Source organism: Pelophylax lessonae (assembly GCF_965119305.1).
Source record: "Pelophylax lessonae genome assembly, contig: HAP1_SCAFFOLD_237, whole genome shotgun sequence".
Classification (NCBI taxonomy): Eukaryota; Metazoa; Chordata; class Amphibia; order Anura; family Ranidae; genus Pelophylax; species Pelophylax lessonae.
Genome location: NW_028120096.1, coordinates 85226 through 157314, shown reverse-complemented (window position 1 = coordinate 157314; position 72089 = coordinate 85226). Strand labels below are relative to the sequence as shown.

General features: G+C 49.9%; 1 protein-coding gene across 1 annotated transcript; it reads left to right on the top strand.

The window, feature by feature from the left end:
• Window positions 1-21239: 21239 nt before the first annotated feature.
• On the top strand, window positions 21240-70625 carry LOC309548626 (kinesin-like protein KIFC3). Its single transcript, XM_082276546.1, has 20 exons — window positions 21240-21378; window positions 33866-33941; window positions 42300-42454; window positions 42930-43182; window positions 44508-44692; window positions 46270-46335; window positions 46466-46603; window positions 47066-47263; window positions 47351-47524; window positions 51547-51694; window positions 52054-52184; window positions 52357-52468; window positions 52795-52976; window positions 53177-53281; window positions 54040-54170; window positions 57501-57624; window positions 57774-57903; window positions 69075-69304; window positions 69914-70199; window positions 70589-70625. The coding sequence occupies exons 1-19, from the start codon at window positions 21274-21276 to the stop codon at window positions 70040-70042; spliced, it is 2772 nt and encodes a 923-aa protein (XP_082132672.1). The 5' UTR covers window positions 21240-21273; the 3' UTR covers window positions 70043-70199; window positions 70589-70625.
• Window positions 70626-72089: the final 1464 nt, after the last annotated feature.

Genomic DNA, 72089 nt, shown 5'->3' with positions numbered 1-72089 from the left:
CAATGTAGAAGGTCCTGTTTGATAGCAGCCAATAAACGTGGGTAGTTAGCCGTGTAAAGAGTGTCAAAACGGTCTGTAAGTTGGACCCCGAAGTACATCAGCGAAGAGGTGGTCCAAGTGAAAGGGAAGGCAGCCCGAAGGGATCGAGATAAAGACGAAGACACACAGATAGGGAGAATTTCAGATTTCGTAAAGGTTGATTTTAAAATTCGAGACTTGGCCAAAGCGCTCAAGTTCCCGCATCAGGACCGGCAAGGAGAGCAGGGGGTCAGTAAGGTGGAACAGCACGTAATTGGCATAAGCTGAGAGCTTGTGCTCCGTCGTGCCTACCATCACGCCTCTAATATCTATGTTCGCACGGACCTTGGCCAGAAAGGGCTCCAGGACCAGGGCGAAGAGCAGAGGCGAGAGCGGACACCCCTGTCTGGTGCCGTTCCGGATCAGGAACGCAGCGGAAAGGCATCCGTTAACATGGACCCTGGCACTAGGATCCGTGTAGAGCGCCATGATCCAGGACATCATGTGCGAACCCTGGCCCAGTGACTCCAACACCCCACGTAAATAACCCCAATCCACTCGATCAAATGCCTTTTCGGCATCGGTCGAGAGGATCAGGTAGGGCAGAGAATCAGAGTGGGAGGTAGCCCAGTGGATCAACTGTACTGCCCTAATGGCGTTATCCCGAGCCTCCCTACCAGTAATAAACCCGGTCTGATCGAGTTGGATGACCTGGGGCATGAGGTACTTTAGGCGGTTAGCAAGGATCTTGGCCAGGACTTTCATGTCTGTATTGAGAAAAGAGATGGGATGATAGCTCTGCGGAGCCGCCGGATCTTTGTTGTCCTTCGGGATCACCCCACCTGTGGCCAACGAATTAAAGTAATCACACATGGGCTGCTGCAAAAGAGGAAAGAACGTCTTGTAGTAGGCCTTAGTGTAGCCGTCAGGGCCAGGACTTTTGCCGTTGGGCAGGGAAAGTACCGTATGTTCCAGCTTTGTAATATTTTCAACCGCCGACCCCAGCAGGCACTCCAGGGCGGGATGATCAACATAAATAACCTCTATCCGCGTGTAGACCTCATGCAGAGATGAGAAGTAGCTGAAATCTTGCACCTTGGGATGCAAAATCCACCAGTAATCCACGAGGAGGTGGGACTGGAGAGTCTTGTGGTAGTGCTTAAGAAAGGCAAAGGAGTGGGAGGATCTGCCATGGGAGGTATCTAACAGGGGGTCAAAACAGACATTGAAGTCGCCTCCAACAACCAGGGACCCCTCTCTGAACTTGGTCGAGCGTCGCATTCATACAAAGGTAAGCTGACCGGCATTAGGGGCATAGACAGAGGTGAACGTGAACATCGTACCCATGATCGTGCCCTTCAGGAACACGTAGCGACCCTGAGGGTCCACCAAGTGATCCACAGGCTGAAAGGAACAAGCCCTATGGACAGCGATAGTCGTGCCCCAGGATTTGCTGACAGGAGAGGAGCTGTGAAACCAGTGGCTATAAAGGTGTGTATGGAGTTTTGGAAGGGATCGGGGGGGTGAAGTGGGTCTCCTGCAGGAGGACCACCTGTGCCTTGAGTTTCTTCAGTTCCCACCAAAGCCTATTACGCTTGTACGGAGAGCACAAGCCACGTACATTGTAAGATTACCTTAAGTGAGGCCATCAGCAGTCCGGCAGGGAGGAAGGACCCTCAGGAGGCGGCAAACACAGCACAGAGAGCGGAGAGAAGAGCACGTCCAGATCGGCAGGTACAATGGAAAAATGAAGAGGAAAAAAGAGAGAAGAGCAAGGCATAGAAGCATAAAAACATAGCAGTAAACAATACAAAAAAGCCACATGAAGTGGCGAATATATCTCACACTAGGTGAAAAAGTCTAAGGGTCCGGCCAAGTACGTCCCCCCAAATGGAGGTACGCCCTGGGCCGCAGCCACAGTCCAACAATGGGGACAAAAAACAACCCGTAAAGGTAGGGCCTACTGGGGGAAACGTGAACCAGCCACCAAAGGGGAAGTCACGGACCTCAAAAAGTGGGTGAGAACAGTAGGAAAAACCCGCCCCGCACCCGCCAGCCCAGCCCAAAGGTAAAGTGCAACAGGACCGGGGAGCAGCAGGGATGCCCCCAGGCCAGCAAGGCAAAGTGCAGACCAGGCCCCCCTAGCCAGCGATCAGAGGCTCAAGTCAAAGGTAGCAAAATGGGAACATAGGATAGAGGGGCAGGAGAGATAGGGAGCCATAGTCAAATGCAGGGGGCAAAAGATGAGGAGTGGAGGATTAGTACTGCAGTCAATCAGGTTCCGGAGGTAGGGGATGCAGACGCTGGATCCACTGCAGAGCGCGGGCGATTTCTCTTGCGATGCTTGCAAAAGACAGGCTGCCACGGCTGCGGAAGGTGCACCGCTAGAAGGTCAGATACGATTCTCCAGTCTGGGAAGTCCACAGGTTCCAGGCCCAGGATGGACAGAAACTCAGGGAGGTCATCTTTAGTGCGAAGAGTGGCAGAGACACAGTTTCTGAAAGCTTGCAGATAGAAGGGGAAGCCCCAACGATAGGTGAGGCCTGCAGTTTGAAGGGACTCCTGGAGGGGGCACAGGGTTCTGCACAGCATGAGCGTGCGGCACGACAGGTCTTGGTAGAAATACAAACGTGTACCATCAAAGTAAAAAAAGGGCTTATTTCGCATTTTCCTCATAATACTGTCTTTGAGAGTGAACTTGTGCAGCTTACAGATAATATCGCGTGGATTATCCACATCCTGCGATGGAGGCCGCAAGGCCCTATGAGCCCTGTCAATTTCAATCAGGGCTGTAGCCGGGAGTTCCAGTATCGCCCGGAAAACATCAACCAAAGTAGGGATGATGTCCCTCTGGGCCGTGGCCTGATACGTATATTACCACGCCGGCTGCGATTCTCAATGCCATCCAGCTGACATAACAGGGTCTCAATTCTCCTTTCCTGGTCCACACAGCGGGCCTGAAGCTTGGAAATAATAGGGACAGTGTCATCCAGTCTTGGTTCCAAAGTCTCCATGCGGGACCCCAAGTGAGAGGTGTCAGCTTTGAGTTGAGCAATGTCCTCCTTAAAGGCCTAGTCCACCCTGGTGATAAATCTGTCTAAGTCCACCTTAGTAGGCAAGGCCCAAATATGTCTCCTCAGGCACCCATCTCCGCTGCGGGGAGAGTCCAGGGTCTGTGCTCCATGAAGGTCTCGCCTTGTGGTGTAGGGAGGCAGGCGCTGCCGGCGCCATCTTGGAGGCCTGGGCGTCCCTGCCGCGGTGTCACGGAACCATGAACCAGACGTACAACAACAGATAAGTGAAAATAAGAAGGCTTTATTGAAAATCAAGCTGTAAAGCAAAAGTCCAAACGGAAGGCGAAACCGAGGCAGAGTCCTTGCGAAGCCAGAGGTCAGGAACCAGGAGGGTAGTCAGACGAAGCCGGGATCAGGAACCAGCAGGGTAGTCAGACGAAGCCAGGATCAGGAACCAGCAGGGTAGTCAGACGAAGCCAGGATCAGGAACCAGCAGGGTAGTCAGACGAAGCCAGGATCAGGAACCAGCAGGGTAGTCAGACGAAGCCAGGATCAGGAACCAGAAGCAGCAGCAGTCTTAGAAGCATGTGAACACAGGAGGACCAAGCAAGGAACTGAAGCCACAGAGCTCCTATATATATGAGCTAGGCATCCAGCTCCTCCCAGTGGGAAGGAGGAGCCGCAGGGTGGGAGGCTACAAGAAACCCAGAAACCAAGATGGCCGCCAGCACATGTCAAACGAAGGAGAACAGCAAGAAGGTAAGACCATGACAGTACCTCCCCCTCAAGGGTCCCTCCTCCGCGGAGTAAAGAACGGTTTCTGAGGGAAGCGTGTGTGGAAGGCTCGGAGCAAGGCAGGAGCATGGACATCTGCGGAGGGAACCCAGGAACGCTCCTCTGGACCATAACCACGCCAATGAACCAAAAACTGCACCCGACCGCGGACCAGGCGTGAGTCCAGGATATTGCTCACCTCATACTCCTCACGATTGCCCACTTGGACCGGACGGGGCCGAGGAACTGAGGAAGTGAAACGATTACACACCAGTGGCTTCAACAGGGAGACATGAAACATGTTGGAGATCCGCATGCCAGGAGGAAGCGCAAGGGCATAGGCTACCGGGTTTACCCTGCGAAGCACTCGGAAGGGACCAACAAAGCGAGGCTCCAGCTTGGGAGTGGGCACTCGAAGGTTGAGGTTGCGGGTGGACAACCATACACGGTCTCCGGCCTGGTAGGAAGGAGCAGGCGCTCGTCTGCGATCAGCCTGGAGTCTCTGGCGCTGCGCAGAAACCTCAAGGGACTTCTGGATCTGTACCCAAGAAGCACGTAGGACGGAAAGGTAATCCTCCGCAGCCGGAATATCCTGGGGAGAGAATACCTCCGGTAACAAGGCAGGTTGGAACCCATAATTGGTCATGAAGGGAGACGTCCCAGAGGAAGAGTTCACCGCCGTGTTCCTGGCAAACTCAGCCCAAGGCAGGAGGTCAACCCAATTGTCTTGGTGATCGGAGACATAGCAACGAAGGAATTGTTCCAAGGCCTGATTGGATCGTTCTGCGGCCCCATTGGACTGAGGGTGGTAGGCCGAGGAGAAGGAGAGATGAATCCCCAACTGGGAGCAAAAGGCGCGCCAGAACCTGGACACAAACTGACTCCCCCGATCCGACACAATCTCCTTGGGCAAACCGTGCAACCGGAAGACCTCCCTGGCAAAAATCGTGGCCAACTCCTGTGCAGAGGGTAACTTCTTGAGAGGAACACAGTGGCACATTTTGGAAAATCGATCCACAATCATGAGAATGACCGTATGGCCTCGGGATGCAGGGAGGTCCACAATAAAATCCATCCCCAGGTGTGACCATGGGCGCTCCCCGGTGGCTATGGGTTGCAGAAGGCCCAACAGAAGGTGCCGAGGGGACTTACTCTGGGCGCAAACGGAGCATGTCGCTACATATGCGGCGATGTCGGAACGTAGGGAAGGCCACCAGAACAGACGTGAAACAGCCCAGGACAGCTGATTCTTTCCAGGATGCCCCGCGGTCTTGGAGTTATGGTAGGTTCGCAACAACCGACTGCGCAACTCCTCAGGCACAAAACATCTGCCGTTGGGTCTCTCAGAGGGAGCACCAGATTGAGCCGCCAGAATCTGCTCACCCAGGGGAGAGGTCAGGCTGGTGCGAATGGCGGCCAGGATCTGATTCGGAGGTATGACCGAAGTCGGAATCGACTCCTCCCTGGACAGGTCGGAGTACTGCCATGATAAGGCATCCGCCCTGATGTTCTTGGAACCGGGTAGGTAGGAGACCACGTAATTAAAACGTGACAAGAACAGAGCCCATCTGGCCTGACGTGAAGTCAATCTCTTGGCCTCAGAAAGGTAGGTCAGATTCTTGTGGTCCGTCAGGATGAGGACCGGAACCACCGAACCCTCGAGCAAGTGCCTCCATTCTTTAAGGGCCTGCACGATGGCCAATAACTCCCTGTCACCAATCTGATAGTTGCACTCCGCGGAAGACAGTTTCCGGGAGTAAAACCCACAAGGAAGCAGAGGACCCTCTGGTTTTCTACGCTGAGACAGAAGGGCGCCTACTCCCATCTCAGACGCGTCCACCTCGAGGACAAAGGGCAACCCAGGGTTGGGATGCGACAGAATCGGAGCCGACACAAAGGCGGACTTTAGAGCCTCAAAAGCTCGGATGGCCTCGAGCGGCCAGACCTGTGAATTACTGCCCTTCCTGGTCAGATCCGTGAGAGGCTTGGCTAGCATGGAAAAGTCCCTGATGAACTTCCGATAATAATTGGCGAAGCCCAAAAAGCGCTGCAGGGAGCGAAGACCACTGGGCTGGGGCCACTGTAAGACAGCCGAAACCTTCTCAGGATCCATGGAGAACCCCTCAGCGGAAATGATGTAACCTAAGAAGGTTACCTGGGATCGGTGAAATTCGCATTTCTCAAGCTTACCGAACAGCTTGTTCTCTCGTAACCGTTGCAACACTCGTCTGACATCCAGAATGTGGGTCTCCATGGATTCAGAATATACCAAGATGTCATCCAAATAGACCACCACACACTGCTGCAACAGGTCACGGAAAACATCGTTAATGAATTCCTGAAAGACTGCGGGCGCATTGCACAACCCAAAGGGCATAACCAAGGATTCATAATGACCGGTCCTGGTGTTAAACGCGGTCTTCCACTCATCGCCCGCCTTGATCCTTACGAGGTTATATGCCGCCCTCAGGTCGAGTTTGGTAAAGACCGTGGCCCCTTTAAGGCGATCGAACAGCTCGGAAATCAAGGGTATCGGGTAAGCGTTCTTGATCGTGATGCGATTGAGACCCCTGTAATCGATGCAAGGCCTCAACTCACCGCCCCTCTTTTTCACAAAGAAAAATCCAGCCCCTGCCGGGGACGAGGATTTGCGAATGTGTCCGCGTGAAAGCGCCTCCTTCACGTACTCCTCCATGGCCTCATTCTCCGCTACCGACAGTGGATAGACCTTGCCACGAGGAGGAACGGTACCAGGTTGTAACTCGATGGCACAATCGTATGGGCGGTGCGGAGGTAGGGCAACCGCGCGCACCTTATCGAATACATCCCAGTACTCCTCGTATTCAGGAGGCAACAGAGAGTCCGAGGAAGTACACAGCAACTTGACAGGCCCATGGATGCAACTAGCCCCACACTGCGGTGACCACGAGAGGATCTCGGCCGATCTCCAATCGAAAGTCGGATTATGCTTCTGGAGCCAGGGGTACCCCAAGACCACCGAGTAGTGTGGAGACGAAATAACCTGGAAGCAGACCGACTCTCTGTGAACGGCACCAATGGCTATCCCCACTGGAAGGGTCTCATGAGTCACGTGTGGCGGCAGAAGGGGTCTGCCGTCTATCGCCTCAAGAGCCAGTGGAGAACCTCGGGCCTGCAGAGGAATGGAATTGGCGGCAGCGAACACACTATCAATGAACAAACCACCAGCACCAGAGTCCACCAACGCCTGGGTCGTCACTGAGCCCCCGACCCAGGAGAGGACAACAGTGATCAGTGGTTTGTCAACACGGGAAACCGGGGACGAGGAGACTCCACCCAAGATCTGCCCCCGACAGGATCTCAGGTGCGAGCTTTTCCCGGACGGTTCGGACATGCCAACCGAAAATGCCCACCGAGACCACAGTACATGCATCGACCCTCGCGTCTTCGGAGTACCCTCTCCCCCTCGGACAGGCGAGCAAAGCCCAGCTGCATGGGTTCACCCCCAGCCAAGTCATCCCCAGGAGGCGTGGGAGGAGAGGGAGGCACGGGTGGGACAGCAAAGGTAGGCGCCAATCTGTTAGGAGGTCTCCGCAAACTCTCCTTAAAGGAAGGTCTCTCCCTGAGTCTGGTGTCAATCAAAATCAAGAAAGAAATAAGAGACTCGAGCTCCACTGGTAGGTCCTTAGCTGCAACCTCATCCTTCAAGGCATCCGAGAGACCATGAGAGAAAGCAGCGACCAGAGCCTCATTATTCCAGCCCACCTCTGCTGCCAGGGTACGAAACTCAATGGCGTATTCCGCTACGGATCGTGAACCCTGTCTGATGGACATAAGGAGCTTCGCAGCAGAGGCAGCACGAGCCGGCACATCGAATACCCTCCGAAGAGAAGCAACAAAACCGGAAAACTCGGCAACCACCGGATTGTTGTTCTCCCATAAAGGGCTGGCCCAGGCCAAGGCCTTGTCCGAGAGCAGCGAAATTAAGAAGCCCACCTTTGATCTCTCAGTAGGAAAGGCATGTGGCAGCAACTCGAAATAAATGCCCACCTGGTTAAGGAAACCTCGGCACTGAGTTGGCTCTCCCCCAAAGCGCTGTGGAAGGGGGGCAGAACCGGTCATACCCCGAAACACCGCAGGCGCAACAACAGGTGTCGGAGTAGACTCTGGTGCAACAACCGGAGCGGCAGTGGGAGCGGGCCCAGGAGCGACAACCGACCCATCGGCAACGGGAGCGAAATGAGCCGTGCGTTCCAGCAGGGTTTGCAACGCCACGGCGAACCGACCCAACAGGTGATCCTGCTGATCAAGTCTGGCAACCAGCGTGGATAGCGAGGATGGCCCTGTACCGTCAGAATTCATGGCTTGGTCCTAATGTCACGGAACCATGAACCAGACGTACAACAACAGATAAGTGAAAATAAGAAGGCTTTATTGAAAATCAAGCTGTAAAGCAAAAGTCCAAATGGAAGGCGAAACCGAGGCAGAGTCCTTGCGAAGCCAGAGGTCAGGAACCAGGAGGGTAGTCAGACGAAGCCGGGATCAGGAACCAGCAGGGTAGTCAGACGAAGCCAGGATCAGGAACCAGCAGGGTAGTCAGACGAAGCCAGGATCAGGAACCAGCAGGGTAGTCAGACGAAGCCAGGATCAGGAACCAGCAGGGTAGTCAGACGAAGCCAGGATCAGGAACCAGAAGCAGCAGCAGTCTTAGAAGCATGTGAACACAGGAGGACCAAGCAAGGAACTGAAGCCACAGAGCTCCTATATATATGAGCTAGGCATCCAGCTCCTCCCAGTGGGAAGGAGGAGCCGCAGGGTGGGAGGCTACAAGAAACCCAGAAACCAAGATGGCCGCCAGCACATGTCAAACGAAGGAGAACAGCAAGAAGGTAAGACCATGACACGCGGGTCTCCGGAAAGAAGGATGGCAGACGGCCTTGCTTTGATCGGTCGGGCCGTGGCGGCTGGGAGGCTGTCCTGCGCCTGTGGGACATCTCGGGTGCAGTCTGGAGGCCGGGGGATCTCGGTGTGCTGAGTATGATGCGGCGGCGGGTATGGAGCTCAGGCGCCTCACCCTTCTATAGCCAGGCCACGCCTCCCCTTTAAATTCATTTTTGATCGCAGTGACACAAAAACTTGAAGGAGCAGGATGGAAAATCTTTCTCATACAGTGAATGTTTTTATTTAGAGGAGGGCGGGAACAAAATTGAATATTAAACTGTCCTCAGAATTTTCATAAAAATGTTGTTACCACATGGCTTTTGCCATAATGTCCCAAGGTTTCCCCCTGATCAGCACTAAGTCTGACACTCCAAAGCCGCCAAGCCCACCAAAACATCTTCTTCCCCATAAACCTTCAACTCAACTTTCTAACTTTCATGAACCTTGGCAAATCTGCCATCTCCAGTACCGGGGGTACAAGGGGTGTCTTAGGGATATTTGCTCCCTTGCTTTCTGGTTTCCAATCTCCCAGTTACCCCGCTAGTCCTTGCAGACCTTTTTGGGTCCTTGAAGGAAGGTGTCCTTCTGCCAGTCCCTGCTGCAGAATGGTTCCAAGGTTTTTATTTGAATCTTTTCACAGCTCCAAAAACCAAAGCTGGTATCTGCCCCGTTCTGGTTAAAAAAACTCCTGATTGTCCCCACCTGAGTTTCAAAGTTTTATAAGAAGTTCACCTGGATGGTTGGTGCTTTCCTTCACCAAAGGGAGGAAAACAATGGGAAAGTAATAGTGGGCATATGATACAGGCCCCTTAACCTGAGGGAGAAGGACCTCCTATTACAGCTTGGAATGGCGGCAGGGCTGGACAATGTTATTATAATGGGGGATTTTTATTCAGATATCGACTGGGCAGAAGGAACCGCCCATTCGTCTAAGGCTCGCCATTCCAAAATGTCTTGCAGGATAATTTCATGGTTCAGTTGGTGAACGCACCGACATGAGAGCACGCGTTACTAGACCTACTGATTACTAACAATACAGACCTGATCGTGGCTGTGGAAATATGGGGCAACTTAGGAAACAGCGAGCACAGGTTAATTAGATTCAGTTTAAATTGCAGAGATAAGAAGCACAAAGATAATACAAGGACACCGAATTTCAAAAGAGCCAACTTCCCTAAACTGTGCTCTTTGTTAGACAGATAATAATAGATAGATAATAAATGGGATAGAATCCAAGGAACAAAGGGCACTGAGGAACATGGGAGAGCTTTAAAAACCTACTGAATAAAAGGGATTGGCCAGTGCATTCCAATGGGAAATAAATATAAAAAAGCTAAAATAAATCCTGGGTGGCTAAACTCCTACATGAAAATGCATATGAAAGCAAAAGAAAAGGCTTTCAAAAGTACAGGGCTGAGGGGTCATTGTCAGCGTTCCAACATTACAAAGAATGCAATAAGAAATGTAAGAGCGCAATCAAGGCAGCTAAAATAGAACATGGAAGGCATATAGCGGAGGAGAGTAAAAAAAGCCCCAAGAAATTCATCAAATGTATGAACCGTAAGAAGGTGAGGCCAGAACATTTTGGCCCATAAAAGGATGATGAAGGGAATTTGGTTACAAAACACAAAGAGAAGGCAAAGGTTTTGAATACATTTTGCTCAGTCTTCACTAGTGAAATGGCGGGGGGGGGGGGGGGGGACGGGGGATATAGTAACCAAGGCTCTAATGTTTATAAAACGTCACAGAATGCCCCCTCATGGCTAACAGAAGACAGAATCAGAAACAGACTTAAAAGACAAATCGCCAGTGCCAGATGGCTTACACCCGAGGGTCCCCGAGGAACTCAGTCAGGTGCTAGGCAGACCATTGTTCATAATCTGTATGGTCAGGTTACTGACAGGAATGGTGCCAGCTGATTGGAGAAAAGCCAACGTGGTACCAATATTTAAAAAAGGGCGGAGATATATCCTGGGTAACTATAGGCCGGTCAGCCTAACATCAATAGTCTGCAAGATATTGGAGGGGATGATAAGGGACCACATACAAGACTTTAGTAATGAAAACTGTATTATTAGTAGTAATCAGCACGGATTCATGAAGAATCGTTCTTGCCTAACCAATCTATTAACCTTCTATGATGAAGTGAGCCTCCATCTGGATAAAGGAAGGCCTGTGGATGTGGTGTATCTGGATAAAGGAAGGCCTGTGGATGTGGTGTATCTGGATAAAGGAAGATCTGTGGATGTGGTGTATCTGGATAATGGAAGGTCTGTGGATGTGGTGTATCTGGATAATGGAAGGTCTGTGGATGTGGTGTATCTGGATAAAGGAAGGTCTGTGGATGTGGTGTATCTGGATAAAGGAAGGTCTGTGGATGTGGTGTATCTGGATAAAGGAAGGTCTGTGGATGTGGTGTATCTGGATAAAGGAAGATCTGTGGATGTGGTGTATCTGGATAAAGGAAGGTCTGTGGATGTGGTGTATCTGGATAAAGGAAGGCCTGTGGATGTGTTGTATCTGGATAAAGGAAGGTCTGTGGATGTGGTGTATCTGGATAAAGGAAGGTCTGTGGATGTGGTGTATCTGGATAAAGGAAGGCCTGTGGATGTGGTGTATCTGGATAAAGGAAGGTCTGTGGATGTGGTGTATCTGGATAAAGGAAGGTCTGTGGATGTGGTGTATCTGGATAAAGGAAGGCCTGTGGATGTGGTGTATCTGGATAAAGGAAGGTCTGTGGATGTGGTGTATCTGGATAAAGGAAGGCCTGTGGATGTGGTGTATCTGGATAAAGGAAGGTCTGTGGATGTGGTGTATCTGGATAAAGGAAGGCCTGTGGATGTGGTGTATCTGGATAAAGGAAGGTCTGTGGATGTGGTGTATCTGGATAAAGGAAGGCCTGTGGATGTGGTGTATCTGGATAAAGGAAGGCCTGTGGATGTGGTGTATCTGGATAAAGGAAGGTCTGTGGATGTGGTGTATCTGGATAAAGGAAGGTCTGTGGATGTGGTGTATCTGGATAAAGGAAGGTCTGTGGATGTGGTGTATCTGGATAAAGGAAGGTCTGTGGATGTGGTGTATCTGGATAAAGGAAGGCCTGTGAATGTGGTGTATCTGGATAAAGGAAGGTCTGTGGATGTGGTGTATCTGGATAAAGGAAGGTCTGTGGATGTGGTGTATCTGGATAAAGGAAGGCCTGTGGATGTGGTGTATCTGGATAAAGGAAGGTCTGTGGATGTGGTGTATCTGGATAAAGGAAGGCCTGTGGATGTGGTGTATCTTGATAAAGGAAGGTCTGTGGATGTGGTGTTTCTGGATAAAGGAGGGTCGGTGGATGTGGTGTATCTGGATAAAGGAAGGTCTGTGGATGTGGTGTATCTGGATAAAGGAAGGCCTGTGGATGTGGTGTATCTGGATAAAGGAAGGCCTGTGGATGTGGTGTATCTGGATAAAGGAAGATCTGTGGATGGGGTGTATCTGGATAAAGGTAAGCCTGTGGATGTGGTGTATCTGGATAAAGGAAGGTCTGTGGATGTGGTGTATCTGGATAAAGGAAGGCCTGTGGATGTGGTGTATCTGGATAAAGGAAGGTCTGTGGATGTGGTGTATCTGGATAAAGGAAGGTCTGTGGATGTGGTGTATCTGGATAAAGGAAGGCCTGTGGATGGGGTGTATCTGGATAAAGGAAGGCCTGTGGATGTGGTGTATCTGGATAAAGGAAGGTCTGTGGATGTGGTGTATCTGGATAAAGGAAGGTCTGTGGATGTGGTGTATCTGGATAAAGGAAGATCTGTGGATGTGGTGTATCTGGATAAAGGAAGGTCTGTGGATGTGGTGTATCTGGATAAAGGAAGATCTGTGGATGTGGTGTATCTGGATAAAGGAAGGTCTGTGGATGTGGTGTATCTGGATAAAGGGAGGCCTGTGGATGTGGTGTATCTGGATAAAGGAAGGTCTGTGGATGTGGTGTATCTGGATAAAGGAAGGTCTGTGGATGCGGTGTATCTGGATAAAGGAAGGTCTGTGGATGTGGTGTATCTGGATAAAGGAAGGTCTGTGGATGTGGTGTATCTGGATAAAGGAAGGCCTGTGGATGTGGTGTATCTGGATAAAGGAAGGCCTGTGGATGTGGTGTATCTGGATAAAGGAAGATCTGTGGATGTGGTGTATCTGGATAAAGGAAGGTCTGTGGATGTGGTGTATCTGGATAAAGGAAGGTCTGTGGATGTGGTGTATCTGGATAAAGGAAGGCCTGTGGATGTGGTGTATCTGGATAAAGGAAGGTCTGTGGATGTGGTGTATCTGGATAAAGGAAGGCCTGTGGATGTGGTGTATCTGGATAATGGAAGGTCTGTGGATGTGGTGTATCTGGATAAAGGAAGGCCTGTGGATGGGGTGTATCTGTATAAAGGAAGGCCTGTGGATGTGGTGTATCTGGATAAAGGAAGGTCTGTGGATGTGGTGTATCTGGATAAAGGAAGGCCTGTGGATGGGGTGTATCTGGATAAAGGAAGGCCTGTGGATGTGGTGTATCTGGATAAAGGAAGGTCTGTGGATGGGGTGTATCTGGATAAAGGAAGATATGTGGATGTGGTGTATCTGGATAAAGGAAGGTCTGTGGATGTGGTGTATCTGGATAAAGGAAGGCCTGTGGATGTGGTGTATCTGGATAAAGGAAGGTCTGTGGATGGGGTGTATCCGGATAAAGGAAGGTCTGTGGATGTGGTGTATCTGGATAAAGGAAGGCCTGTGGATGGGGTGTATCTGGATAAAGGAAGGCCTGTGGATGTGGTGTATCTGGATAATGGAAGGTCTGTGGATGTGGTGTATCTGGATAAAGGAAGGCCTGTGGATGGGGTGTATCTGGATAAAGGAAGGCCTGTGGATGTGGTGTATCTGGATAAAGGAAGGCCTGTGGATGTGGTGTATCTGGATAAAGGAAGGTCTGTGGATGGGGTGTATCTGGATAAAGGAAGGCCTGTGGATGTGGTGTATCTGGATAAAGGAAGGTCTGTGGATGGGGTGTATCTGGATAAAGGAAGATATGTGGATGTGGTGTATCTGGATAAAGGAAGGTCTGTGGATGGGGTGAATCTGGATAAAGGAAGGTCTGTGGAACGACCCAGTAATACAGACACACAGGCTGCTATCACATTGGATGCTCACAGGAATGGCCTGTCCTAGGCAGGGAGGGTTATTTATTTATGAGACACTGGGACAATCAACAGGAAGAGTTACAACAACAGCCAATCAGTTCCAAATGTACAGTCACATGACACAAGCTACTCACATAGAATCAGCCAATGACAAACTTGGAATCCAAATGTACAATAGAAAGGGGAGTACCCGATGGTGAATGAGCAGAATAGAGTGCACGGCTTCTCGCCTAACACTACACAATGACACCAGCGTGTAGAACCGTGATCAAACTCCTTCATGTATTCCCGCCACTACTACTGGCGTGAGTCCCATTCAGCAAGGCTCAGAGAACAATGCCTAATAGGATTATTCTACTGTTCCCATAGACGTGAGGCTATTTGCAGGGAAAGAGCCATGCGGTTTCCACTATGGTGATCAGGCACAGTAGAAAGACATGAGCGTATATCCCTTCATAAAGGCAGATAGATATCAAAACTATATTGACTCCGCACCGCAACACACAGTGATCTATACCGGCAAACAGACCTGCGCATGGAGTGTTCCCCGGCAACAAGCTCATGAAGTACAATACACATTTTTTTAAAGTGTAAACACATCTCCTAACAGACAATAGGTGAGTTAATTAGCAAAATTACCAATACAAACAGTGATCTCCCCCCTCTAGCAACTACCAGCTGACAATGATATAATTAACATGCTAATTAACTCAGCACTTAAACCAGCCTGGGTGGCTGAGCTGCCGGCAACAAGGCTAAAACAAAGTACAATACACATTATCCTATGTATAACCTCAGAACACCTTATTATACAGACAATAGCAGGAGACCCCAGTAGCAGACTGTCCGGCTTCTACCTACAATAGTCCGAGACAAAGCTCATCCAATGTTCCATCATTCTGAGTGGAATTATTGTATCATAGATTTCTTCAGGGATATTGGTGATAAATATTACTCTCCCATTTGAAGTAATCCAAACCATATTCTCAGTGTCCAATTAGTATCTGTCCATCATTTTCTCAGTCACCCCGTGTCACATAAGAGGGGTCTGGGGAGGAGGAGGAGAGATGGTGAGGATGGAGGGATAGAGGAGGGGGAGAGATAATGAGTAAGGAGGGGTGGAGGAGGGGAGAGATGGTGAGGAAGGAGGGATGGAGGAGGGGAGAGATGGTGAGGAAGGAGGGATGGAGGAGGGGAGATGGTGAGGAAGGAGGAGGAGGGGAGAGGGTGAGGATGGAGGGATGGAGGAGGGGGAGAGATAGTGATGGAGGAGGGGAGAGGGTGAGGATGGAGGGATGGAGGAGGGGGAGAGATAGGGATGGAGGAGGGGGGAGATGGTGAGGATGGAGGAGGGGGAAGATGGTGAGGATGGAGGGATAGAGGAGGAGGAGAGATGGTGAGGATGGAGGGATGGAGGAGGGGAGATGGTGAGGAAGGAGGAGGAGGGGAGAGGGTGAGGATGGAGGGATGGAGGAGGGGGAGAGATAGTGATGGAGGAGGGGAGAGGGTGAGGATGGAGGGATGGAGGAGGGGGAGAGATAGGGATGGAGGAGGGGGGAGATGGTGAGGATGGAGGAGGGGGAAGATGGTGAGGATGGAGGGATAGAGGAGGAGGAGAGATGGTGAGGATGGAGGGATAGAGGAGGGGGGAGATGGTGAGGATGGAGGAATAGAGGAGGAGGAGAGATGGTGAGGATAGAGGAGGAGGAGGAGGAGAGATGGTGAGGATGGAGGAGGGGGGAGGAGGAGAGATGATGAGTAAGGAGGGATGGAGGAGGTGAGAGATGGTGAAGATGGAGGAGGAGGAGAGATGGTGAGGATGGAGGGATAGAGGAGGAGGAGAGATAGTGAGGAAGGAGGAGGAGGGGAGATGGTGAGGAAGGAGGAGGGGAGATGGTGAGGATGGAGGAGGAGTAGAGATGGTGAGGAAGGAGGAGGAGGGGAGATGGTGAGGATGGAGGAGGAGGAGAGATGGTGAGGAAGGAGGAGGAGGGGAGATGGTGAGGAAGGAGGAGGAGGGGAGATGGTGAGGATGGAAGGATAGAGGAGGAGGAGAGATGGTGAGGATGGAGGGATGGAGGAGGAGAGATGGTGAGGAAGGTGGGATGGAGAAGGAGGAGAGATGGTGAGGAAGGAGGAGGAGGGGAGATGGTGAGGAAGGAGGAGGAGGGGAGATGGTGAGGATGGAGGGACGGAGGAGGGGGAGAGATGGTGAGGATGGAGGGATAGAGGAGGATGGAGGGATGGAGGAGGAGAAGAGATAGTGAGGAAGGAGGAGGAGGGGAGATGGTGAGGAAGGAGGAGGGGAGATGGTGAGGATGGAGGAGGAGTAGAGATGGTGAGGAAGGAGGAGGAGGGGAGATGGTGAGGATGGAGGAGGAGGAGAGATGGTGAGGAAGGAGGAGGAGGGGAGATGGTGAGGAAGGAGGAGGAGGGGAGATGGTGAGGATGGAAGGATAGAGGAGGAGGAGAGATGGTGAGGATGGAGGGATGGAGGAGGAGAGATGGTGAGGAAGGTGGGATGGAGAAGGAGGAGAGATGGTGAGGAAGGAGGAGGAGGGGAGATGGTGAGGAAGGAGGAGGAGGAGAGATGGTGAGGATGGAGGGATAGAGGAGGGGGGAGATGGTGAGGATGGAGGGACGGAGGAGGGGGAGAGATGGTGAGGATGGAGGGATAGAGGAGGATGGAGGGATGGAGGAGGAGAAGAGATAGTGAGGAAGGAGGAGGAGGGGAGATGGTGAGGAAGGAGGAGGAGGGGAGATGGTGAGGATGGAGGGATGGAGGAGGGGGAGAGATAGTGAGGAAGGAGGAGGAGGGGAGATGGTGAGGATGGAGGAAGGGGGAGATGGTGAGGATGGAGGAGGGAGGAGGAGGAGAGATGATGAGGAAGGAGGGATGGAGAAGGGCGGAGATGGTGAGGATGGATGAGGAGGAGAGATGGTGAGGATGGAGGGATAGAGGAGGAGGAGGAGAGATGGTGAGGATGGAGGGATAGAGGAGGAGGAGAGATGGTGAGGATGGAGGGATAGAGGAGGAGGAGAGATGGTGAGGAAGGAGGGATAGAGGAGGGGGGAGATGGTGAGGATGGAGGGATAGAGGAGGAGGAGAGATGGTGAGGATGGAGGGATAGAGGAGGGGGAGAGATGATGAGGATGGAGGGATGGAGGAGGAGGAGAGATGGTGAGGATGGAGGGATAGAGGAGGAGGAGGAATTGTGAGGATGGAGGGATGAAGGAGATGGGGTGATGGGGAGGAAGGAGGGATGGAGGTGGAAAGATGGTGAGGATGGAGGAGGAGGAGAGATGGTGAGGAAGGAGGAGGAGGGGAGATGGTGAGGAAGGAGGAGGAGGGGAGAGGGTGAGGATGGAGGGATGGAGGAGGGGGAGAGATGGTGAGGATGGAGGAATGGAGGAGGAGGAGAGATGATGAGGATGGAGGGATAGAGGAGGAGAGATGGTGAGGAAGGAGGAATGGAGAAGGGCGGAGATGGTGAGGATGGAGGGATAGAGGAGGAGAGATGGTGAGGATGGAGGGATAGAGAAGGAGGAGAGATGGTGAGGATGGAGGGATAGAGGAGGAGGAGAGATGGTGAGGATGGAAGGATAGAGGAGGAGGAGAGATGGTGAGGATGGAGGGATAGAGGAGGAGGAGAGATGGTGAGGAAGGAGGGATAGAGGAGGGGGGAGATGGTGAGGATGGAGGGATAGAGGAGGAGGAGAGATGGTGAGGATGGAGGGATAGAGGAGGGGGGAGATGGTGAGGATGGAGGAATAGAGGAGGAGAGGAATTGTGAGGATGGAGGGATGAAGGAGATGGGGTGATGGTGAGGATGGAGGAGGAGGAGAGTTGGTGAGGATGGAGGAGGAGGAGAGATGGTGAGGATGGAGGGATAGAGGAGGAGGAGAGATGGTGAGGATGGAGGGATGGAGGAGGAGGAGAGATGGTGAGGATGGAGGGATAGAGGAGGAGGAGGAATTGTGAGGATGGAGGGATGAAGGAGATGGGGTGATGGTGAGGATGGAGGAGGAGGAGAGTTGGTGAGGATGGAGGAGGAGGAGAGATGGTGAGGATGGAGGGATAGAGGAGGAGGAGAGATGGTGAGGATGGAGGGATGGAGGAGGAGGAGAGATGGTGAGGATGGAGAGATGGAGGAGGAGGAGAGATGGTGAGGATGGAGGGATAGAGGAGGAGGAGGAATTGTGAGGATGGAGGGATGAAGGAGATGGGGTGATGGTGAGGATGGAGGAGGAGGAGAGTTGGTGAGGATGAAGGAGGAGGAGAGATGGTGAGGATGGAGGGATAGAGGAGGAGGAGAGATGGTGAGGATGGAGGGATGAAGGAGGAGGAGAGATGGTGAGGATGGAGGGATAGAGGAGGAGGAGAGATGGTGAGGATGGAGGGATGGAGGAGGAGGAGAGATGGTGAGGATGGAGGGATGGAGGAGGAGGAGGAGAGATGGTGAGGATGGAGGGATAGAGGAGGAGGAGAGATGGTGAGGATGGAGGGATAGAGGAGGAGGAGAGATGGTGAGGATGGAAGGATGGAGGAGGAGGAGAGATGGTGAGGATGGAGGGATGGAGGAGGAGGAGAGATGGTGAGGATGGAGGGATGGAGGAGGAGGAGAGATGGTGAGGATGGAGGGATAGAGGAGGAGGAGAGATGGTGAGGATGGAGGGATAGAGGAGGAGGAGAGATGGTGAGGATGGAGGGATGGAGGAGGAGGAGAGATGGTGAGGATGGAGGGATAGAGGAGGAGGAGAGATGGTGAGGATGGAAGGATAGAGGAGGAGGAGAGATGGTGAGGATGGAGGGATAGAGGAGGGGAGAGATGGTGAGGATGGAGGGATAGAGGAGGGGGGAGATGGTGAGGATGGAGGGATGGAGGAGGAGGAGAGATGGTGAGGATGGAGGGATAGAGGAGGAGGAGGAATTGTGAGGATGGAGGGATGAAAGAGATGGGGTGATGGTGAGGATGGAGGAGGAGGAGAGTTGGTGAGGATGAAGGAGGAGGAGAGATGGTGAGGATGGAGGGATATAGGAGGAGGAGAGATGGTGAGGATGGAGGGATAGAGGAGGAGGAGAGATGGTGAGGATGGAGGGATAGAGGAGGAGGAGAGATGGTGAGGATGGAGGGATGGAGGAGGAGGAGAGATGGTGAGGATGGAGGGATAGAGGAGGAGGAGGAGAGATGGTGAGGATGGAGGGATAGAGGAGGAGGAGAGATGGTGAGGATGGAGGGATAGAGGAGGAGGAGAGATGGTGAGGATGGAAGGATGGAGGAGGAGGAGAGATGGTGAGGATGGAGGGATGGAGGAGGAGGAGAGATGGTGAGGATGGAGGGATAGAGGAGGAGGAGAGATGGTGAGGATGGAGGGATAGAGGAGGAGAGATGGTGAGGATGGAGGGATAGAGGAGGAGGAGAGATGGTGAGGATGGAGGGATAGAGGAGGAGGAGAGATGGTGAGGATGGAAGGATGGAGGAGGAGGAGAGATGGTGAGGATGGAGGGATGGAGGAGGAGGAGAGATGGTGAGGATGGAGGGATGGAGGAGGAGGAGAGATGGTGAGGATGGAGGGATAGAGGAGGAGGAGAGATGGTGAGGATGGAGGGATGGAGGAGGAGGAGAGATGGTGAGGATGGAGGGATAGAGGAGGAGGAGAGATGGTGAGGATGGAGGGATAGAGGAGGAGGAGAGATGGTGAGGATGGAAGGATGGAGGAGGAGGAGAGATGGTGAGGATGGAGGGATGGAGGAGGAGGAGAGATGGTGAGGATGGAGGGATGGAGGAGGAGGAGAGATGGTGAGGATGGAGGGATAGAGGAGGAGGAGAGATGGTGAGGATGGAGGGATGGAGGAGGAGGAGAGATGGTGAGGATGGAGGGATAGAGGAGGAGGAGAGATGGTGAGGATGGAGGGATGGAGGAGGAGGAGAGATGGTGAGGATGGAGGGATGGAGGAGGAGGAGAGATGGTGAGGATGGAGGGATAGAGGAGGAGGAGGAGAGATGGTGAGGATGGAGGAGGAGGAGAGATGGTGAGGATGGAGGGATGGAGGAGGAGGAGAGATGGTGAGGATGGAGGGATAGAGGAGGAGGAGAGATGGTGAGGATGGAGGGATGGAGGAGGAGGAGAGATGGTGAGGATGGAGGGATGGAGGAGGAGGAGAGATGGTGAGGATGGAGGGATAGAGGAGGAGGAGGAGAGATGGTGAGGATGGAGGAGGAGGAGAGATGGTGAGGATGGAGGGATGGAGGAGGAGGAGAGATGGTGAGGATGGAGGGATAGAGGAGGAGGAGGAGAGATGGTGAGGATGGAGGGATAGAGGAGGAGGAGGAGAGATGGTGAGGAAGGAGGTATGGAGGAGGAGGAGGAGAGATGATGAGGAAGGGGGGACAGAGGGATAGAGGAGGAGAATACGTTGAGGAATTTGGATGCGGAGGAGGAGGTTGGTCCTGCAGTGAAGGTTTAGAAATAGAGGAGGATGGGGATTCGCTGAGTGAGGAGGAGGACGGTTGGTCGGAGGATGGAGATGCTGTAGATAGAGGTGAGGTTTTGCTCTCATGGATGGGGGATGATTTTGGCTGTCTTGGGGAATGGATGAGGATTTGGGATTGGGAGGGGGGGGGGGGTTAGGCTTTATGATGGATGAGGAATGGATGAGGATTTGGGGTTGTGGGGGTTGGGGTTTGGGATGGATGGGGAATGGATGTGGATTGGGATGGTGGGGGGTAGATGTGGATTTGGGATGGATGGGGAATGGGATGGTGGGGGATGGATGTGGATTTGGGATGGATGGGGGATGGATGTGGATTTGGGATGGATGGGGGATGGATGTGGATTTGGGATGGATGGGGGATGGATGTGGATTTGGGATGGATGGGGGATGGATGTGGATTTGGGATGGATGGGGGATGGGTGTGGATTTGGGATGGATGGGGGATGGGTGTGGATTTGGGATGGATGGGGGATGGATGTGGATTTGGGATGGATGGGGGATGGATGTGGATTTGGGATGGATGGGGGATGGGTGTGGATTTGGGATGGATGGGGGGATGGGTGTGGATTTGGGATGGATGGGGGATGGATGTGGATTTGGGATGGATGGGGGATGGATGTGGATTTGGGATGGATGGGGGATGGATGTGGATTTGGGATGGATGGGGGATGGATGTGGATTTGGGATGGATGGGGGATGGGTGTGGATTTGGGATGGATGGGGGATGGATGTGGATTTGGGATGGATGGGGGATGGATGTGGATTTGGGATGGATGGGGGATGGGCTGTCAGATTTTCCTCTCCTCGGCCTCCCGCTGTTTCTGATTTTTGCTTTTCTCTTCCATGAAGATCTATTTCTGCTTTTCTTCCTTCCTGAAGGACAACAACTCCCAGCATGTACGCCTTCTACTCCCTGCTGGTGTACATCATCTACACCTTCTTCAGCAAGCGTCCCTCTGCAGGGAGAGCGGAGGGGCCCGATGATCAGGGGCCCCAGAAGGTGGGTGTTGGATGGGATGGATGGGATGGATGTGTTGTGAATGGAACCATTTCTGGAATGATTGAGAAGTTGACCCTCCATCCCCCCCCCCCTCCAGGGGCCCCTCTTCCTGGCCGATCTCGGGGCCCATCTGAAAACATTGGATGATTCCCTGTAGATTGGTTGCTATGTGTTGAATGATGATGGATTGGTACGGAGATGGGATGCTGTTGCCATGGCGATGTTTTCTTCTTCGGTCCTCTAGTAGTGATGGATCCTGTGGAAGAACTCCACCATCATTTACAATAATCTCTTGATGTTATGGATGGACAGATTCCCCCCAATAACTGGAGTTTGTAGATTATCCCAGGGGCCAATACAGAGGGGCAAAGAACCAGGGCCCTGGGCCCCTAATATAATCTAGTTGGAAGTGGAGCCCAGTAATGGATGTTGTAGATCTTCTGGAAGTGTCCGCCATGTCACATGACAAGTCTTGATTTCACCTCATTTCCTGTCCCCGGGACACGAAAGGAAGTGATAGGAAATCTTTTTTATTGCCTCCAGAGCACGTGTCCCCATGGGAAGATTTCCTATCACTTCCTGTCAAGGTGACACCAGAACTGTGCGACTGTGAGTGTGGTGCGACTGTGAGTGTGGTGCAACTGTGAGTGCGGTGCGACTGTGAGTGTTGTGCGACTGTGAGTGTTGTGCGACTGTGAGTGTTGTGCGTCTGAGAGTGTTGTGCGACTGTGAGTGTTGTGCGACTGTGAGTGTGGTGCGACCATGAGTGCGGTGCAACTGTGAGTGCGGTGCGACTGTGAGTGTTGTGCGACTGTGAGTGTTGTGCGACTGTGAGTGTTGTGCGACCGTGAGTATTGTGCGCCTGTGAGTGTTGTGCGACCGTGAGTGTTGTGCGACTGTGAGTGTTGTGCGACCGTGAGTGTTTTGCGACTGTGAGTGTTGTGCGTCTGAGAGTGTTGTGCGACTGTGAGTGTTGTACGAGCGTGAGTGTTGTGCGTCTGGGAGTGTTGTGCGTCTGGGAGTGTTGTGCGTCTGAGAGTGTTGTACGACCGTGCGTGTTGTGCGTCTGGGAGTGTTGTGCGTCTGGGAGTGTTGTGCGACTGTGAGTGTTGTGCGACCGTGAGTGTTGTGCGTCTGGGAGTGTTGTGCGTCTGGGAGTGTTGTGCGACTGTGAGTGTTGTACGAGCGTGAGTGTTGTGCGTCTGGGAGTGTTGTGCGTCTGGGAGTGTTGTGCGTCTGAGAGTGTTGTACGACCGTGCGTGTTGTGCGTCTGGGAGTGTTGTGCGTCTGGGAGTGTTGTGCGACTGTGAGTGTTGTGCGACCGTGAGTGTTGTGCGTCTGGGAGTGTTGTGCGACTGTGAGTGTTGTGCGACTGTGAGTGTTGTGCGTCTGAGAGTGTTGTGCGACTGTGAGTGTTGTGCGACTGTGAGTGTGGTGCGACCATGAGTGCGGTGCAACTGTGAGTGCGGTGCGACTGTGAGTGTTGTGCGACTGTGAGTGTTGTGCGACTGTGAGTGTTGTGCGACCGTGAGTATTGTGCGCCTGTGAGTGTTGTGCGACCGTGAGTGTTGTGCGACTGTGAGTGTTGTGCGACCGTGAGTGTTTTGCGACTGTGAGTGTTGTGCGTCTGAGATTGTTGTGCGACTGTGAGTGTTGTACGAGCGTGAGTGTTGTGCGTCTGGGAGTGTTGTGCGTCTGGGAGTGTTGTGCGTCTGAGAGTGTTGTACGACCGTGCGTGTTGTGCGTCTGGGAGTGTTGTGCGTCTGGGAGTGTTGTGCGACTGTGAGTGTTGTGCGACCGTGAGTGTTGTGCGTCTGGGAGTGTTGTGCGTCTGGGAGTGTTGTGCGACTGTGAGTGTTGTACGAGCGTGAGTGTTGTGCGTCTGGGAGTGTTGTGCGTCTGGGAGTGTTGTGCGTCTGAGAGTGTTGTACGACCGTGCGTGTTGTGCGTCTGGGAGTGTTGTGCGTCTGGGAGTGTTGTGCGACTGTGAGTGTTGTGCGACCGTGAGTGTTGTGCGTCTGGGAGTGTTGTGCGTCTGGGAGTGTTGTGCGACTGTGAGTGTTGTACGAGCGTGAGTGTTGTGCGTCTGGGAGTGTTGTGCGTCTGGGAGTGTTGTGCGTCTGAGAGTGTTGTACGACCGTGCGTGTTGTGCGTCTGGGAGTGTTGTGCGTCTGGGAGTGTTGTGCGACTGTGAGTGTTGTGCGACCGTGAGTGTTGTGCGTCTGGGAGTGTTGTGCGACTGTGAGTGTTGTGCGACCGTGAGTGTTGTGTGTTTGAGTGTTGTGCGACTGTGAGTGTTGTACGACCGTGAGTGTTGTGCGTCTGAGTGTTGTGCGACTGTGAGTGTTGTACGTCTGGGAGTGTCATGTGAGTGTAGCGGAGTACCAGAGGGTGAGAAGGTAGCGTTAGGAAGCCAGGAAATAGCCACATAGGATAGACTTTAATCGCTGAATCCCCATTAGATTAGATAGTAGGTACAATGCCCGGCGGGTGTGGAGATGCGATTCGGTGTACATCTTGTGATATGTATGCATTCCTCGGTCATGCGATCGAGGGCGAATACAAATGCACAAAATGTGAGCACGTTGCTTCCCTGGAAGCCCAGGTCCTGAATCTAGGGAAGCAGCTGGCAACACTGAGACGAATGTCCATACCGGAGGAGAGCCAGGATTGTACCAATCAGGTGCAGGCAGGGGCCTGCACAGAGGTGGGCGGAGTATCGGAGGTGCAGGCATCAGAGCAGAGTAGAGGGGTGACAGTTAGGAGGGGTAGAAGGGGACAAGTCAAGGAGGCTGATCCTGGGCTGGAGCACCCCAATAGATTCGCCCCGTTGTGTGATGTTGGGGAAACCAGTCAGGGACCAGCATTGCTGGAGCAGAGCGACGCCCCTAGCTGCCAGGGGAAGAACTCCTCCAGTGAGGCCGGGAGAAAGGGAAAGGAAAGACAGGTGCTGGTGGTAGGGGACTCAATTATTAGAAGGACAGACAGTGTAATCTGTGACAAAGACCGTGTGTGCCGAACAGTCTGTTGTTTGCCGGGCGCTCGGGTTCGGCACATTGCGGATCGGGTGGACAGATTATTGGGTGGGGCTGGGGAAGACCCAGCTGTCATGGTACACGTGGGTACCAATGACATAGGCAGAGGAAGACGGAGAGTCCTAAACGATTTCAGGGACTTAGGCGCTAAATTGAGGACTAGGACCTCCAAGGTAGTATTTTCCGAAATACTACCTGTACCTCGAGCCACACCAGAGAGGCAGCGGGAGATTAGGGAAGTTAACGAGTGGCTGAGGAGCTGATGTAGTAAGGAGGGTTTCGGGTTCCTGGAGAACTGGGCCGACTTCTCAGTCGGTCACCGGCTCTTTGGTAGGGACGGATTGCACCTAAATGGGGTGGGTGCAGCCGTACTGGGTGCAAGGATGGCCAAAAAGTTAGAGGGGCTTTTAAACTAGGGAATGGGGGGGAGGGAACAGATGTAGAATTAGCCAGTGGAAAGCAAGATTCAGAGGGCAGAATTGGGGACATTAGCGGTAGGGTGTTCGGAGCTCCGCAACACAGGATAGGTATGGGGAGAAATCACAAGAGCAGTCTAAAAACATCAAATGAGGATATATGTAAATGGTAAATGACTCTTCTCTCTGTCACTCTGCTCTCTTCTCCTATCAGCATGCTGCTTGTTAGCATATGATCACTGCAGCACCCCTGATTGGCTTCTTGTGTCTCCCTTCCCCAGTCTGAGCTCTGCTGTACATGGACTGTAGGAGGCTGATATTAGGCATCCCAGACAGTTCTCACTTCACAATGACATTCCCCCTATAGGGCAGCAGAAAGCACCCAATCCCAGAGCTTCTTAGACTGATGAAATGTAACATCTGATTGGTTGCTGTGATTTCCTGTTTTCTGGCAGCCATGTTCCCATCAGACGGGGCCCCCAGGAGCCCCCCTCTGGTACTGTGTGTGGGGGATGGGGACAATGGAATCGGTCTCTGAGGGTGAAAACTGAAGGCGGCTCTGAGAAGATCAATATTATCATTATTATTGACTCATCTGAGCTTTCTAATTAGCAGCTGACCAATCACATCCTGTCTCCCCCCCCCCCCCTGAATAATGAGGACAACGAAGTCTGGGTTATATAAATGTCCCATTGGTCAGTACTACGTCACCGGGGACACCAGTACAGTCATCGTCATGGCAACAGTGACACCAGATCAATGCAGCCAGTCATGTGTTGGAACAGCACTAATGGGAAGGTGGCTTCTGATAGATGGTGGCTACTATGGGACTGTGAGACTATGGACTATGGCACTATGGTATTATGGGCCTATGGTACTATAGACTATGGTACTATGAACTTTGAGACTATGGCACTATGAGGGTATGGGACTATGGTACTATGGGACTATGGACTATGACTATGAGACTATGGTACTATGAGACTATGAGACTATGGGACTATGGTACTATGGACTATAACTATGAGACTATGAGACTATGAGACTATGAGACTATGGGACTATTGTACTATGGACTATGAGACTATGGTACTATGGGACTATGGGCTATGACTATGAGACTATGGTACTATGGACTATAACTATGGGACTATGGTACTAAGAGATTATGGGACTATGGTACTATGGGACTGTGGACTATGACTATGAGACTATGGACTATAACTATGAGACTATGGGACTATGGGACTATGACACTATGGACTATGAGACTATGATACTATGGTACTATGGGACTATGGACTATGACTATGAGACTATGGTACTATGGACTATAACTATGAGACTATGAGACTATGAGACTATGGGACTATGGTACTATGGACTATGAGACTATGGTACTATGGACTATAACTATGGGACTATGGTACTAAGAGATTATGGGACTATGGTACTATGGGACTGTGGACTATGACTATGAGACTATGGACTATAACTATGAGACTATGGGACTATGGGACTATGACACTATGGACTATGAGACTATGATACTATGGTACTATGGGACTATGGGCTATGACTATGAGACTATGGTACTATGGACTATAACTATGAGACTACGGGACTATGGGACTATGAGACTATGAGACTATGGTACTATGAGACTATGAGACTATGGGACTATGAGACTATGAGACTTTGAGACTATGAGACTATGAGACTATGGGACTATGAGACTATGGGACTATGAGACTATGAGACTTTGAGACTATGGTACTATGCGACTATGGTACTATGGACTATAACTATGAGACTATGGGACTTTGAGACTATGAGACTATGAGACTATGGGACTATGGGAATATGGGACTATGAGACTATGGTACTATGATACTATGAGACTATGAGACTATGAACTATGAGACTTTGGGACTATGAGACTATGGGACTATGATACTATGAGACTTTGAGACTATAGGACTATGAGACTTTGAGACTATGGGACTATGAGACTATAGGACTATGAAACTTTGGACTATGGTACTATGGACTAAGGGAGTATGGTACTATGGACTATGGTACTATGGACTATGACTATGAGACTATGGACTATGAGACTGTGAGACTATGAGACTATGAGACTATGGGACTATGAGACTATGAGACTATGATACTATGGAACTATGGACTATGAGACTATGGACTATGAGACTATGAGACTATGATAATATGGGACTATGATACTATGGGACTATGAGACTATGGGACTATGGACTATGACTATGGACTATGACTATGAGACCATGGACTATGAGACTATGGTACTATGGACTATGAGACTGTGAGACTATGGGATTATGAGACTATGGGACTATGAGACTATTAGACTATGGGACTATGAGACTATGGACTATGAGACTATGATACTATGGGACTATGATACTATGGGACTATGAAACTATGGGACTATTGTACTATGGTACTATGAGACTATGGGACTATTGTACTATGGGACTATGGGACTATTGTACTATGGGACTATGGGACTATGGTACTATGAGACTATGAGACTATGGGACTATTGTACTATGGAACTATGAGACTATGGTACTATGAGACTATGGGACTATTGTACTATGGACTATGGGACTATTGTACTATAGGACTATGAGACTATGGTACTATGAGACTATGGGACTATGATACTATGGGACTATTGTACTATGTAACTATGAGACTATGGTACTGTAAGACTATGGGACTATTGTACTATGGGACTATTGTACTATGGGACTATGAGACTATGGGACTATGATACTATGGGACTATGAGACTAGGAAACTATGGGACTATGAGACTATGGGACTATGATACTATGGGACTGTGAGACTATGGTACTATGAGACTATGGGACTATGATACTATGGGACTGTGAGACTATGGTACTATGAGACTATGAGACTATGAGACTATGAGACTATTTGTAACGACACCCCAAGTATGAAAGGGGTTACAGTCGTCTAGGATAATCCGCTCCCGAACACCAGGACAGCTATCGACCATTCCAATCCGCCATACATGAAGCCCATCAATAATTCCCCCCCAAGTACGAGACAAGGCTCTGTAGTGAGGTTCGATCAAGAGTAACTCTCTTCTTCTTTATTGAAAGAAACACAGCATTTATATACACTTTGAGAATACCACATGAACAATGACTGTATAATTACCTCCCTTAGTAGACAGCCAGGTGAGCTCATTAACATGCTTATCAATAGTCTCAGACCCAATTAACATACTGTCCTATTTTAGACAAAAGCACTTAGTTAATCAGTAGACATTCTTTAGGAGGGGCTACTGGAAACAATCCCCCCCTCTCTCTGCAGCTAATACACATTGATTAGCAGACATGGTGTCTCTCATAGTTCCTGGACTCCCAAATTAGGAGTTGCACTTCCTGTGCCTTACAATGTATAGGAATAAAATAGATCTCCATATTTCCTGAGAGATACTGGTAATGCATATTACTGTCCCATTCGAAGTAGTCCAAACCATATTCTCAGTGTACACCACCCTCCCGGTCACCCTGCATCCATAAAAGATGCAGGGTGACTTAAACATAAGAAAGCCACACAAGGCTGGACTTAGTGCCTCCCAACCTCTTTAAAGGAATTTGGGGTCCACAACCCTCATGCCCAAAGTGACTCCTGTCACATTTCTCCCCTTTCGGCAGGAGACTAACACAGAAGGAGACCCCAAACGGGTTTACTTCGAAGTTAGTCCGTAGTTCCAGTCCTCCAATGTCTGCACCCACAAAGTACCCTAAACAAATTGTCGGGGACAGAACATCACTCACCCAGCCAACCTCTGCCTCTCTTGTAGAACATCCCCTCTGTGGGGAAGAAGCATGGACTGGCCCTTCTCCCAGGATTCCTTTCAGCTGCTGGAGAGAGGACAGGGTGGCTGGGCTCACTCCCTCGTGCTGTTGGGGATCTGGGCCGACTGCCCAGCATCCCTGGGGTATACAGGTGGGGATTGTAGTCTCATCCACCTGCTCAGGAAATCCATCCTTTGTAAGTTGAGGGCAGAGGCCAGCAGCACTCTGCTCTGTTGCCAGCCCTTCTGCTGGGTTGGTGTCATCATTCTGGGACACACTCTGCTGCTGGGAAGGGACCGCCACCTTTTCACCCTGGGCCTCCAGAACTACCACAGGTGTGGGGCAAAGGTCTTGTCCTCTGTCCAGTTGTCAGCACTTCTGATGTAGAAGTTTCTTGTAACTCCACAGATGCTGCTCTTGGTGTTGGACAGAGCTCAGTGACATAAGGCCCTGATGTCAGTGGTTCTGCTGGCAAGTAAACTGCAATGCCAGTGGCCTGGCACACACCTTCCTGGGTCACCAATTGTTGCAGGCAGAGGTCAGCAGCGCTATGCCTGGATGCTCGCTCATCTGCTGTTGGCTCACTGGGCGGTTCCTCCTCAGCAGAAAAGTCTAATAAATATCCAGTCTCTTGAATTGCTGAAAGTCCAGGACACAGACTGGTGGCACTTGGGCCCAGTGCCAACACTTTTGCAGGTGATTTGTAATCCAAATCATCCTCCGATGGAAAGTCCATTAAATTTGTAATCCATGGTTGGGGCATGAAGATGGCTTCCTCTTCTCTCATACCTTTTATCCTGCTGCTGGAAAGACGCATTCCTCCATCCAATCTCATCCTGTGCAGAAACAGGTTTATGCAGGTGAGTCAGCACTTGCTGCATCTGCCATAAAACCTCCGCATCCAAGACCGTGGGTGCAGGTGAGCAAAGCACACTATTACTGTGCCATATGGTCAATTCTTTAGCCTGGATTTCCAGACTGTCAGCTGGTAGTACTTCTGGATTTTCCCAGCAGTGGCGTCACTAGGGTGGGGCCAGAGGGGGCCACGGCCCCACCAAAATGACAGTGGGCCCCCCCCCCCATGTGCCCCCCCAAAAAAATGAGGCCATTAATTTAACTTAAGTCCCGGCGCCACAGGAGCCGGTTTCCGATACAACACCGGCGCTAGAAAGGAGGAAGGACTGCCAGGCAGGAGGGCGTTCCCCATGGAGGCTGTCAGGCCCGCCCACTCGCTCAGGCTAGCGGCAGACAGCGCGGTTCGCGGGGGGACATTGAAAGGGAGAGCGGGACCCTGCGCTGTGTGAAAGAGCCTGAGGAGAAGCGGGAGCCAGCGCCAGCAGAGGAGAGGAGGACAGTCACAGCACACACGAGTCGAGGATGGAGCAGGCAGGGACCAGCATCATCCGAATACATCCATTTGGGTCAGTGGGGGTCCTGTCCTTGGGGGGTCCTGTCGTGTTCCTGGGGGGTCCTGTCGTGTTCCTGGGGGGTCCTGTCGTGTTCCTGGGGGTCCTGTCCTGTTCCTTGGGGGGTCCTGTCCTGTTCCTTGGGGGGTCCTGTCCTGTTCCTGGGGGTATTGTCCTTGGGGGTCCTGTCCTGTCCTTGGGGGTCCTGTCCTGTCCCTGGGGGGTCCTGTCCTGTTCCTTGGGGGTCCTGTCCTGTTCCTGGGGGTCTTGACCTTGGGGGTCCTGTCCTGTCCTTGGGGGTCCTGTCCTGTTCCTTGGGGGGTCCTGTCCTGTTCCTTGGGGGTCCTGTCCTGTCCTTGGGGGGTCCTGTCCTGTTCCTGGGGGTCTTGTCCTTGGGGGTCCATTCCTGTTCCTGGGGGGTCCTGTCCTGTTCCTGGGGGGTCCTGTTCCTTGGGGGGTCCTGTCCTGTTCCTTGGGAGATCCTGTCCTGTTCCTTGGGGGTCCTGTCCTTGGGGGTCCTGTCCTTGGGGGTCCTGTCCTGTTCCTGGGGGTCCTGTCCTGTTCCTTGGGGGGGTCCTGTCCTGTTCCTTGGGGGTGCTGTCCTGTTCCATGGGGGTCCTGTCCTGTCCTTGGGGGGTCCTGTCCTGTTCCTTGGGGGGTCCTGTCCTGTTACTTGGGGGGTCCTGTCCTGTTCCTTGGGGGGTCCTGTCCTGTTCCTTGGGGGCCCTGTCCTGTTCCTTGGGGGGTCCTGTCCTGTTCCTTGGGGGTCCTGTCCTGTCCTTGGGGGGGTCCTGTCCTGTTCCTGGGGGTCTTGTCCTTGGGGGTCCTGTCCTGTTCCTGGGGGGTCCTGTCCTGTTCCTGGGGGATCCTGTCCTGTTCCTGGGGGGTCCTGTCCTGTTCCTTGGGGGGTGCTGTCCTGTTCCTTGGGGGGTCCTGTCCTGTTCTGGGGGGTCCTGTTCCTTGGGGGTCCTGTCCTGTTCTTGGGGGTGCTGTGCTGTCCTTGGGGGGTCTTGTCCTGTTCCTGGGGTCTTGTCCTTGGGGGTCCTGTCCTGTTCCTTGGGGTGTCCTGTCCTGTTCCTTGGGGGGTCCTGTCCTGTTCCTTGGGGGGTCCTGTCCTTGGGGGCTCCTGTCCTGTTCCTTGGGGGTCCAGTACCCCCATGGAACAGGACAGGAGCCCCCAAGGACAGGAGCCCCCAAGGAACAGGTCAGGACTCCCAAGGAACAGGACAGGACCCTCAAGGAACAGGTGTATTGTATATTGCAAAAATCAAACAAAGGTGAATTTGTATCAAGACCTATGGAGTGCATTCTATCTATCTATCTATCTATCTATCTATCTATCTATCTATCTATCTATCTATCTATCTATCTATCTATCTATCTATCTATCTATCTATCTGCATTTTATAGTTGGCCCCTCTACTTTTGTCCCTGGCCCCCCATGTGACCCCCCTAAAAATGAAAGCTGGAGACGCCACTGTTTCCCAGGCAAGGGGAGCCCAGCCCTGGCGCTGAACAGAGTCTAGCAGTCGTCTGTAGGCGATCTCCAGCTCCCATTCCTGATTGGCTAGAAACTCCAAATCTTCCAGTGCCCAGCGTATATCCATGACATCCATCATCTCTTCTCTATAATCCGCAATTTCCTCCAAACGCCACTCCGAATCGCTCCCAAAGTCAGGGTCATTGACAGTCTCTCTAATAACAGCCCCAGGCCGTCATTGCCAAAGCCTTCCGTTGGGCTGTTGTCCGCTTTCCATGGGCACACTTGGGTTATATACCAATGGAGTGCTCTGTAGTCCTCATCCAACTGTATCTCCGCCTGGACCAGCCTGCTTAACTCGGCTTTTCATTCCACATGCGGTTGTCTCCCCAAAAACGCCATTCGCACTTCGTACTGTGACCAGTACCTTTCCTGGTAGGGGGGGGAGTATTTTTCCCTGGCTCACGGGCAAGCGCTTCTTTCCAGAGTTCCCAGCGAATTGAATTACCCAAACTTAGTAGGACCTGCTCTGACCCTGGTTCCCTGCGATCTACTGGTATGTCTCGCAACCTCCTTTCAAATTCCGCTTCCATGGCTTGTGTCCTCTTGTAGCTGTCCTTCTGGGCTGTGGAAATCATCCCACCACTTGCCACCAATTTTAACGACACCCCAAAGTATGAAAGGGGTTACAGTCGTCTAGGATAATCCGCTCCTGAACACCAGGACAGCTATCGACAACTCCAATCCGCCATACATGAAGCCCATACAAATAACCCCCCCCCCCTTAAGTACGAGACAAGGCTCCGTATTGAGGTCAAGTGAGAATAACTCTCTTCTTCTCCTTTATTGAAAGAAACACAGCATTTATATATACTTTGAGAATACCACACGAACAATTACATCCCTTAGTAGACAGCCAGGTGAGCTTATTAACATACTTATCAATAGTCTCAGACCCAATTAACATACTGTCCTATTTTAGACAAAAGCACTTAGTTAATCAGTAGACATTCTTTAGGAGGAGCTGCTGGAAACAATCCCCCCTCTCTCTGCAGCTAATACACATTGATTAACAGACAGGGTGTCTCTCATAGTTCCTGGACGCCCAAATTAGGAGTTGCACTTCCTGTGCCTTACAGCAGTGGTCCTCAACCCTGGCCTACAGGGCCCACTAACAGGCCAGATTTTAGGTATTACCTTGGGGAGATGCAGACTAGAGTACTGCAATCACTGAGCAGCAAATGATATCACCTGGGATGTATTTCAGTTATCTTGCAAATCTGGCCTGTTAGTGGGCCCTGTAGGCCAGGGTTGAGGACCACTGCCTTACAGTGTATAGGAATAAGGTAGATCTCCATATTTCCTGAGAGATACTGGTAATGCATATTACTGTCCCATTTGAAGTAGTCCAAACCATATTCTCAGTGTATACCACCCTCCCAGTCACCCTGCATCCATAAAAGATGCAGGGTGACTTAAACATAAGAAAGCCACACAAGGCTGGACATCCCAACCTCTTTAAAGGAATTTGGGATCCACAACCCCCATGCCCAAAGTGACTCCTGTCACACTATTGTACTATGAGACTATGGTACTATGAGACTATGGTACTATGGGACTATGAGACTTTGGGACTATGAGACTATGGTACTATGAGACTATGGTACTATGAGACTATGGGACTATGAGACTATGGTACTATGGACTATGAGACTATGGGACTATGGGATTATATGGGACTAAGAGACTATGAGACTATGGTACTATGAGACTATGAGACTATGGTACTATGAGACTATGATACTATGGGACTATGAGACTATGATACTATGGTACTATGAGACTATGATACTATGGGACTATGAGACTATGGGACTATGAGACTATGATACTATGGTACTATGAGACTATGATACTATGGTACTATGAGAATATGGTACTATGGACTATGACTATGATCTGCCTATCACCCCAGAAGAGGAGGAGCTCTTAGGTGGGGATTTCCAGTCTCAGTGATGGTGGTCCTGTCAGGGTCCCTCAGGGACTCTGTACATCCCTCTCATACTATTCTACATCTACAGGTAGCTCAGCATGTGTCCTATCAGAGGGAATCCTTCCATCCCCCGCAGATTTTGGATATGGGACGAATATTTGGGGTTTTATTGGAGATGACTGATAGAAGGAAGGAGGAGCCAATAGAAATAATGGAATACCTGTGATGTCACACCTCTTCCATATATGAATGTCACCAATAGTTATATGCTCCTCCCACACAGGAAGAAGATGCTGCCGCAGAGACACAGATAGGGCCAATGAGATCCAGGAAGAACTTTGTGCTGGACGAGCTGGAAAGTAGGTGACACAATCTGATTGGCCAATCTCAGTGTAGGAGGAGGTCTAATCTGTGAACAGCCCTCCTTGGTCCCTCCCCCTCATCATCATGATCATGACATTTTAAAGTAAAACCCATCATCCATTCTGGCAGGCAGGTGGCGGTCCTAGGTAGGTGGTGACATGTGTGATTTTTCTCGCAGGCAGGCAGGGGGCGGTCCTTTGTAGTCATGACCCGTGTAATTTTCTCCCAGGTAGGCAAGGGGCAGTCCTCGGTAGATGGTGGCACATGTGATTTTCTGGCAGGCAGGGGGCGGTCCTCAGTAATTGGTGGACCATGTGATTTTCCAGCAGGCAGGCAGAAGGCGGTCCTTGGTAGTCGGTGACCAGTGGGATTTTCTTGCAGGCAGGCAGAGGGCGGTCCTTGGTAGTCGGTGACCTGTGTGATTTTCTGGCAGGCAGGCAGGGGCGGTTCTTGGTAGCCAGTGACCCGTGTGATTTTCTCGCAGGCAGGGGGTGGTCCTCGGTGGTCAGTGACCTGTGTGATTTTCTCACATGCAAGCACATGTGTGATTTCCTGGCAAGAACGGGGTGATCTTTGGTAGCCGGTGACCCATGTGATTTCCTGGCAGGCACGGGGTCGCTCTTCTTAGTCGGTGACCCGTTTAATTCCCTGTCAGGCAGGGGTGGTCCTTGGCAGTCGGTGACCCTTGTGATTTTCTGGCAGGCAGGGGGAAGTCCTTGGTAGTTGGTGACACATGGGATTATCAGGCAGGCAGGGAGTGGTTCCTCAGTATTCAGTAACCAATATGATTTCTTGGCACAGGGCAGACCTTGGTAGTCAGTGACCCGTGTAAATTCCCAGCAGGCAGGCAGGCAGGCAGGCAGGCAGGGGGTGGTCCTCGGTAGTCGGTGATCCGTGTGATTTCCTGGCAGGGGGCGATCCTCAGTAGTTGGTGACCCGTGTGCTTTTCTGGCCGCCAGGCAGGGAGGGGGTGGTCCTCGGTAGTCATTGACCTGTGTGATTTCGTAGCAGGGGGCTATCCTCAGTGTGATTTTCTGGCAGGCAGGGGGTGGTCCTTGGTAGTCGGTAACCCGTGTGATTTTCTGGAAAGCAGGGGGTGGTCCTTGGTAGTCGGTAACCCGTGTGATTTTCTGGAAGGCAGGGGGTGGTCCTTGGTAGTCGGTGACCCGTGTGATTTTCTGGCAGGCAGGGGGGTGGTCCTTGGTAGTCGGTGACCCGTGTGATTTTCTGGCAGGCAGGGGGTGGTCCTTGGTAGTCGGTGACCCGTGTGATTTTCTGGCAGGCAGGGGGGTGGTCCTTGGTAGTCGGTGACCCGTGTGATTTTCTGGCAGGCAGGGGGTGGTCCTTGGTAGTCGGTGACCCGTGTGATTTTCTGGCAGGCAGGGGGTGATCCTTGGTAGTCAGTTACCCATGTGATTTTCTGACAGGCAGGGAGGGGGTGGTCCTCGGTAGTCGGTGATAGAGATGGCTCTGTGGTTCGCCCGGCGGTCGGTTCGCAGTGAACTTTGCTCGTTCGCAGTTCGCCGATCTTGCCGACATATGGCGTTGTTCGCGGCGGCCATATTAGTTTACATTGGGGAGAACTTTGACCCATGACACATCCATCAGGTAGAATGGGACAGCCAATTGAGACATTTCAGCACATGGACAGACCCCCTACCTTATAAATAGACCTGACCTGGCTGCCATTTTACATTCTGCTTTTTGTCAGTGTTGGGAGAGGTTTGCTGTGTGCAGCAGGGGAAAAATTGTCAGTGACACAAATCGCTCTGTTATAGGTCCACAAAAGTCCTTTTAAGGACTGGTATTTGGTATAGGTGTACTATTCTTTGGTGTGCACTATATAGGGGTGTAATCCACTTATAATATACTTTCTAATATAGAGAGCATATTATAGTGGATTTGTATTGTGCAGCATTGTGACTGGTGTGGTGAGCGTTTCTGCAGGGATACTACAACTACAAACAGTGACAAAAGCACTTTTAAAAAGTATTATAACTGGTGTGATAAACCAGTGGCCCCCCTAAATGACAGATTGAAGTGGGGTGTTATCTAACAGTATACTTTTATAACAGTGTATTTGTGTCCTGCAAAAATATTGCCTCTTTTGCTGCGTTAACTCTGCTACACACAGTGCCAAACTTACTGGCCAATGTTTTGTATAACTGGTGTGATAGACCAGTGGCCCCCCAATACCACATATTTAAGCGGGGTGTTATCTAACAGTATACTTTTCTAAGAGTGTATTTGTGTCCTGCAAAAATGTTGCCTCTTTTGCTGCGTTAACTCTGCTACACACAGTGACAACAGTTACTGGCCAATTATTTGTAGAACTGGTGTGATAAAACTGTGACCCACCAATACCACAGATTGAAGCGGGGTGGTATATACCTTTTTCCATATATACTGCGCTTCTCTAGAGACTTATGTCACAGGGTAATTTAAAAAATGACAGGCAGAGGAAGAGGCAGGCCCTTCCGCAGGGGTGGTTGGGGTAGAGCAGGAGCAGTAGGCCCGGAGCCAAAGTGTGAAGTTTCAGAAGGTGCGTTTGATTACGTCAAAGGACGCACCAGACATGGTTGAGGGGCTCACTCAGCCTTCCTCTTCTGCACCCTCCTCATCCTCTCTATCTGCACCCTCTTCACTCTCTGCTGTGTGCACCCCCAAAGACACCACCACCACCATATACCCTCCGCTTGAGTCACTGGAATTATTTTCCGATCCATCACAAAACATTTGCGATGCGCAGCCATTCTTGGCATCGGATCAGGAAGTGGAGGTAGCAACAGCGGCAACTCAGCAGTCTGACGACAGTACCCAGATCAGCCCAAGGAGGTTGGTCCCCGCTGTTGCTGCCTACTCCGAGATCTCGAATGTTAGTGGTGGGGAAGGTGACATGGATGATGACATGTCTATGGACGTCACATGGGTGGCCACAAGAGAGGAAGAGGAGGGGAGTTCAGAGGGAGAGACGGACCGGCAGATAGGGAGGAGAGGCAGACGGAACTTACATTGCCCAGGAGGGACAAACCAGTCTGCTAATATATCAGGAGCGAGCCATAAACCATGCACCTGGGTGCCAGAAACCAGAAAGCAAGCTACTCACTAGGGGGGAGCCTCTGGGTGAGTCTAGGATGGAAAAGGACCTGGGGGTACTGGTAGACAACAGGCTTGGCAGTGGCATGCAATGCCAAGCCGCTGCAAGCAAAGCCAACAGAATACTGGGATGTATAAAAAAGGGGATTCACTCCAGAAATAAAGGCATTATTCTCCCTCTCTACAAGACTCTGGTCCGGCCACATCTGGAGTATGCTGTCCAGTTCTGGGCACCGGTCCTCAGGAAGGATGTGCTGGAACTGGAGAGGGTCCAGAGAAGGGCAACAAAAATAATTAGGGGAATGGAGGACATCAGCTATGAGGAAAGACTACAAGCACTGAACTTATTCTGTCTGGAGAAGAGACGATTGAGGGGGGGATATGATATCAATGTACAAATATTGTACTAGCAACCCTAGCATATGGAAAAACCTATTCAGAGAAAGGGAATACAATAATACACGTGGCCACTCACTAAAACTAGAGGAAAGGCGGTTTAACCTTAAAATACGCAGGGGGTTCTTCACTGTGAGAGCAGTAAGGATGTGGAATTCTCTTCCGCAAACAGTTGTATCAGCAGGGAGCATTGATAGTCTCAAAAAACTATTAGATGGGCACCTTAAAGACCACAACATACAGGGGTATACAATGTACAACATACAGGGGTATACAATGTACAACATACAGGGGGTATACAATGTACAACATACAGGGGTATACAATGTACAACATACAGGGGTATACAATGTACAACATACAGGGGTATACAATGTACAACATACAGGGGTATACAATGTACAACATACAGGGGTATACAATGTACGGTTAGCAGCAAACACACACACACACATCATAGGTTGAACTGGATGGACTGGTGTCTTTTTTTTTCAACCTCACTAACTATGTAACTATGTAACAATCACATCTGGCTTTTTTAATGTGTCCGCTGTTAACAATAGTGTTGCCATCTGCAGCCTTTGCAGTCAACGCATAAGTCGCGGTAAGCCAAACACTCACCTAGGGACGACCGCCTTAAGAAGGCACCTGGACTCCCATCACTGAGCCCAGTGGGAGCAATGCCGCAAAACCCACAAAGCCACACTCCAGGCTCTCACCATCCAGCCTCTTCTCCTCTCTCCTCACAATTGTCCTCCACTCCACCTTCCATCCTGCCGTCCTCACGTTGTTCTGGAAAAAGGCAGGCTTCCGTGGCCCAAATGTTTGAGCGTAAACAAAATGATGAAGCCGGATAACCCTCTTGCCCAACGGTTGACTGCTGGCTTGTCGGAACTGATAGCCTGCCAACTACTGCCATATCAACTGGTGGACTCTGAAACCTTTCGGAAATTTGTGGCCATTGGAACACCACAATGGAAGGTCCCAGGCAGGAAATATTTCTCGCAGAAGGGCATTCCAGAGCTGTATGGCCATGTTCAGCGGCAAGTGAATATATCTCTGGCACCCGTGTAGATTTGGTTTTACCGCCATGGATTGCATGCAGGCCTGCCTCTTCTTCTCCTCCTCCTACTCCATCCTTCCTCTCCTCCTCGGCTGACTCCTCCTTTTCCGCTGCTACCGTCTCTTCCTCTGCGCCGCCCAAGATCCCCAGAACCTATTCCACATGCCAGGTGAGATGTTGCCATGCTGTGCTGTGTCTGTTGTGCCTGGAAGCCAAGAGCCACACTGGTCCTGCACTCCTTTCAGCTTTGCGTTCACAGGCAGATCAGTGGCTGACACCGCTGAATTTGTCAGTTGGTAAAGTGGTGTGCGACAACGGTGCCAATCTGCTGAGCGCGCTGAAACAGGGCAAAATAACACACGTGCCATGCATGGCACACGTCCTGGACTTGGTCGTGCAGCGATTTGTTGCCAAATACCCTGGGGTCCAGGACGTCTTGCGGCAGGCCAGGAAAATCTCGGGCCATCTCAGAAGATCTTACACAGCCATGGCTCGCCTTGCTGACATTCAGCGGCGACACAACCTGCCCGTCAGGTGTCTTATTTGTGACTGCCCGACGCAATGGAACTCAGCGTTGCATATGCTTGATAGGCTGCTCCAGCAGAAACGTGCAGTTAATGATTACCTGTATAAACTCTGCGGCAGGACAGGTTCTGGGGAGCTTGGGTTTTTTTCACTGCGCCAGTGGCTGCTCATGCGTGTAGCGGAGAAGTAGTTTAATCCACAGGGTCTCCGTTGATAGACAGGAAAACAGGTAATATTCCAAATAGGCAGGTACAGCATGCAACAATCCAGGTAGAGTTATACCATTCTTCCTTCCCAAAGACTAGACGACACATAGGCTGGGAGTCAACATCATGCAGAGCTTAAACTCTTTATTAAATTCCAAGACATACAGTTTTACCCACAGTTAGGGAAATTCCCCTTAACCTTGCCAAAGGGGGGGGGGGAAGGGACAAGGAACGACCAATGGGAACTGAACATTTGTACATTGAAACAGGCTACAGATAACCTAATGAGCTTATGGTAACAGGCAGTCTCTCAATACACACCCCCTGCGGAGAGATGTCTCCAGTCCAGACCATTGTCTATGTGTCATGAATCCACACAATTAGACACAGAAACAGGAGGGGGGGGGGGGTGGGGGGAGAAGGGCTGTAGCATTACATTACAAACACTTGGTTCTTAAAGGTATACACATGCAATAAACATAATGCATACACGTAGGACAATATACAGTGGCTGTGTTTGCCACAATGCGCGACTCATGCAGACTTCTGCAGCCATTTGATGAGATCACCAAACTGGTCAGTCACGGCCAGGGCGCCATCAGTGACATTGTACCTTACGCCTTCTTTCTGGAGCGTGCATTGCGTCATGTCATTGATCAAGCCATCGAGGAGCAGGAGCAGGAAGATGAGGAAGTCGCAATGTTGGATGAATTCCCAGGGGGTGCTACTCCATCTGAGACAAATCAACAGCAGGAGTCTGCAGAGGAGTCAGAGGAGGATGGTGCCGGGGCAGATGAGGAGGAGCAAGAAGAGCATGCTTTAAACCTTTCTGGGATCCCTGGTTTTGTTTGTGGATGGGGGGAGGAGAACGAGGAAGACATTATCCTGGATGATGAGCAGGAGCCAGGCCACTACACCGCTTCCAGTTTAGTGCAAATGGGGGCCTTCATGCTCCAGTGTTTTAAGGTGGACCCCCGTATAAAAAGCATAAAGGGCAAGGACCAGTACTGGGTGGTAACGTACTTAGACCCCCGGTACCAACAAAAAATGGTGGAAATGTTACCACAATCACAGAGGGCGGTCAGAATGCAGCACTTCCAGGCCTTGCTGGGAGAAGTGCTGCATTCTGCTTTTGCGTGCGCTGGCAGAGGAATTTCCAGTCACAGAGAGACAGTTGCGGGTACCAATCCAACAGCGCCTGCAAGAAGAGGGCGGTTTGAAGATGTCTTGGTCACTTCAGATATGAGATCCTTCTTTCAGCCGACCCATCGACAGCTGTACTCCGGATCCAGCATGAGGGAACGCCTAGACCGACAGGTGTCCAACTACATCGGGTTAACGGCCGATGTGGACGCTCTGAGGAGTGATGAACCCCTGGACTACTGGGTGGGCAGGCTTGACCTCTGGCCAGAGCTTGCACAATTTGCAATGGAAATGTTGGCTTGCCCCCCGTCCAGTGTCCGGTCTGAAAGGACGTTCAGCGCAGCAGGGGGGATCGTGACCGTTAAGCGCACTCGCCTAGCTCATCACAGTGTTGACTACCTCACATTTATAAAAATGAATGAGGCATGGATCTCTGAGGAATTCAACACATGTGACCAGTAGACCATGTTTGATTAAAATTCCTCAGGACAGGCCACAAATATCTGCCAGGCCGCCATTCACCCACAACAATTCATGGTCCTAGTCTTCGGTAAATACAGCGGCATAAAAGGTATTTTATGTCCATTGAATGCCTCATTTTTGGGGCCTTTCATGGCAGACAATTATTTATCCTGTGAATGCCTAATGAACCTTCAGCCACAGAATACAACGTTCTTAGCTGTCAGGTAAACCCATGTGGGCTAATTTTCGGGGCCTGGAATGGGCGACACTTACTTTTGTTACCTGTGAATGCCTAATGTACCTTCAGCCACAGAATACAACGTTCTTAGCTTTCAGGTGAACGCTTATGGGCTCATTTTTGGGGCCTGTAATGGCCGGGAGACACTTACTTATTTATCCTGTGAATGCCTAATGTACCTTCAGCCACAGAATACAACGTTCTTAGCTGTCAGGTAAACCCATGTGGGCTAATTTTCGGGGCCTGGAATGGGCGACACTTACCTCTGTATACTGTGAATGCCTAATTTACCTTCAGCCACAGAATACAACGTTCTTAGCTGTTAGGTGAATGCCTGTTGGCTAATTGTTGGGGCCTGTACTGGCCGACACTTACTTCTTTATCCTGTGAATGGCTAATTTTTCAGACTGGAATTGAAAATCAATGGGTCTGTAAAGATTCTGCCAGATTGTGGAATGGATGCGGACCCATTTTACAGATGTGTGAATGGACGCTATATGTATTTGACATGTATTTACCGGCTGCTGTCGGTTCTGGCTGATTTACTGTCCATGTTGTGGGACTATTTGTGCACAGCTAGTAAGTATTTTGTGGCTACAAATATGACCTAAAGGTTTTTAAAGTTTGCCTGCCATTAAAGTCAATGGGGCCCACGGCAAACTTGCGATTCGCGATCATTTGAGAAAGTTTGCGGATAACGTTCGCGAACCGCCCCGGCCGATGTTCGTCCATCACTAGTCGGTGACCTGTGTAATTTTCTGGCAGGCGGGGGGGGGGGGGGTCCTCGGTAGTCGGTGACCTGTGTAATTTTCTGGCAGGCAGGCAGGGGGTGGTCCTCAGTAGTCGGTAAGCCATGTGATTTTCTGGTAGGCAGGGGGGGGGGGGGTCCTCGGTAGTCGGTAAGCCATGTGATTTTCTGGTAGGCAGGGGGGGGGTCCTCGGTAGTCGGTGACCTGTGTAATTTTCTGGCAGGCAGGCAGGGGGTGGTCCTCGGTAGTCGGTAAGCCATGTGATTTTCTGGTAGGCAGGGGGGGGGTCCTCGGTAGTCGGTGACCTGTGTAATTTTCTGGCAGGCAGGCAGGGGGTGGTCCTCGGTAGTCGGTAAGCCATGTGATTTTCTGGCAGGCAGGGGGCGGTCTTTGGTAGTCCGTAACCCATGTGATTTCCTGGCAGGCAGGCAGGGGGTGGTCCTCGATAGTCGGTAACCCGTGTGATTTTCTGGCAGGCAGCGATGATAGTGACGGGAGCTCCGGATCAGAAGACGAAGTAGGCGGAGTTGGGGATCAATGTCTGGACGATATCTCCTCCCCTCTCACCGAGTTCCTGGCCTTCAAGCAGGAGACGGAAAGATCAACATCTGCCGCTCCAAATCCCGGGAAGGTAAATCCTGACTGATCCCTACTGGAGCCACACAGCTTACAATCTGATTGTCCAATGAACATGAGGTTCCTGAGCCAGTTTGTGAAAGGATGCCTTGAAAAAGTATTCATACCCCTGAAATTTCCCACAGAGTAAAGGGGGGTGAATACAAATGCCCCCCACACTTTCACAGATTTATTTGTATTATTTATCATTTTCCTTCCACTTCACAATTATGGCCACTTTGTGTCGGTCTATAACATAAAATCCCAATAAAATATATTTACGGTTTTGGTTGTAACATGAGAAAATGTGAGAAATTTCAAGGGGTGTGAATACTTTTTCAAGGCATTGTATCTATCCCCTCCCCGGCAGGTCTCCTCTCCCTCATATATCTATCCCCTCCCCCGCAGGTCTCCTCTCCCTCATATATCTGTTCCCTCCCCCACAGGTCTCCCCACTCCTCACCTTCATATATCTGTCCCCTCCCCCGCAGGTCTCCTCTCCGCTCCTCACTGTTATGTCTCACCTGATCACCTTCCTGGAGCAGTACTCCCAGATGCAGCGCCTGCAGGGGAAGGCGGAGGAGTACCGCACTCAGCTCCGCAGGGAGGAGCGCCGCCGAAAGAGGCAGATGAGGAGCCTGCGCCACGCCCACCGACAGCGCATGACAGACAAACTGAGTCTCATCGAGAGCCTGGAGAGCGTCATCTGCGAACAACAGAGCCTCCTAGAGAGGCTGCAGAGAGGTGAGACTGCAGCATGGGGAGGAAGACCACACTGAGCAGTCAGTTATATTTCCTTTGTCATCCCCTTTGGATTTTTGCCTCCCACAAAATGCCCCCTAGGTGTGTGCTCCCTGCAGTATTCCCCCCTAGGTGTCTGCTCCCTGCAGTATGTCCCCCTAGGTGAGTGCCCCCCCACAGAATGCCCCCTAGGTGATTTCCCCCCACAGTATGCCCCCCTAGGTGAATGCCCCCCACAGTATGCCCCCTAGGTGTGTGCCCCCCCCCATAGTATGCCCCCTACATGTGTTCCCCCCGTAGTATGACCCCTACACGTGTGCCCCCCATAGTACGCCCCCTACATGTGTTCCCCTTGTAGTATGCCCCCTACATGTGTTCCCCCGTAGTATGCCCCCTACATGTGTACCCCCCATAGTATGCCCCCTACATGTGTACCCCCATAGTATGCCCCCTACATGTGTACCCCCCATAGTATGCCCCCTACATGTTTACCACCATAGTATGCCCCCTACATGTGTACCCCCCGTAGTATGCCCCCTACATGTGTGCCTCCCGTAGTATGCCCCCTATATGTGTTCCCCCTGTAGTATGCCCCCTTGTTGTGTCCCCCCCATAGTATTCCCTCTAGGTGTCTCCCCCCCCCCCACAGTATGTCCCTCCTAGGTGTGTGCCTCCCATAGTATGCCCCCTACGTGGGTGGCCCCCTTTGTATGCCCCCTAGGTGTGTGCCCCCTGTCGTGTACCCCCAGATGTGTGCCCTTCCCCACAGTATGTTCCTCCTAGGTGTGTGCTACCCATAGTATGCCCCCTAGGTGTGTGTCCCTCGTAGTATGCCATCTAGGTGTGTGCCCCCGTAGTATGCCCCCTGGGTGTGTGCCCCCATAGTATACCCATCGCAGTATACCCCCTAGGTATGTACCCTCCCCCACAGTGTGTTCCTCCTAGGTGTGTGCCCCCTGTAATATGCCTCCTAGGTGCGTGCCCCCCCTTAGTATGCCCCCTAGGTGTGTTCCCCCGTAGTATGCCCCCTAGGTGTGTTCCCCCCGTAGCATGCCCCCAAGGTGTGTGCCCCCTAGGTGTGTGCCCCCTCTGTAGTATCCCCTCTAGGTGTGTGCCCCTGTAGTATGCCCCCTAGGTGTGTCCCCCCCTCGTAGTATGCCCCCTAGGTGTGTGCCCCCCTGTAGTATGCCCCCTAGGTGTGTGCCCCCTGTAGTATGCCCCCTAGGTGTGTTGCCCCCTAGGTGTGTGCCCCCTGTAGTATGCCCTCTAGGTTAAGGCCAGTTTCAATCATCACAACACATATGAGTGCATTGTTACTCCACCCACAGGTGTGCTGTACCCGGGGTACCCGCTCTCCGCCCTGCCCCCCGTTGGGGTTCACAAGCTGGTGGAGTCAATCAGCATGTTGCAGGGGGAGCGAGCGCAGTTACAGGTGGAGATTGGAGAGCTGAAGCAGGACATGGAGGAGAAGGACAGGCAACGCCAAAGGCTCTCCGATGATCTGCAGCAGCAGGCGAGTGTCTGGGGGGAGGGGGTGTCCAGGGAGAGGCGGGGGAGGTATCTGGGGTTAAAAGAGGGATTCCCTGGGTGTTGGGGGTATCTGGGGTAAAAAGGGGATATACAGAATGTAGGGGCTATTCAGTGAAAGGAGGGGGGTACCCAGGATGTACAGGGGTATTCAGGGTGAGAAGGGGGTACCCAGGGTGTCCCTGAATAAGAAGGGTGGGGTTTGACATTGAAAAGGCCATGGAGTCTGGAGGTCTGACAACGAGGAGACAGAAGTCTGACTGTGAGGAGGCTGAACAGTGATGAGACCAGGCGCTGACTAGGATGAAATCAAAAAACCAAACATAGGGCGCACCGGCCTAGCGCATTATCCTCAATAATAGGCTTTATTAATTGTAAGTGCATAACCTCATACACAAAGGGACATCAAATCCGAACATCTGGAACAATGTCCTCAATTGATGATGGCTAACGCGTTTTGGGGCTTAGCCCCTTATTCACAGCACTTACAATGAATAAAGCCTATTATTAAGGATGATGCGCTAGGCCGGTGCGCCCCATGTTTGTTTTTAGTGGCCATTTGGGAAGCCAAGTGTGAGTTCCGTGGAACATTACCTTTAAATAGGTTGGATAGGGGGTCCTGTTTCTGAGCACAGGAGAAAGGTGCCTAAGCATCTATTTTTCGTCCTGACTATGATGAGGCAGGGCCTTGAATATTGGGATTCTGACTATGAGGAAGCCAGAGGTTTGACTATGGGGAGGCCACTGCCTTGACTATGGTGAATCCAGGGGTCTGAATATGAGGAGCCCAGAGGTCTGACTATGGGGAGGCCGGAGATCTGACTATGGAGGCCCAGGAGGTCTGAAAATGAGGAGGCCAGGCTTCGACTATGGGGAGTCCGGGGGTCTATGAGGAGGCTAGAGGTCTTTCTATGGGTAGTCCAGGGGTCTGAAAATATGAGGAGGCCAGAGGTCTATTAGGGAGGCCAGGCTTTGATTATGGGGGGTCTATGAGGAGGCCAGAGGTCTGATTTTGAGGAAGCCAGAGGTCTGACTATGAGGAGATCTGACTATAGGGAGTCCGGGGATCTGACTATGAGGAGGCCAGAGGTTTGACTATGGGGAGGCCAAGCCTTGACTATGGTAAATCTGGGGGTCTGAATATGAGGAGCCCAAAGGACTGTCTATGGAGAGTCTGGAGGACTGAATAAAAGGAGACAGAGGTCTGACTGTGAGGAGGCTGAACAGTGAAGAGACCAGGCCTTAGCTAGGATGAGGTAGGGCCTTAAATATGGGAATTCTGACTATGAGGGGGCCATAGGTTTGACTATGGGGAGGCCACTGCCTTGACTATGGTGAATCCAGGGTCTGAATATGAGGAGCCCAGAGGACTGACTATGGGGAGGCCGGAGATCTGACTATGGAGAGTGTGGGGCTCTATGAGGAGGCCAGAGGTCTGACTATGAGGATGCCAGAGGTCTGACTATGAGGAGCCTGGAGATCTGTCTATGGGGAGTCCAGGGGGCCAGGCCCTGGCTATGGTATTGGCCCAGTTTCTATGTTCTCCTCATTTCTCTCCATCAGATCGAAGAGTTGAAGGAGAAGATTCAGCAGCGAGAGGAGGAACTGTCTCAGCTCCGGGCAGAAATGGTGAGCAATGAAGATGTTGGGTATGGGGGTGAAAGGACATTGGGTGTATGATGGAGGTCATTGATGGAAGGGCAGCTAAAAAATGATAAATCCTGATTTAGGGTCCTAAGATTTCATGGTGTCCCCGCAGGGTGTCACCGACTCAGAGAAGCACATCCAGAACCTCAGTGTGGAAAATCAGGGCCTGAAGAGGAGTCTGAGCGTCACTCAGGGCCTGCTGGAGAAACTGGCCACCGTCAACTCCCAGCCCTCCACCCACCTCATGAAGGTACCGCCTGCTCCACCTTTTCATGACAGTCACGTGACTACACAACTCTTCCAAATAATAGAGGATTATGGTAAAGAGGGAACAACAATGATGGTCATGTGACTACACACTGACTCCATCCTCCCTGAAACAGGGGATTATAGGAAAGTCGGGAAGCCATGACACTTCAGTGACACCATCCTGCTATGTTGGTGAATGAGCATAAAGGGGCCCCTTTCCTTCCTCTTAGCCCAGCCATTAATAGCCCCTCCCAACCCTGATCTATCACTCCAATGAGAAATGAGAATTGGCCTGTTAAGGGCCTGTACATATACACTATATACAACCTTCAGAGATGGAAAGTAAGGAGGATCCATTCAGTGGGTCAGTTTCCCCCCCCCCCCCCTCACCCGCTTCTGGTGGGGTCCCTAGGACACATAATGAAGGAAATACTGATGTCAGTACTCATTGTTGCCCTCCCAGGAGAACGAGGATCTACGCACTAAGGTGCTCCACCTGGAGACAACGCTGCAGGAGAAGGTGGAGCAGCTGGTCTACACCAAGGGCCACATGGACACCCTGCAGTGGCGGCGGGAGGAGGAAACGCGTCAGCTGGAGGAGAAGATTCAGGACCTGAAACTGTCACTGGAGAGCGAGAGACACAAAGCGCCAGATGTGCAGGTGAGGGCGGGGGGCCGCAGTGCTGCACTGATGGATTGTGGGTATCAGAGGGCCCCACCCTCATATAACCTTTCCCTGTCTCTGTAGTACGTGACGCAGACGGTGGAGGTGGAATCCCCCACATTGCTGCAAAATTTAGCCCATGCGGAGGAGAGGAACCGAACACTCATGGACCAAGTGTCCAATCACGGGGAGCGATGTCACCAGCTGGAGGAACAGCTCAAGAGATCCGACGACCTCACCAGTGGCTTGCATGCCAAGGTAAGGACCTGGATAAAAGGGAGCTCCACCCATAACTGTAGTACTTACTTTGGCATGAGTGGTGCTCGGTGTGTAATGTGATACTTACCTTTTTACCGTCAATGATTAATACGAGTAACAGTGCTGTAAGCAGGGCTGTCTTTAACACAGGGCAAAAGGGGCAGCTGCCCCGGGTCTTTGTTGTGGTGCCCGAAGCAGCTGCCCCTTGAGCCCCCCAAATAGTTGATAAGTGGATTCAAGAGGGCCCAAGAAAATTTTTGAATAATAAATAATCCCGCGCAGATAGTTGGAAGGAATCTGTAACTTTAGTCCTGAAGTTTGCAGCCTCCCTAGAATACTTCACACTAGAAGTTAGAAATGGATAATAAAATATAAAGGGTTTTGGCGCTACTTCCAGTATGTTAGTATAATGGACGTTATCAAGCGATGGTGTTCTGTAGAATAGGTAAATACCCATTGTACAGAACACCATCGCTTGATAACATCCATTACACTAACTTACTGGAAGTAGCGCCAAAACCCTTTATATTTTATTATCCAAGAAAATTTTTGCCCAGGGTCCAATCAATATTAAAGACGGCCCTGGCTGTAAGCTGGTAGAGAAACATCTTCCTGAGCCCAGGACAACACGTAATTACAAAGGGACGGAGCTTCAAGGGAAGAGGCGGGCTTCCAATAGGGAGGGGACTTCATAGGAAGAGGTGGGGTCAAAAAAAGGGGCAAGGCTTCAAATAAGGGGCAGGTCTTCAATGGAAGGAGCAGGACTTCTAAGGAAGAAGTAGGACTACATATGAGAGGGCATCAACAGAAGGAGCAGAACTTCAAAGGAAGAGGTAGGGCTCAAATAAAAGGAACGGGGCTTGAAATGAAGGGGCAGAGTTTTAAAGGAAGAAGAAGGGGTTTGAAGGAATGAAGTAGGGCTCCAAAAGAAGAGGAAGGATTGTAAAGAAATGACCAGGGGTTCAAAGGAAGAGGTAGGGCTCTAATCGAAGGAGCAGGGCTTCAATGGAAAAAGAGGGGCTTTAAAGGGATAGGTAGGACTCAAACTGAAACAACAGGGCTTCAAAGGATTGGGCACAGGGGAGGACTGGGCCAGGGAGCAGGGAGGCAATTGCCCCCTGGGCCGCTCTGATGTCCTGTAAAAAGGCTGCACAGCTTCTGCCACAGAAATGCCTAAAGGATTCCTGGTGAAGAGAAGTAAAAAGTCCCCGCCACTGACCTACTGAATGCGGGATGAAGACCAAGACAGAGCGCAGGTCTCCCTCCCCAGCATGGATGGTGTAAACTGTGTCTGAGCAGAGGCCGGTTCCATTCCCCACTGGAGACTTTCCTCCCCTGGCCAGCCCCAACTGAGCTCCCCCCAACCACCCCCTGCTGGCCAGGTTGGGAACCCAGATTTAGCCGGTGAATAGAGAGTACATGGAGTAGGGCTTCAGCCTGGAATGGGGGTCAGGAGGAGGATGGGAAGAGGGAGAGTGGGAGGGGGTCCGAGTCGCTGCACCATGGGTCTCTGGTTTGAACCTGCCCCCTGGGCCGAAAGTGGCCAGTCTGCCCCTGATTGGGCATCAAGTCAAAGGAAAGGGTAGTGCTTCAAAGGAAGAAGCAGGGCTTATAAATGAAGTAGGGGTTCAAAAAAGAGGGCAGGGCTTCAACTGAAGAGGAAGGGCTCTAAAGAAAAGAGGAAGGCTTCAAAAGAAGGGCAAGCTTTCAAAAAGAAAAGGTAGAACTTCAATGGAAGGGGTGTGGCTTCAAAAGAAGGGGCAGAGCTTAAGAGGAAGGAGCAAGGCTTAAAAAGGAGAGGGAGGGCTTTAATGGAAGGGGCAGGGCTTCAATGAAAAGGTCAGGGCTTTAAAAGAAAAAGTAAGGCTTTAAATAATAGGGCAGGGCTTCAATGGAAGGGGCAGGACTTCAATAGAATGAACAAGGCTTTAAAGCGGAGTTCCGGCCTATTTTGCAACTTTAGTGATTCCTGGAGCGCTCGCTATGCTGATCAACAATTGGGCATTTTCAAATTTTTTCGGGGGTCCCTTACCTTATTTTCAGGGCATTTTTGATTGTACTTCCTCCTTCTCCCCCCTCTGTGGCTACGGCCACCGACATCACTTCCACCTTTGCATTGCATCCTGGGAGCTGTTTGTCATCACTCCCAGGAGGCTGGAATCAGGAAGAACTCCCAGATCACTCCCTGGAATCAGGAAGAAGGGCACAGCAGATTACACTGCGGCTTCTGATGCCCACGTCTAAGATGGCCACGCCCAGACAGCGTTTTTAAAAGTAAGATTTTGACTAAAATTTAATACTGTACAACTTGTAAGTTTGAGAATAGCGGTTCTGTAAAGGGTGATGGATTAGTATTATAGGGGTATTTTTAGTTAAAAAAGGCATTTGAGACTGGAACTCCGCTTTAAGGAAAGGAAGGAGGGAGTAAGGCTTCAAAAGAATGGAGCGGAAAGAGCATGGCTTCAAATGAAGGGGCACGGCTTCAATGGAAGGGGCAGGGCTTCAATGGAAGGGGCAGGGCTTCATTGGAAGGGGTGGGGCTTCATTGGAAGGGGCGGGGCTTCAATGGAAGGGGCAGGGCTTCATTGGAAGGGGCAGGGCTTCAATGGAAGGGGCAGGGCTTCATTGGAAGGGGCAGGGCTTCATTGGAAGGAGAAGAGCTTCAATGGAAGTGGTAGGGCTTCAAAGGAAAGAGCATGGCTTTAAAGGAAAGGGAAGGGCTTTATAGGAAGGGCAGGAATTCTAAGAAATGGGTGGTGCTTCGAAGGAAGGGCAAGGAGCCCATTTTCCTGGGCACTGGGAACATTCAGTCACTGACTTTCAGGGTGGGGGTGTGTGTCTGTGTGTCGGGGGGGTCTGTGTGTCTGTGTGTCGGGGGGGGGGTCTGTCTAGAATGCAAGTGCAGCACAGGAGAAGTCTTCAGTGTGGAGGAAGCAAAGAAAGAATGATGGGAATGATTGGCAGAGGATATATTCTAGACTACAATCAAGGACCGTTGATGGACAATTACTGCATTTTACATAGTTACATAGTTAGTCAGGTTGAAAAAGACACAAGTTCATCTGGTTCAACCAAAAAAAAACAAAAAACTGTATTGAAAACCCAACCATACAATCCCATATACACAATCCTATACCCGTTGTTGATCCAGAGGAAGGCAAAAATAAACCCCAGCAAAGCATGATCCAATTTACTACAGCAGGGGAAAAAAATTCCTTCCTGATCCCCCGAGAGGCAATCGGATATTCCCTGGATCAACTTTACCTAAAAAATGTTTAATACCCATTTATATTATGTACACCTAGGAAAGAATCCAGGCCTTATTTAAAGCAATCTAGTGAGCTGGTCAGAACCACCTCTGGAGGGAGTCTATTCCACATTTTAGTTGAGGACTGGAATTAGTTGGGACTGACAGAGGGTTGAGACGATGGTGAAAAGGCCACCAAGAAAGAGAAGACCAGCGTCCCATTTGTGATTAGGTAAAATTGTTTAAGGTTTGTTTGTGGAGTTACAGTAGAGCAGATGGGAATGATTCCTGAGTCAGATGTTAGCGGATGACCGGTGTCCGGGGACTTTGGGTTGCAGAGCTGTGTGCTTTTCACATCATTCTGAGAAAATTATGAGATCATTCAATGACAGGAGCATCTGACCTGCCTTAAGCTGCTCACCATAGACTGTATGGGCAGAGTTTGTGAATAAAAGTCCATCAACACTGGCATCTAGTAAGTAAGGGGTTAAAACAAGTACTATGAAAGATTCCAGTATTTGATAGAGCTTTGATAAGAGGACAGAAGCAGATATCCCGAGACATGTGACATAGTGACATCATTTCACCATGTGGTGGCGCAGTGCTGGGACCTGCTGTGAGATGCAGTTCCAGAAGACTTTGTTGATGTCTATGGGTTGATCAGGTGCAGCGAAGACCCAACATGGTAATACATAGTCATCTGACCACATGTAGATACCAAGGCAGAAAAGCAGAAAGGGGGTCTCCTGATGTAACGCTCTTCCTGTGACTCCAGATTTCCAGCTATGAGATGGAGATTGAGAAGCTAAAGGAGCATCTGATGCAGGAGATTCACCAGCTGGAGGCCCAGAAGGAAGAAGCCATCAAAGAGGCTTCAGAATGCTCTGAGCAGCACATGGACACTCTGCGTGATCAGCTGATAGGTTGGTGGAAATAACTCTTCCTTCATCTCTATGGGTGGTGATCACATGAGGACCTGCCATGTCATTTATGAGAATGGGGAACTCCATAAAAATAGAAGAAGCATAGTCAATGTCTCATAGCCACTATGTATGTACCTGACCGGCGGGTCTACATTTTGTATGAGGGAACCTATTGGCAAAGCCTGAATAGAGGAGATGAACTGAGGCCATGTGGATGGTACTTTAGGCAGGACTTGGAGGTTCTGTTGTCACATAATATAAGATGCCAGATTGCAGTAGATGTCACTTTAGATCTTTGCCTAAACCATATTCTAGCCGTTCTTCCCGGAGGACAAACAATTAGTCTGTATGATCTGTAGGTGTGCAGAGCCGCCTGGTGTCGCTGCAGCCTGTCCTGAAGAACATGAAGACCAACTACAACAGTCTGAGGAGCCAAGTGAGGAACTTCTCCCAGTTCTATGAAGCCTCCATCCAGGAGGCCCGGAGACAGGTGAGGAACCCAGACACCGGGCAAGAGTGTGGAGGGGAAATGGGGCTCCAGCCTAGGAGACAGAATAGGGTAGGAGGGAATACAGCGTATGACAGAGTGAAAGGGGAAGGAAGTCATACAGGGGAAGTGGAGCCCAGAATCTGCTGTCGTTGACATGTCTTGTGTTCTATAGATATGTAACGCTGTGACAAACGTGTCAGAAGCCAACAAAGATCTCCTGCAGAAATATCAGCGGGAGGTGCAGTTACGCAAGAGATATCACAACCAGCTGGTGGAGCTAAAGGGTAAGTGTGTGATTAGATCTCCACCATTATATCTAGACCAATAGATTTCCACCAATATATCCCCACAATTGTATGTCCACCAATATATCTCCACCATTATATCTAGACCAATATATGTCCACCAATACATCTCCAACAAGGTCCAACTCTGGCCCTCAGCAATTCATTATCTGGGCTCATATTGTACTAAGGTGTAATAGTAAGATCTTCTGATTTGTTGGGAGGACTGGGGCTGAGGAACATGTTATTGCATTTTGATGGAAATGAAGGTGAACATATAATGTACGAAGGTGAATGAACTCTGACCTTTTTGCTTTATTGGTCAGGAAATATCAGGGTGCTGTGCCGAGTGCGTCCACACAAGGACCTCACTGACCAGACGAGTTCCGGATCCTCCTCCATCATCACTGATGTCAACGATGACACCAGACTGTCCGTCACCTATAAAGGGAAGGAGAAAAGCTTTGAGTTGGATAAAGTCTTCTTACCGGAAGCCACCCAAGAAGAGGTCAGCAGACTCATTACAATTGATAACATCAGAGCATGAAGACAAAGATGAGGATAAAGATATTGTCCTGGAAATGATTGCTCAGTGCATTTTGGGGTTCTTCCTCTCTTCTTGCTCTCCTGTCACTGAATGTTACGCCTACCTTGAGAATTCCCTGGTGAAGGTTTGAATTAATGGCATAACTCTCTATTGGTCTTCAGGTTTTCATGGAGATCGAGCCTGTGGTCACCTCCTGCATCAATGGCTACAATGTCTGCATCTTTGCTTATGGACAGACTGGTTCCGGAAAAACATACACCATGGAGGTAAGTCCATCCATCTCATTCTTAGAAGATAAGTGTCTTCTTCATCCATCACATCTAACATCCCAGGGAGGTAAGTGTCCTCTCTATCCATCTCATCCTAGGAAGGTAAGTGTCAACTTCATCCATCTCATCCCAGGAAGGTAAGTGTCCTCTCCATCCATCTCATTCCAGGGAGGTAAGTGCCCTTTCCAACAATCTCATCCCAAGGAGGTAAGAGTCTTCTCCATTCATCTCATTCCAGGGAGGTAAGTGTCCTCTCCGTTCATCTCATTCCAGGGAGGTAAGAGTCCTCTCCGTTCATCTCATTCCAGGGAGGTAAGTGTCCTCTTTGTTTATCCCATTCCAGGGAGGTAAGTGTCCTCTCCGTTCATCTCATTCCAGGAAGGTAAGTGTCCTCCCCGTTCGTTCATTGCATCCCAGGGTGGGAGATGACCCCTTTATCCATCTCACCATTACAAAGTTAATACTTTCTTGTGGGTTGAAATGTTCTCTTCATAATCACGTTTCCTCAGGTTTTTAGTTCCCCATCCCCCACAGATGGACATCCATGACTCTGCTTGTTTTATAGACATAATGCTGCTCATAGATGGAGTTTGTATCTGAATAGCCAGCCTGCTGTACCCACTTTTACCTGCAGGGGGTTCTTCTGGCAAAGTCTGTTTGTCTGAGCGGTGACTCATTGAGGATATTATAGTATAGATACATAGTGGGGCAGGGGTCCAGATGATGATCACTTTTATATATTTTCTATTCGCTAGGGGACAGCTGACAATCCTGGGATGAACCTTCAGTCCCTGCGGGCCCTTTACCAGGAGATGGAGGCGCGGAAGGGCCTGTGGAGTTATGAAGTCACACTGAGTATGGTGGAGATCTACAATGAGGTCATCAGGTGAGTCACTAAAACAAAGATGGCAGCAAAAGGGCCTGGTGGTTAGCAGTGGGCTCAGTTCTGCAAATTGTCCTAATTGTGGGAGGGTTCAGGAACTGTGTACATTTCCCATTGGCCGTCACCAAGAACAGAAGATAAATTCTTGTTTGTAATTATAGTTGTATTTGAATCATTTAAAAAAAGTTACGGTGATAAAGTGAACTCACATGTGAGCAGGTCATGTGGGATACCCTAAGGCCCAGCTGGTGTTCTGCCTGGGACCCCTTAACGGAAGTTCTGCCTTGGTTGTGTGCTAGTCCCAGGTTGCGAGTGATAGGTTCACCCTGCTCTAATGCATGGAGACTAATAACTCACACTAGCAGGAGCAGATGAATACAAGGGCATTCTCCGGGGAGCAGAGGACACGGGAACCCTGCTGTGGAGAGGGACTGAAGACTATGGAGCAAACCCAAGCAGGCCAGGACCAGAACAGCAGGTCAGACCAGGCAGCTCGATGGCAGACTCCAACGTAGGTCCAGTCTGTTCTTCACTCAGTCTGCTCCTGACACCAGCACTGTGGACCTCAGAGGAGCAGACTGGAACCCAGCTGAGCTGTCAGGAACTCAATACCCTACGCAGGCCCACTGGCGTCGCTAACCGGCGAACGCTTATGCGCATGCGCTGAGGCTATATTGGTAGAGTTCGCGGCTACCTTGGTAGAGTTCGAGGCTAACTTGGTGGAAATTCGAGGCTGCCTTGGTAGAGTTCGAGGCTACCTTGGTGGAAATTCGGGGCTACCTTGGTGGAAGTTCGAGGCTACCTTGGTGGAAGTTCGAGGCTACCTTGGTAGAGTTTGAGGCTACCTCAGTGTAGTTCGAGGCTACCAAATTGGCGCCAAAATGGCCTATTTAAACACAGCTGTCACTCTAGGTGATTGCTGTGTTGTCTTCAGCTCTCCTGTATCCTGTGCCTGTTATATCCGCTGTTCCTGTTTACCTGACCCGGCTTGTCTTTGGATTCTGATTACCTGCTGCCCGCCCTGACCTTGGCTTGTCCTGACTATTCTCCTGTCTCGTCCTGATCTGTTTACCTGCTACCGGCTATTGGTCCTGGACCTGTTCCTGGCTCTCCCAGGGAATCCGGGGGGCCGCGACCAGGTGTTAGCAAGCAGCCAAATCCATCCCCACCATCTGGGGCCCTGGTGAAAACCGGCTAACACTTAGACTCCGCGCCTCTGGTGAACCTGTGCCACGCCAGTTACCCGGTAAGCCACTCCTCTTATGTCAGGCTCTGCCACGTTACCCCGTGACATGAGCTAAAGAAGAACTAGAATACAAGCCAAAGGGTAGTGGCAGATGGCCGACAAGAAAATCTAAGAAAGAGATGAGGTCAGTGCATGGAAGTCAGACCAAAGAAGAAACAGACAGGACACAAAAGCAGAGGGGAGGAGCTTGAAGGCCAGATATGTCCATGCTAATCATTTAAATAGGTGAGGTCTCTTCAAGTGATGCGAAACCAAGACATCATCACAGGAGGCAGAAAGAGGAGCCTGGCAGCAAGGGAACGAGGAAGGTAAGTGACAGAAATGTTTAGATGATGACATCACTTTACTGTTTTAATGGAGTTACAGTATTACTAAATAATACCAATCCAGGGTAGCAATCTCCGGGCTTCACTGATAGGTTGGCGAAGGTCAGTGAACCTCTGTGTCCATTCCGCACCCGGATAATGACCTCCACACTTTATAGATATGTTGGGAAAGGTTGGCGAACTTTTATTCCATTCCACCCCCTGGATAACAACTTCCAGACTCCACAGATATCATTTAACCCCTCATAACTACCTGGATAATGATCTCCAGACTCCATGGATAGGTCGGGGAAGGTTGGGGAACCTTTATTCCATTCCACCTCTGGATAACAATTTCTGGAATCCACAGATATTATTCCACCCCCACAAAACTACTATGGATAATGATCTCCAGACTCCGGAAAAGGTCAGTAAACATCCATGTCCATTCCAGCCTGGAAAATGATCTCTGAACTCCATAGATAGGTTGGTGAACCTTCATGTCCATTCCACCCCCTGGACAATGATCTCCCGACTCCACAGATATCATTCCACCCCCTGGACAATGATCTCCCGACTCCACAGATATCATTCCACCCCCTGGACAATGATCTCCCGACTCCACAGATATCATTCCACCCCCTGGACAATGATCTCCCGACTCCACAGATATCATTCCATCCCCTGGACAATGATCTCCCGACTCCACAGATATCATTCCACCCCCTGGACAATGATCTCCCGACTCCACAGATATCATTCCACCCCCTGGACAATGATCTCCCGACTCCACAGATATCATTCCACCCCCTGGACAATGATCTCCCGACTCCACAGATATCATTCCACCCCCTGGACAATGATCTCCCGACTCCACAGATATCATTCCACCCCCTGGACAATGATCTCCCGACTCCACAGATATCATTCCACCCCCTGGACAATGATCTCCCGACTCCACAGATATCATTCCACCCCCTGGACAATGATCTCCCGACTCCACAGATATCATTCCACCCCCTGGACAATGATCTCCCGACTCCACAGATATCATTCCATCCCCTGGACAATGATCTCCCGACTCCACAGATATCATTCCATCCCCTGGACAATGATCTCCCGACTCCACAGATATCATTCCACCCCCTGGACAATGATCTCCCGACTCCACAGATATCATTCCATCCCCTGGACAATGATCTCCCGACTCCACAGATATCATTCCACCCCCTGGACAATGATCTCCCGACTCCACAGATATCATTCCACCCCCTGGACAATGATCTCCCGACTCCACAGATATCATTCCACCCCCTGGACAATGATCTCCCGACTCCACAGATATCATTCCACCCTCAGCATAATGACCTCCAGACCTTATGGATAGACTTGGCAAGATCCGTGAACCTTCATGTCCATTCCAACCATAATACGATCACTGGACTCTAGGGAAGGTCTATTACCTTCACTTTTATAGCATCCCGATAACGATCTCTGGACTCTAGGGAAGGTTGGAGAACGTTTATATCCATTTCACCCCCAGGTAAAGATCTCTGGACTCTAGGGAAGGTCTATCACCTTCACTTTTATAGCATCCCTGATAACGATCTCTGGACTCTTGGTAAGGTTGGTGAATGTTTATATCCATTTCACCCCCAGGTAAAGATCTCTGGATGTCACATTATGAGTTGAGATACATGATGTATATCTCCTGTTATTGCTCGCACACACGTAATGCAGACATTACTTCTAATACCAATCTGGCAATGTCTTCTTCTACAGAGATCTTCTCTCCAGGGACCCTCAGGACAAGCTGGACATTAAGCTCAACCCAGATGGCAGCGGTCAACTTCACGTGCCAGGCCTAACCAGTATGGAAGTCAAGAGTTTCCGTCACATTAAAAAGGTATAAAAATGTAAAAGACCCCCGTCAGTTTGTTCCATCCTCTGCTTTCTGAGACAATAGTCAGCAATGTCACAGTGTTACTATGACCTCCCAGAGCTCAAACACAAGATGGCAGCTTCCAGGAGCCTAACATGTGACTACTTCCTCAGCTCCTGGCCCTGGGGAGGCGCAACCGAGCCACGTTCTGCACCAACATGAATGAGCGCAGTTCTCGCTCCCACGCCCTACTGACCATCACCATCACTGGTCGAGAATTCAACTCTGGGGCCATTACTACAGGTATGTAAAACCCCTCACTGAGTATGGGGATAGGTAATATACACTATGTTACCAAAAGTATTGGGACGCCTGCCTTTACACACACATGACCTTTAATGGCATCCCAGTCTTAGCCCGTAGGGTTCAATATTGAGTTGGCCCACCCTTTGCAGCTATAACCATGCAGGCCAGTAAAAATCCCCCCACACTTATCTGTGTCTTTATGGACCTTGTTTTGTGCACTGGTCCAGATCATTTGGTGGAGGGGGGATTATGGTGTGGGGGTGTTTTTCAGGGGTTGGGCTTTGGCCCCTTAGTTCCAGTGAAGGGAACTCTTAAGGCATCAGCATACCAAGCATTTTGGGCAATGCCATGCTCCCAACTCTGTGGGAGGAGTTTAGGGATGGCCCCTTTGTGTTCCAACATGACTGCACACCAGTGCACAAAGCAAGGTCTATAAAGACATGGATGAGCGAGTTTGGGGTGGAGGAACTTGACTGGCCTGCACAGAGTCCTGATCTCAACTCAATAGAACACCTTTAGGATGAATTAGAGCGGAGACTGCGAGCCAGGCTTTCTCTCCCAACATCAGTGCCTGACCTCACAAATGCTCTTCTGGAAGAATGGTCAAACATTCCCATAGACACACTCCTAAACCTTGTGGACAGCCTTCCAAGGAGAGTTGAAGCTGTTATAGCTGCAAAGGGTGGGCCAACTCAATATTGAACCCTACGGACTAAGACTGGGATGCCATTAAAGTTCATGTGTGTGTAAAGGCAGCCGTACCAATACTATTGGCAATATAGTGTATGTGTGCTATTTTTCGGGGACAGGTACTACGGGTACATGCTACTTCGCCCCAAGTCCAGGGTCACATATGTAATACTCCTCACTGAGTCTGGGGACAAGTACTACAGGTATTTATTACACCTCCCCGATCTGGGGACAAGTTCTACAGGTATGTTCTACACCTCACCGAGTCTGGGGACAATACTACAGGTATGTATTACACCTCACCGAGTCTGGGGACAAGTACTACAGGTATGTATTACACCTCACCGGGTCTGGGGACAATACTACAGGTATGTACTACACCTCGCTGATGTAACGGATCAACCGGCACCCCGACTGGGTACCTCCGGATGCTCCTAGTGCTTCCCGAGGGCTCCAAGCACTTCTCCAGACACCATAACCACCTTAGACCCCACGAACCGCCGCAGCTTGGTTGGGGTCTCGCCGTCTTCTACCCACCCTGAACCTACGACAAGGCTCCAGGTTCCAGTGGGTGAACCTCTCTTTCTCCAGAGAGTGAAGCAGGAACAAGTTCTTACAAGAGCTTAGTGATTATTCAAGGGAGTATGAAGAACATAGCAATCCCTTGTAGCAGATTCCCCCAATGAGAGACAGAACTCTAGATTGAGGGTGAAGTAGAACTCAAACTGTTTATTCAAACACATGCACAAAGAGATATACACTTTGGGACAACCCCCCTCCCCCTTAGCAGCCAATCCACATACACATATACATCCCATAATAAGTTGATCTTAAGGCAGACAGAAACAATAGAACAATGGAATACAGGCACTTACCAATAACAAACCCCACCCCACCTCACTATCTAGCATGGGTCTATGAGAGACTCCTGCAATATTCTAGCAATCTGAAAAGTCAAACCATTCATCTTCATATATTTCCTGAGAGATATTGCTGACAAATATTACCGCCCATCTGAAGGCATCCAAACCATTCTCTCAGCGTCCCCCAAGTATCTGTACCTCACTCCCAGTGACCGTGAACACCATCACAGCTGAGTCTGGGGACAAGTACTTGTAACGCTCCTGCGTTTTTGTAGTAGGCTGGATTTGCAGCTGCAGAATCTCCACTCAGTAGTCATGTAGAGATGTGTTGAAATACCAGATCCAACTCTCCAGACTCATCACTGTGGGCCTGTCAGCTTCAACATACAGATATATATACACACTCAATAAGATGTTCCTGGAGTGATAGGATGTATATGATAGTATGAAGATGATGTGCTGAAGGGACAGGTGTGAACAGTGACAGAGATGGCAAGCACTTGATAGAAATGTTCAGGAGAGTATTAGATGGTATTAGGTAGAATGCAGATAGGTTAGTAATCGAGTATGGTAACAGGTGGTAAGGACAGCAGATGACAAATACATGATAGACTAACCCAGTGCAAGGATAGATGGTAGTAGACTCAAGAGCTAGCAATCTATGTAACAGTGCAAATGATAGAATTAGTATGCATAGATAGTAACAGTCCTTAATGTGCAGAGGTAGATAGTGTAAGTAAGGTTATGGAGGATTCCCCTGTGGGGTACTTATCACTAGAAAGGTTAGTAGTAGAAGGGTTCAGTAGTGAGGGAGTGATCCAGTAGCGAGATACAGGGATCAGTAGCGAGGTTCCGGTCTGTTCCAAGTAAAAGAGAATAGCTGGAGGTTTCCGGCAGCAAGACAAGCTTTAAGCATGTGGACACACAGGCAGGTTGAACGAACAACGTGAGAGAGAACGCCGGCGGTTGAAATAGCCGCTCAGAGCGGCGCTCGGCGATGACGTCATCCGTCTTAAAGGTGTATGCGTACCACCTAATTAGAAAGGTGGGACGCATATTAAAAGAAAATGGAAAATAAGGGTACCAGAATCTTACAGTACCCCCCCCTTAAGGCCGGCTCCGGAAGGCCTATAGCACTGGTTTCTCCGGGTATTTCGAGTGAAACCTTCGTATAAGCCTAGGTGCGTGAACATCAGAGGTATCCAACCAGGTGTCGTCTTGGGGTCCATAGTTCTTCCATCTTATGAGATACTGGAGTCTTCCTCTGTGGATAAGAGAATCCAAAATCTCCTTAATCTCATATTCTTCTCCGCCTTCAACTTGTACTGGAGGTGGAGGCAAGATGGTAGGCCTTATTCCTTGGTTAGGAACATGGGGTTTCAGTAGCGACACATGGAAGATGGGATGGATCTTGAGATCTGCTGGTAAGGTGAGCTGTACTGCAGCTTTTCCAATAAGTTTCTTAATTGGGAAGGGTCCCAGAAATAAAGGTCCAAGCTTTTTGCTAGGGATCTTTAATCTTAAATTTCTTGTCGATAGCCAAACGAGGTCCCCAATAGCATACTGAGGAGAAGGTCTTCTACGTAGGTCGTAGTACCTTTTTTGTTGGCTATGGGCGTGTGTGATGGTGGTATTAAGTAAACCCAGAGAGTCCTTTATTTGGGTAAGATAGTCTGAGGCTACTGGGTTACTTGATGGTAGGATGCGTGGTGGAAGAAGTGTGGGATGAAACCCATAGTTCAAGTAGAACGGACTTTGCTTAGTAGTACTGTGGGTTGCGTTGTTATAAGCAAATTCCGCCAGAGGGTGAAGGTCCACCCAATCATCCTGTAGGTATGATGTGTAGCAACGCAGATATTGTTCTATACACTGGTTGACTCTTTCAGTCTGTCCGTTGGTCTGAGGGTGGTAGGGAGAAGTGAGCTTTCGCTCAATCCGTAATATTTGACAAAGAGCTTGCCAAAATTTAGAGATGAACTGTGAACCACGGTCGGATAAAAGAGTCTTTGGAATTCCGTGTAACTTGAACACATGTTTCATCAGTAGTTCCGCTGTTTGTTTAGATGAAGGTAGTCTACGGATAGCGATGAAATGTGCCATCTTTGTCAGGTGGTCCACTGACACTAGAATGGTATTAAATCCTTTAGAAGGTGGTAGTTCTACTATAAAATCTAAGGACACAACTTCCCATGGAACCTGGGGTATTGGTAGACTGCAGAGTAGACCAGATGGTTTTGTAGTGTCAATTTTGGACCTTGCACAGATGTCACATGAAGATACAAATTTTTGTACAGACGTCTTCATATCAGGCCACCAAAACTGCCTGGTAAGCAAATTAAGGGTTTTCGTCATACCCATATGTCCTGCCATGGGCACATCATGTGATAACTCCAAGATCTTGGTGCGCATAGTAGGGGGTATGTAGAGTTTGTCGTTGTAATAGAGGAAGCCTTCTGCATCAGTAGTTAGTTGTGGTGGAGGTGAATCCAATCCTATACTGTGCAAAATCTCTTCCTTCAGGGAACGAACAACACCAATAATACGATCATAGGGTATTATAGGAATAGAAGGGATTTCAGCGCAGTTATCTTCGGTTAATCGTGATAGCACATCCGCTTTTTTATTTTTGTCTGCAGGTGTGTAGGTCACTAAGAAGTTGAATCTTAGGAAGAATAATGACCATCGTACCTGCCGGTGGGAGAGAGTTTTGTGAGTCTGGAGGTATTGAAGGTTTTTATGATCTGTATATATGAGTATTGGTAACCGGGTACCTTCAAGTAGATGTCGCCAATTCTCCAGTGCCAGTTTTATGGCAAGCAACTCCTTTTCACCCACTGAGTAATTCACCTCTGGGCTGCTTAGTGATTTAGAGAAGAAAGCAACTGGGTGGAGTGGTGAAGTATTTGTTGGTCGTTGGGAGAGAACTGCTCCTACTGCCATATTTGACGCATCTACCTCCAGGATGTATTGGAGGGATGGGTCTGGATGGCGTAGTATTGGAACAGAAGTAAAGCTTGATTTTAACAAGCAGAAAGCTCGATTTGCTTCTTCTGACCATTTGAATGGTTTCTTTATACTTGTCAGTTGTGTGAGAGGTCTCACAATAGCAGAGAAGTTCTTGATGAACTTCCTATAGAAGTTTGAAAATCCAAGGAATCGCTGTAATGCCTTACGAGTTGTTGGTATAGGCCAGTCCAGAATACAGGATATCTTACTCATATCCATCTTAATTCCGGTTTTGGATATGATGTATCCTAGGAATAATATTTCTTCTTTATGAAATAGGCATTTTTTTAATTTCACGTATAGATTGTGTGCGAGTAATCTGGATAACACAAGTCTTACATGTTTTATATGTTCAGAGAGAGATCGAGAATAGATAAGTATATCGTCCAGATATACTACAACACAGACATCAAGTAAGTCTCTAAAGATGTAGTTTATGAACCTTTGGAAAGCTGCGGGAGCGTTACACAACCCGAATGGCATCACAAGATATTCGAATAATCCGTATCTGGTTCTGAATGCTGTTTTCCACTCATCTCCGTCGCGGATTTGGATTAGGTTGTATGTCCCTTTCAGGTCTAATTTAGAGAAGTAAGTAGCCCCACGCACTTGTTCAATGAGTTCAGGGATGAGCGGTAAAGGATAGCGATCCTTTATCGTAATGGTATTTAATTGCCTATAATCGATAATAGGCCTAAGACTTGAATCCTTATTGCGGACAAAGAAAAGTCCTGCAGCTGTGGAAGAAGTAGAGGGTCTGATGAACCCTTTTGTCAAATTCTCATCCAAGTATTCCTTGAGATGAGAAAGTTCATCCTGTGAAAGGGGATAAACATGACCGAAAGGCAATTTGCTGTTAGGGAGTAGATCGATAGTGCAATCATAATCCCTATGGGGAGGCAACACTTGAGCATTTTTTTCGAGGAACACTTCGGACAGATCCTGATAGCATAGTGGTGCAATCTCATCTGACACCACAGACAGAATCTTCCCATAAGATGGGAGGTTACACGTAATCTCACAATAGTGAGAAGGGAAAGACAAAGTCCGTCTTTTCCAATCTATGATTGGTTGATGTGTGTGTAACCAGGGGAGTCCCAAAATAATAGAAAAATGGGGTGAAGATAGTATATGAAAAGTGGTGGTCTCCATATGAGACTCGTTAGCAGTGACAAGGAGTGCTTGTGTCTGATTGGTGATTGGACCAGAAGATAGCGGAATACCGTTAATGAAACTAACAGAAACAGGTTTAGGTTTTGAAATAATAGGTATTTTATTTAAGGTAACAAAACGTGTATCAATATAGTTTCCACAAGATCCTGTGTCGATCATAGCCTTGGTGGTAATCCTAGTCTGGTCCCAATGTCAAATGACCAAAGAGATAGGGGTTAGAAAAGGAAGTCGTTAATCCTCCTAGCAAGACATGTGAACACTCACCCTCTTTTTTGCGGACAAGGGGACAGACGCTCATCAAATGATCCGGGGATGCGCAGTACATGCAGAGGTTTCTGGATCTTCTTCTGGCTCGTTCAGTAGTTGATAAAGGTGGGCGTATGGTTCCTACCTCCATGGGAGTAGGGTCAACGGCCGCAATCCGAGAAGGACTAGACAATGGCATTCCCATTTTCTCAGCCTTTCACGCAGTCACCTGTCGATGTTGATACTGAGTTGTATTAAGGCATCCAAGGTGCCAGGTAAATCCGCTCGGGCGAGCTCGTCTTTAACAGCTTCTGATAACCCGAGTCTGAATTGAGTTCGCAGAGATGTGTCATTCCACCCTGAATCAAGGGTCCATCTTTTGAACTCAGCTACAAAGTCTTCTACAGGTCTCCTTCCTTGTTTTAAAGCCCTCAATTGAATATCAGCAGTACTCTGCCTGTTGGGGTCGTCATATAAACTAGCGAGTTCCGCTAGGAATAAAGGATAGGAGTTGAGAAGAGGATCATCTTTCTCAAAGAGAGAGTCTGCCCAGGCCCGTGGATCACCCGTTAAATATGAGATAGTGGTACAGACTTTAGTTTGATCAGTAGGGTATGTACGAGGTTTTAACAAAAAAAGCAATTGACATGCGTTTTTGAATTCACGAAATTTTTTCCGATCACCTGTAAACACTAGAGGAGGGTTTATTTTAGGTTCAGGGGGTTGAGCAGCAGTAAGCCGTGAAAGACGGGTTACCTGCTGTGTCAGAGTCTGATTTTCTTCTTTTACTTCAGTAAGAGCAAGTATTAATGTATTTACTTGTTGTGTTAATTGTGTCACTTGAGTGGGTAATTCTGCTGAATACATTTTTTAGGTTTGTTCAATCTGTAACGCTCCTGCGTTTTTGTAGTAGGCTGGATTTGCAGCTGCAGAATCTCCACTCAGTAGTCATGTAGAGATGTGTTGAATAACCAGATCCAACTCTCCAGGACTCATCACTGTGGGCCTGTCAGCTTCAGCATACAGATATACACACACTCAATAAGATGTTCCTGGAGTGATAGAATGTATATGTTAGTATGAAGGTGATGTGCTGAAGGGACAGGCGTGAACAGTGACAGAGATGGCAAGCACTTGATAGAAATGTTCAGGAGAGTATTAGATGGTAATAGGTAGAATGCAGATAGGTTAGTAATCGAGTATGGTAACAGGTGGTAAGGACAGCAGATGACAAATACAGGATAGACTAACCCAGTGCAAGGATAGATGGTAGTAGACTCAAGAGCTAGCAATCTATGTAACAGTGCAGATGATAGAATTAGTATGCATAGATAGTAACAGTCCTTAATGTGCAGAGGTAGATAGTGTAAGTAAGGTTATGGAGGATTCCCCTGTGGGGTACTTATCACTAGTAAGGTTAGTAGTAGAAGGATATGATACCTAGGGGTCTCCTTTCTTCTTTCTGAGGAATCACGCAGACCCACCAGGAAGTCAGAGGGGACAGCGGAACCCAGATATACGGTACCCTCCTGCAACTGATATCAGGTCATATAGCAGGGTGCGACACCTAGCGGTCACGCAGGTTGTTGCAACCCGAATTCATCACATTAATTCATTTATCCTATTCATCTTACACCTATTAATTTCAGTATACATTTTTTTCGTTTGCTCACAGCAGCTTTTACTTCTTTTCTCTTCACTAAACACCATCACCTTTGGTTCATAGTGAGGATAGATATATGTTTCACCTGGTCTTTTTTTAAATAAAATTCACTAATTTATTTCAGCCTTGTGTCTCTCCTTTCTTTGCACTAGCACTTATGCACTTTATCACCAATAATTTAAGATACAAGGCATTTATATAATCTATTTTTATTGATTTTTACACAATATTTTTATACAGCATTTTATAAGATTGCACTTTAAAATTTATTTATCTATTTATTCACGGCACACATTAAGTGGTATCACCATTCACGCTAAGCAAATATAATATTGCTATTTCTTGAAAAACGGTAGCGCCGTTCACAACCCCACTTGCACTATTTTAGTAGTAGAAGGGTCCAGTAGCGAGATACAGGGATCAGTAGCGAGGTTCCGGTCTGTTCCAAGTAAAAGAGAATAGCTGGAGGTTCCGGCAGCAAGACAAGCTTGTAAGCATGTGGACACACAGGCAGGTTGAACGAACAACGTGAGAGAGAACGCCGGCGGTTGAAATAGCCGCTCTGCGGCGCTCGGCGATGACGTCATCCGTCTTAAAGGTGTATGCGTACCACCTAATTAGAAAGGTGGGACGCATATTAAAAGAAAATGGAAAATAAGGGTACCAGAGGTACCAGAATCTTACAGTACTACAGGTATGTATTACACCTCACCGAGTCTGGGGACAAGTACTACAGGTATGTATTACACCTCACCGAGTCTGGGGACAAGTACTACAGGTATGTATTACACCTCACCGAGTCTGGGGACAAGTACTACAGGTATGTATTACACCTCACCGAGTCTGGGGACAAGCACTACAGGTATGTATTACACCTCACCGAGTCTGGGGACAAGTACTACAGGTATGTATTACACCTCACCGAGTCTGGGGACAAGTACTACAGGTATGTATTACACCTCACCGAGTCTGGGGACAAGTACTACAGGTATGTATTACACCTCACCGAGTCTGGGGACAAGTACTACAGGTATGTATTACACCTCACCGAGTCTGGGGACAAGTACTACAGGTATGTATTACACCTCACCGAGTCTGGGGACAGGTACTACAGGTATGTATTACACCTCACCGAGTCCGGGGACAAGTACTACAGGTATGTATTACACCTCACCGAGTCTGGGGACAAGTACTACAGGTATGTATTACACCTCACCGAGTCTGGGGACAGGTACTACAGGTATGTATTACACCTCACTGAGTCTGGGGACAAGTACTACAGGTATGTATTACACCTCACCGAGTCTGGGGACAAGTACTACAGGCAGAGGCGTAACTAGAACCTTCAGGGCCCTGATGCAAGTAACCATGAAGGGCCCCCCAGACCCCTGGCCGGGGCCCTTACCTTCAAGCCCAGGGCTCTTCCCACTAATCCTGGGGCTCTTTACACTCGTTGCATGGCCTTTTATTACGGTCCCGCAGCAGGATTCTTTCACAAGTTCTGCAGTGGGCCCCCTTCCTGCAATCTTGTGGGCCCACTTCCTGCAATCTTGGGGCCTCCCCACAGTGGTGCAATGCCAGGGTCCGGTCGCAAGTGTGACCTTTGCGATCCTGGAAGTTCACCCACTGGTTTGCTACCGGGCCCCCTGGAGCATGGGGCCCTGTAGCGATTGCAACCCCTGCAACCCCTGTAGTTACGCCCCTGACTACAGGTATGTATTACACCTCACCGAGTCTGGGGACAAGTACTACAGGTATGTATTACACCTCACTGAGTCTGGGGACAAGTACTACAGGTATGTATTACACCTCACTGAGTCTGGGGACAAGTACTACAGGTATGTATTACACCTCACTGAGTCTGGGGACAAGTACTACAGGTATGTATTACACCTCACCGAGTCTGGGGACAAGTATGTAATACTCCTCACTGATTCCAGGAACACAATACTCCTTACCAAGTCTGGGGCCAGGTTCTATAGGTATGCAATACTCCTCACTAAGTCTGGGGACAGGTATGTAATACTCGTTACCAAGTCTGGAGACAGGAGCTACAGGTGCATAATATAACACTGATTAAGGGACAGGTACTACAGGATCATAATACTCTTCCCCAAGATTATGGACAGGTACTACAGGTGTGTAAAGCTCCTCACCAAGTCTGTAGACAGGTACTACAGGATCATAATACCCCTCACCAAGTCTGTGGACAGGTACTACAGGATCATAATACCCCTCACCAAGTCTGTGGACAGGTACTACATGTGTGTAATACCTCTCACCAAGTCTGTGGACAGGTACTACAGGTGCGTAATGCCCCTCACCAAGTCTGCAGACAGGTACTACGGGATCATAATACCCCTCACCAAGACTGTAGACAGGTACTACAGGATCATAATACCCCTCACCAAGTCTGTAGACAGGTACTACAGGATCATAATACCCCTCACCAAGTCTGTAGACAGGTACTACAGGATCATAATACCCCTCACCAAGTCTGTAGACAGGTACTACAGGATCATAATACCCCTCACCAAGTCTGTGGACAGGTACTACATGTGTGTAATACCTCTCACCAAGTCTGTGGACAGGTACTACAGGTGCGTAATGCCCCTCACCAAGTCTGCAGACAGGTACTACGGGATCATAATACCCCTCACCAAGACTGTAGACAGGTACTACAGGTGTGTAATACCCCTCACCAAGTCTGTAGACAGGTACTACAGGTGTGTAATACCCCTCACCAAGTCTGTGGACAGGTACTACAGGTGTGTAATACCCCTCACCAAGTCTGTGGACAGGTACTACAGGTGTGTAATACCCCTCACCAAGTCTGTGGACAGGTACTACAGGTGTGTAATACCCCTCACCAAGTCTGTGGACAGGTACTACGGGATCATAATACCCCTCACCAAGACTGTAGACAGGTACTACAGGTGTGTAATACCCCTCACCAAGACTGTAGACAGGTACTACAGGATCATAATACCCCTCACCAAGTCTGTGGACAGGTACTACAGGATCATAATACCCCTCACCAAGTCTGTGGACAGGTACTACAGGATCATAATACCCCTCACCAAGTCTGCAGACAGGTACTACGGGATCATAATACCCTTCTTTAAGTCTGTGGACAGGTACTACAGGATCATAATACTCCTCACCAAGTCTGTGGACAGGTACTACAGGATCATAATACTCCTCACCAAGTCTGTGGACAGGTACTACAGGTGCATAATACTCCTCACCAAGTCTGTGGACAGGTATTACGGGTGTGTAATACCCCTCACCAAGTCTGTGGACACGTACTACAGGTGTGTAATACCCCTCACCAAGTCCGTAGACAGGTACTACAGGTGTGTAACGCACATTACTGTAGGATCAGCTGATACTGAGGTTGGGGACCACACTCCAGGGACCTAATATCTGTCACGTAGAAGGTTATTCAGTATGTTTGTCCTCCTTGTACCAGCAGTAGTATGAAGTATTTCCATACTGGGCACATGAGCTCTGTCCTTCCTCCTCAGGAAAGCTGAACTTGGTGGACCTGGCCGGCTCAGAGCGGGTGTGCAAGTCAGGGGCAGAGGGCGAGCGGCTGAAGGAAGCCCAGAACATAAATAAATCCCTGCTGGCCCTGGGTGAGGTGATTCAGGCCCTGAGAGCCAAACAGCCCCACATCCCGTTCCGCAATTCCAAACTCACCTACCTGCTGCAAGACTCTCTGGGCAAAGGGAACAAGACTGTCATGATGGTCCAGGTTGGCACCACTGGGGGCAAGACTGCTGCATGCTGGGAGAAATTACTATTGCATGCTGGATTTGATATATACCAGATACTAATGCATGCTGGGAGTCTGTATACTGTGTAGCATGGTGTTTGCATGCGGGAAAATACAATGGTCAGTGTTGGGTGGAGGAGTTGTACAGGATACAGAGATAATAGTGTTGGATATACAGTTCTCCTGGTGTACAATGTGGCCCCTACTGGCTCCTGGTGTACAATGTGGCCCCTCCTGGGAGTGGCCATAGAAGTCTGACCCCCATCAGACCATGACTGCGGAGGAATAAGGGGGCTGCCATTGGAAACCTTCCCTTCTGGAAATGCTGATCCTCTGACTTCAGTATGTACTCAATTGCTTGATCCAGGTCAATGACTTGACTATAGAGGATAAGCAGCATGACAGCCAGGCAACCAGCATTTCCAGGAAGTTCAGCGGTGAGCCTGGCAGCCTGGCTCAGGTGTAGTGGTCAGCCAGGAGATTCCTGAGTCATGGGGAAAGGTTTATGTACACACACCTGACTTCCTGTACAGCAGCTCCACCTCTTCCAGGACAGGAGATGGCTTCTCATTGTGTGTCTCTTGTCAGGTGTCCCCCCTGGAGGAGAATATCGGGGAGACCGTCTGCTCTCTGAACTTTGCCCAGCGGGTCTGTAAAGTGGAATTGGGCCCCGCCTCCCGCAAGATCGACACCGCCACTGTCAAGGCAGAGATATGACTGGAGGAGGTCCAGTGCATGAATGGGGGGGAACCCCAAACCCCGAGCTTGGCGCAGCTCGCATGAGACCAAAGCTTACCAAACTGGCAAGGCATGCACCCCCACCCCCCTCTACACGCAGGAATCGGGGGGCCCAAAATGTTATACCGTCCAAAGTGTCCCCCCCAGAGAACGTCAGGCCCTCCCCGTCCAGATATGACACTATATATACTGTATACACATCTACATACAGGATATGGGGGACACACACAGAAGCTGGGGGCCAGAAATGTCATATTGTCCAAGGTGCCCCCCTGGAGAACCTCAGCCCCCCCCCTCCAGATACTACACTATATATACTGTATACACATCTACATACAGGATATGGGGGACACACACAGAAGCTGGGGGCCAGAAATGTCATACTGTCCAAGGTGCCCCCCTGGAGAACCTCAGCCCCCCCCCTCCAGATACTACACTATATATACTGTATACACATCTACATACAGGATATGGGGGGGGGGACACACACAGAAGCTGGGGGCCAGAAATGTCATACTGTCCAAGGTGCCCCCCTGGAGAACGTCAGCCCCCCCGTCCAGATATGACACTATATATACTGTATACACATCTACATACAGGATATGGGGGACACACACAGAAGCTGGGGGCCAGAAATGTCATATTGTCCAAGGTGCCCCCCTGGAGAACCTCAGCCCCCCCTCCAGATACTACACTATATATACTGTGTACACATCTACATACAGGATATGGGGGACACACACACAAGCTGGGGGCCAGAAATGTCATACTGTCCAAGGTGCCCCCCTGGAGAACATCAGCCCCCCCTCCAGATATGACACTATATATACTGTGTACACATCTAAATACAGGATATGGGGGACACACACAGATGCTGGGGGCCACAAATGTCATACTGCCCAAGGTGCCCCCCAGGAGAATGTCAGCCCCCCCATCCAGATATGACACTATATATACTGTATACACATCTACATACAGGATATGGGGGGGGGCACACACAGAAGCTGGGGGCCAGAAAAGCCATACTGTGCAAGGTGCCCCCCTGGAGAACGTCAGCCCCCCCTCCAGATATGACACTATATATACTGTATACACATCTACATATAGGATATGGGGGACACACACACAAGCTGGGGGCCAGAAATGTCATACTGTCCAAGGTGCCCCCCTGGAGAACATCAGCCCCCCCTCCAGATATGACACTATATATACCGTATACACATCTACATACAGGATATGGGGGACACACACAGAAGCTGGGGGCCAGAAATGTCATACTGTCCAAGGTGCCCCCCTGGAGAACGTCAGCCCCCCGTTCAGATACTACACTATATATATACTGTATACAAATCTATATACATGACATATGGAAGAGGGGGGGCACACACATCTACATACATGACATATGGAAGAGGGGGGGGGCACACATCTACATACATGACATATGGAAGAGGGGGGGGGGCACACATCTACATACATGACATATGGAAGAGGGGGGGGCACACATACAGATTTCTATACAGGATGGAGGATCTGCCAGAGCCCCTCCCCCTATACCCAGAGATTGCCCAATACGGCTCCATGTAATAAACTGAGTGTGGAAAGCGGTAACCCGTAGCAACAGAGCTGTGATTGGATGATGTCACACCGCACATGCCGGGAATCTGGTGCTAAAGTATCATTATTGGTGCTGCAAGCATGCAATACTTAACCCTGGAGCTGCCAGACTGTTATCACTGTATATTCACCATGTGGGACGTCTGAGCGCAGAATATCGCAGACATAAGCTGTAGCTCTGCGGCTCTTTGGACTTGTGGATTCAGTAGAAGTTTCCATGGTCTACAATGGTCGCTGGGCTGTACCGATGACCTCATACGTCACACGTGGATTGTATTCTTCATCTGATGGTGTGTAGTAGTCGTTGCTTTCAGATATAATTGTAATTTCCTATTAAAAGTGAAATAAAAAGAGAAGGTTCTGTGGTTCTGTGGCCAATAAAGGTGATTGTAGGCATCCTGCGGTGTCT

Coding starts and splice junctions, on each gene's coding strand:
- LOC309548626 (XM_082276546.1), top strand. CDS start 21,274: ATGTACGCCTTCTACTCCCTGCTGGTGTACATCATCTACACCTTCTTC. Junction 43,183..44,507: donor CCTAGAGAGGCTGCAGAGAG/GTGAGACTGCAG, acceptor CTCCACCCACAG/GTGTGCTGTACCCGGGGTAC. Junction 46,336..46,465: donor CTCAGCTCCGGGCAGAAATG/GTGAGCAATGAA, acceptor GTGTCCCCGCAG/GGTGTCACCGACTCAGAGAA.